Source organism: Peromyscus eremicus, unplaced genomic scaffold, assembly GCF_949786415.1.
Source record: "Peromyscus eremicus unplaced genomic scaffold, PerEre_H2_v1 PerEre#2#unplaced_92, whole genome shotgun sequence".
NCBI lineage: Eukaryota > Metazoa > Chordata > Mammalia > Rodentia > Cricetidae > Peromyscus > Peromyscus eremicus.
Window position 1 is genome coordinate 310,029 of NW_026734332.1, and position 72,089 is coordinate 382,117.

The window sequence follows — 72,089 nt, forward strand, 5'->3', positions numbered from 1 at the left end:
TTTATTTATTTATTTATGTTCAATATATATATTTTTTAAAAATTAGACCTTTATCAGATGAGAAGTTTTGATTTATTTGTATGATATCTTGTGTTCAATGTATATATTTTGGATAATAGGCCTTAATCTGATGAGAATTTTTATTTTATTTATGTGATTTCTTCTGTTCAGTGTATTGATTTTGGATATTAGACCTTTTACAGATGAGAATTTTTGTTTTATTTATCTGATTTCCTGTGTTCAGTATGCATATTTTGGATATAGTTTTTTTTTCAGGTGAGAATTTTTGTTTTATTTAATTTCTTGTGTTCAGTAAGCATATTGTGGAAATTAGACCTTTATCAGTTGATAATTTTTTATTTAATTTTTTTAGTATGTATATTTTGGATATTAGACCTTTATCAGACCAGAGTTTTTTACTTATTTATCTGATTTCTTTTTTTTCAATATGTATTTTTTTTATATTAGAGCTTTATCAATGGAAAATTTTTGTTTTATTTAATTTCTGGTTTTCAATATGTATGTTTTGGATATGAGAAATTTATCAGAACAGAATTTTTGTTTTACTTATCTAATTATGTTCCTTATGTATATTTTGGATAATAGACCTATATCAGATGGGAATTTTTGTTTTATTTATCTGATTATGTTCAATATGTATATTTTTGATATTATACCTACATCACAACAGAATTTTTATATTATTTATGTGATTTCTTGTTTTCAATTTTGTATATTTTGGATAATGACGATTATCAGGTGAGAATATTTGTTTCATTTAGTTTCTTGTGTTCAATATGTATATTTTGGATATTAGAATACTTTCAGATAAGAAACTTTTGTGTTGCTTTTCTAATTATGTTCAATATGTGTATTTTGGATATTAGATGTTCATCAGATCAGAATTTTTGTTTTATTTATCTAATTATATGCCATGTGCATATTTAGGATATTAGACCTTTATCAGGTGAGAATTTTCTTTTATTTAATTTCTTGTGTTCAGTATGTATATTTTGGAATAGTAGACCTTTAACAGATGAGAAATTTTGTTTTATTTATCTATTTATGTTCAATTTGTATATTTTGTATATTAGACCTTATCAGATGAGAATTTTTGTTTAAATATTTGATTTCACGTGTTCAGTATGAATATTTTTGATATTAGTTCTTTATAAGGTGTAGATGTAACCAACCATCTTATTAAATAAGAAACACAGAAGCAATGCAAAGAAGAAAGCCAAGAGGACAGAGCTAAGAGCTAAAACCTTACCCTTCCTCCTGCGGTGGTCTTACCTCTGCGAAAAAGAGCTACTTCCTGTGTTAAAGTCTTTATATAGACTTTCTGTTCTGCCTTCTTATTGGTTGTAATCCCAACCACATGACTACCTCTTCACTGCCTGTCTGTATAGAGCTCCAAGTCTTCTATGGTTGGTATTGAGATTAAAGGCATGTGTATCCAATGCTGGCTGTATTCCTCAATACACAGAGACTTACCTAGTTCTGCCTACCAAGTGCTGGGATTACAGGCATATGCCACCACCACCCACCTTTTCTATGGCTTGCTAATAGCTCTGACCCCCCAGACAACTTTATTTATTAACATACAAATAACATTTTAGTACAAAATAAAATATCACCATATTTCTCCTTTTCTATTTTAATAAAAAGAAAAAAAGGAAAAACCTTATAACTAACATAAGAAAAACTATATACAAAAGTACAATAACTATATACAATATATACAAGTAATAAATACCTAAAAAATGTCTAGTCCATTTGTATTTGACAAATTCAGAGAAAATAATTCCATTATCTATCCTATTTTTGTTAAGTCAAAAATGTATCTAATTCACTTTCTATCCTAATTAATCTTCAACTATGATTAACTAATCTTCAACTCCCTCAGAGACCCAAGAAGGAAATAATATTAGCTAACAAAAATAAAAACAGGAAGTACATGCAAGCAACTTCCAAAAAATTGTGAGTTGAAAGAAACAGCCAACTTCTTGGACAATCATCTGAGGTTTCTCCGCAGTGTTGAGGCATGATCTTCAGCCTATAGGCTTAGCATATCTGACAGACTCATTTGTGAAGTAGGATGTACACAAGGTCAACAGTTCAACATCACATTGGGTGAGAGCAGTCCATGTACCAGAAAAACCTGAATTCCACTAGTGTCATGTCATGATTCAGGATTTTAAATTCTTGAAATTGTTGATTTTTTTGAATGCAGCTGTCCATTCTTCTTGGCTATGTGTGTATGTGGCTTCATCTCAGCATCCTGTTCTTCTCCACATCCCTCTCTTAAATGCCATTCTACTATTGAGAGGCGTAAGCTTACTCTTCAAGAATAACTGTTTCAGCTGCTGTTCCATTGCACAACAGAAGCCATCGGCCCACTGCCTGTTCAGCTGCCTTCGAAGAAAAGGGCACTGTACCTTTTCTGGATTGCGAAGGCCACTTCAGAGATGGTGCCATATTATCCTGGCTTCAAAAAATGCCTTTTGATAAAGCCATAACCACACTTGATTTGGCAAGAATCAGTAGTCCTTTGTTTCGTGTCCTGTCTATCCTGTTTGTCAGCAATTGATTCGGGGATACTTTGTTGTCCAGTGGCTACCTTTTGCCACAATGAAAGTTAACCCTAATGGCAGTTTTTTCAATGCCCACATTTTCTCTGAAGTAGATTGGTACTGCCAGGATCTGACATGTCTCATAGTCATAACAAAAAAGAAAAAAATTCTAAGTTATTAAAACATTATAAATGCCATATTCTGTAGATCTCTGAAGGGTTTGAAGATGACCTGTCTATCTAAAATATATCTGCTCAATCTTGAAAACATACCAAATTTGGCTACAAGTTTTATTATAATGTCTAACTACTAACTTTCATTTCTTTATATCCTAATAGTTGGTAATAATAACATTCAAGGATCAGAAAATTGTATTACATTGTTAAATGAATGGTATAAATACAGTTAGAAATATACAAATATATATAATTTTGATATTAGACTTTTATAAGTTGAGAAGTTTTGTTTTATTTAATTTCTTGTGTTCAATAACTATATGTCTGATATTTGACTTTTATCACATGAGAATTTTGTCTTTTTATGATTTCTTGAATTTAATATGTATATTGTTGATATTACACCTTTATCAGATGACAATTTTTGCTTTATTTACTTATGTTTAATATGTATAACTTTAGTATTAAACTTTTATTAGATTAGAATTCTTCTTTTCTTTAGTTTTGTGCTCAATAATGATATTGTTGATATTAGACCTTTATCAGATGAGAATTTTTGTTTTATTTACCTAATTTCTTGTGTCCAATGTGTATATTTTTGATATTCCACCTCTACAAGATGAGAAATTTTGTTTTATTAAACTTCTTGTGTTCAATATGTTTATTTTGGATATTAGAATTTTCTCAGTGAAAAAATTTTGTTTTATATAGTTTCTTGTATAATATAAATACATTTTTAATATTTGAACTTTATCAGATGAGAATTTTCATTTTATTTATCTGATTTTTGGTGTTCAGTGTGTTTTTTTGGTTATTAGACTGTTAACATTTGAGAATTTTTGTTTTATTTATCTGTTTTCTTGTCATCAATGTGTATATTTTGGATATTAGAACTTTACCTGCAGAGAATTTTTCTTTTATTTAATTCTTGTGTTCAATAAGTATATTTTTGATATTTGACTTTTATCACATGAGAATTTTGTCCTGTTTATGATTTCCTGTGTTCAATATGTACATTTTGGATATTAGGCTTTTTTCAGATGAGAATTTTTGTTTTGTTTATCTGAATTCTTGTGTTCAATGTATATTTTTATATTTGACCAGTATCAGATGAGAATTTTTATTTTATTTAATTTCTTGTGTTCAACAAGTATATTTATTTTAGTTATTAGACTTTTATCAGACGAGAATTTTTGTTTTATTGGAAATTTTGTGTTTAATATGTACATTTTGGATAATAGACTTTTATCAGATAAAAATTTCTATTTAATCCTCTGTGTTCAATATATTTTATAGTTATTAGACTTATATCAGAGGAGAATTTTTTTCATTTACCTAACTATGTTCTATATGTATATATTTTTTATTTTATAATTTGATTTAATTTTACATATCAGCCATGGATTTCCCTGTCCTCCCCCCTCCCACTCCCCACTTCCTCCCAGCCCATCACCCATTCCCATCTCCTCCAGGGCAAAGACTCCCATGGGGATTCAGCTCAACCTGGTAGACTCTGTCCAGGCAGGTTGAGTCCCCTCCTCCCAGCCTGAGAGAAGTGTCTCTGCATAAGTCCCAGGTTCCATACAGCAAGCTCATGCACTAAGAGCAGGTTCCGGTCCCACTGCCTGGATGCCTCCCAAACAGATGAAACTAATCAACTGTCTCACTTATCCAGAGGGCCTGATCCAGTTGGGGGCTCCTCAGCTATTGGTTCATAGTTCATGTGCTATTTGTCCTTGTGTTTTTTCCAATCTTGGTCTCAATAATTCTTGCTCATACAATCCCTCCTCTTTCTCGCCAATTGGACTCCTGGAGCTCCACCTGCAGCCTGGCTGTAGATCTTTGCATCCACTTCCCTCAGTCATTGGATGAGATTTCTAGCACAACAGTTAGGGTGTTTGGCCATCTTTTACCAGAGTAGGTCAGTTCAGGCTTTCTCTTGACCATTGCCAGTAATCTATTGTTGAGGTATCTTTGTGGATTACTGGGGACCTCTCTAGTATTTTGCTTTTTCCTATTCTCATGTGGTCTTCATTTATCTTGGTCTTTTATTCCTTGTTCTCCCTCTCTGTTCTTGATCCAGCTGGGATCTCCTGCTCCCCTAAGCTTTCTTTCCTTCAACCCTTGCCTTCAATAACCCCACTCTCGTCCAGGTTGTTCATATAGATCTCATCCATTTCTCTGTCATTGGGCAATCTCTGTGTCTTTCTTAGGGTCCTGTTTTCTAGGTAGCCTCCCTGGAGTTGGGAGTAGCAGTCTAGTCTTCCTTTGTTTTACATCTAGTATCCTCCTATGAGTGAGTACATACCATGTTTGTGTTTCTGAGTCTGGGTTACTTCACTCGGGATGATTTTCTATAGATCCATCCATTTGCCTGCAAACCTCATGACGTCATTGTTTTCTTCTGCTGAGTAGTACTCCATTGTGTATATATACCACGTTTTATTTATCCCTTCTTCTGTTGAAGGGCATCTAGGTTGTTTCCAGGTTCTGGCTATTACAAACAATGCTGATATGAACATAGCTGAGCAAGTGCCCTTGTGGTATGATTGAGCATTCCTTGGCTTTCTGTGGAAACAAAAGCAGAACCTCTTTTCCAAAGTAACATATCCTTATATCCAAATTTTGAAGTCAAGGTACCTTTAAAATTTACATTTTGGCATAACTGAACAGCTTTTACAATTAAATGTTTTTCTTCAGTTACAAATATCAAAGACAAAATAATCTAGATTCTCTGTGTGATAGCCATCTTTACGTGACTTATTACCTTTATTATTTCTTTAAAGACTTTACTTTTAAAAACTATTTGTTTATATAACTGTGTATATTCCTTTTTATCTCTTTTTGAAGCCTAAAACACTGTGGCTGTTGGCTCCGCCCACTTTAGCTTCCCAACATGGCGGTTCTGCCAGCTCTGGGAGCCATCAAGTCTCAGAAATATTGGGTCTATGCTTTTATCAAAGCAGCGTGTAGCCCAGAAAGCTCTCTTTCTCTTTTTTTTTAATACTAGTAAAGACTAAATCTACCACACAGCATAATGTGCCGCTGGCACACGTCTCATTCACGCCATACTGCAGGTCAAGTGCACATGCCAGGAACCTGCCAGTACTCAAATCTGCGTTTTGCAGCATCTAGCTGTCCATATGAGACATTTAGCAGGAACCTGTTTTTGGCTCTGTTTAGAATTGGTTATTAAATATTGTTAGGTTTGCCAGGCGGTGGTGGCGCACGCCTTTAATCCCATCACTCTGGAAGCAGAGCCAGGTGGATCTCTGTGAGTTTGAGGCCAGCCTGGGCTACCAATTGAGTCCCAGGAGAGGTGCAAAGCTACACAGAGAAACCCTGTCTCGAAAATCCAAAAAAAAAAAGAGCTTTCCCTTTTGGGCTGGAGAAATGGCTCAGAGGTTAAGAGCACTGACTGCTCTTCCAGAGGTCCTGAGTTCAATTCCCAGCAACCACATGGTGGCTCACAACCATCTGTAATGAGATCTGGTGCCCTCTTCTGGCCAGCAGTCATACATGCTCTATACATAATAAATAAATAAATCTTTTAAAAAAATATTGTTAGGTTTAAGGTGGAAACTCGAGCCATTGGGCGCCATTTGTAGCTGGAGAAATTTTCTCCAGCTCCCACCACCAAGTCCCACCAGTCCCGGAGCCCACTTATAAAATAAACACACAGACTCTTACATTATTTAAACTGCTTGGTCATTAGCTCAGGCTTATCATTGTCTAACTCTCACTCTTATGTTCAGCCCATTTCTATTAATCTTTACTTTGCCACGTGGCTCGTGGCTTACCGGTACTTTACATCTTCCTGGTCTTGACAGTGGCTCCAGCTGGTCTCTCTTTCCTTCCTCTTTCCTCCATTCTCCTCTCTCCTTGTCCCACCTATACTTCCTGCCTGGTCGCTGGCCAATCAGTGCTTTATTTATGTAGAGCGATATCCACAGCATAAAGGAGATATAATAAACTGATAGTAATTATTTTATAACTTGAGATAATTCTGACTTTTAAGTGTCATTCCAATTAGAAGAAATAGCCTGACAGAATAGTCTGTATAAGTGAAAGAGAGCTGTTTTTGGAGGTTATTGCTCTTTTGATGGTCCTCCATCCAGCTCCTAAGTAAATCATACATTTAGGCTTATTCTTACTTATGAGTACTCAGCCATTAGTTTGGCTTAATTTCCAGCCAGCTTTTCTTAAATTAACCCTTTTATCTTTTGCCTTTGGCTTTTCTTATTCTCTAAATTCTGTAATTCTTACTCTTACTCTGTGGCTTGCTGTGTAGCTGGGTGGCTGGCTCCTGGAGCCCTCCTCCTCCTCCTCCTCCTCTGACTCCTTGATTTTAGAGCTTTCTACCCAGTTTTCTCCTATATATGCTCTGAGCCTGCAAGTCCCACCTATCCTTTCTCCTTTCTTGCTATTGGCCAGTTCTTTATTAAATCATCAGGTGTTTTACACAGGCTCAGTAACATAGCATCACAGACTTAAACAAATTCAACATGAACAAAAGCAGTACACCTTAAAATAATATTCTATTACATAGAGTTACTTGGTACCTACAACAAATGAACTTCAGTGCCAAAGTAATAGGCAGAAAATCACATGTGGAAACAAACAGGTATAACCATACTGATAGTCCACAATTTACCCTTTAAAGTTAAATTAGTGAATGAGAAAATGAAGGTCACTACATATTGATAAAGTGAGAAATTCAAAAAGAGTCCATAAACACATGTTCTTGTGATATTGATGTTCCAAATTTTATAAAGCACTCACTATAAAATATGAGATAACAGATAGAATTCATCATTATTTGGGATGATTTTAATACATGATTATATCAGTTATCAAAACAAAAGGAAAGCAATGAACAACTGATATACAAATAAATGGACTGATTTAACATTTACAGAACTTTCCATGGAACAGTAGCAGAATTCATTTTTATCAGCAGCCTGAGCAGTTACTTTTCAAGATGGTTTTATGCAAAGCAAATCTTCTCAAAAACAAGGTAATTGAAATAATTTTTATTTTTATAAGATCACAGTATAAAAAATACAAAAAAGAACAAAAATAAACTATAGAAAATATGTAAACACATGAAGGCTAGAAAACAAAACACTGGACAATCAGTGAAATGCTAAAGAAATTGGGAGTGGATTCCAAAGTTCTTAGACACAAATGGTGGTAGGAATAGAGCATAACATTCTTGAAATGTATGAAAATAACAGAGCATTGGAATCTACAAAAAATAAAGTGTTGCAAGAGGGAAGTTGAAGTCTATTTGATATAAAGGTATACATTTAAAAATTAGGGACTAGTAGATGGTTCAGCAAGTACAGGTACATGCCAACAAGTCTGAATTCAAATCCTGGGAAACATGGTAGAATAAAGGCATTGAACACTAGTAAACTATTCCCATCCACCATCTACATATGAGTTATAGTGTGTGCACAACTGAGTGAACACTATGTGTGTGAGTTCATTCACAAATAACTATGTGTTGAAAACATAAAAATGAAATATCATTAGTCAGAAAGAAACAACAATGATCAGAACTCAAGTCAATGAGTTCTGAATCTCAACCCATACAGCACAAGAGAATACTCAACCAATACTAATAAAATCAAACCTGACAAATCATACAAAAGAACCAGTAAAACACTAAGTTCTATAAAAGGATCGCCGTATACAACACACTCCTCTAATAAGAATGACACCACTTCAAGTTAAAAGACCACACAAATGGAAGGATGAATGGAACCCCACAATTAGCTGGGTCAGGGCCCAGAAGCTTCAGAAACAAAAATCACTGATGCTGAGTCAGGGGGCAGTGCTCAAGACCTCTCAGCATGGCAGAGCTACATACTGACATGGAGAGTAAAACAGTCCCTCAGCGGTAATATGAGCATCACATTCAAAAGTCACAATACATTCAGTCTTCGCTAGTGTTATTAACACTGTGGTTCCAACATTTTGGAGAGCATCAGATAGGGAATTTGGTCATCAACAATGGGAGAGGACAAAAGAAAAGAGAACAGAACACACAGTAAACACTGCTGCCTAACTCCCTCTGACGTCTCTATAAGGGTAAACTAACAGCTTGTCAAAGTGAAGAGACCACCTTGGCATGCAGAGCATGGGAGGAAGAAGGCCACATGCCACCCAACAAGGTGACAAAAAGAATGACTCACTTGACCTATGCAGGGGGCCCTCCTACTTGCAAGCTGCTATCCCCACTGTGATCATATATAAACCCTGGAAAGCAAATGTGCAAAAAGCAAATGGTGCTGGACTTTGAACTTATTCCCTCAAGGCTGTTCATAGCACCTCTCTCCTCATAATGACATGAAGATATGTGATGTGTGACTGATCCATCTGTATCATTGGACTTCAGCTTCAGGCAGAGAAGCAGGGATTGATTGCCAAATGATTCTCACAAAACACTCACTTCCCAGAACTACTGGTGCATGGACAAAAAAAATAAACAATTGACTGTCATGAAAGTGGTGATGGGGTTGAATGTGTGTGTGGGGAGGTATGTGTGTATGAGTAAACTAATGAATTAAACACAAGTGGGTTGAAGGTTAAACAGGCTAATGTTACAGGAGTAAATGGTCCTGGACCTGACCTTGACCCAGCTGCGTGTTCTTACCTGCTCTTTCTGTGTCTGGGGGGTCTCTGACATTTTCCTCTTGGCCACTGGTAGAGAAAAGGGAATTCCAGAAAGAATCATACTATTTCTGAAAACTCCAACAACAAAAGAAATCCAAGAACTTATCGTAAGAAAACAGATTGCCCATCTATCCTTCTCTGACCATGGAAATGGGGAAACATCAGCAAGTAGAGAACAAATTCTGTCTGAGTGAGGGTAGAAGACACTAGTGGTGTAGCAATCCTATGGCAAAAGACCCCTGCCCAAAACCGTACATGATATCCATCTCATGTTGCAAACTGGACTTCTAAGTGTCATGACTCATTTGGTGATGGAATTACTCTTTCAAAGGGGAGGCATCTCAGATACTCTGCATAACAGATATTTACATTATGATTGATAACAGTAGTGATTACAATTATGACATAGCAAGAAAAATAATTTTATGGTGAAATGTCAAAACATGAGGAATTGTACTTCAATGGTCATGCCATTAGGAAGGTTAAAAATAGTAGTTCTGGAGGCTATTAAGTATGACAATATGGGGTTGTGAGTAGCTAACAGTCTCTTTCACTATTGGCAATGCTGAGAATGAGATGCGTAAGACAAAGCACTGCTTGCTAAGGAAGCTTGCTAAGAGGCAGAAAGGCTGGAGCCAGAGCTTCAGACTCTGCAGTACAGCAGCAAGAAAAGCCAGAGATGGCCATTGCACAATGTTGTGGTCCCCTGAACAACAGGCACTTAATAATGGAAGACTGACTCCTCGGCTAGACCATTTAATTTCTCTGAGGCCTTGGTGTTCTCATTCTTTAAGCTCTGAGTGTGTGACATGACCTGCTCATGCCCCATCTTGAGCTTTTCATAGAAAGGATTTGGCTGATAGTAGGACCTGGACCTAGAGGTAATGAACTCCATGAACATAGTCCTCAAGTATCACAGGAATTCAGGGTGTGTTCTAGACTACTGGATGTCACGGGATGCCACATCCTGTCTCCTAAGTGCTGGGAACTTCTGGTATTTATTAAACTTGCTATTATAGGGTCAAGGGGCTGGCTAAAGAAACCCACCCTGACCCTGGAGCCCAGAACTAGGGAGGAAAGACTCAGATCAGGGCAGAAAGAAACACACTGTTTGTCTCAGTCAGATCAGAGCCGTCTCTGCCCCTGGCCAACTGACTTGTGAAATCAACCAATCACAGAGCAGAACAGTAGAACCCTGGGCCCCAAGTCAACCTGCGGTTGACTACACCTCCAAAACATCTAGTATAAACCGCCCTGACTGGTCATTAAAAAAAAAAAAGGCTGTTCTCTCCACCATGGTAGAGGCAGCTACTCTCCTGGACTCCTCCTTCCCAAATAAATATCTTTCTCAAAAAAATTTGGGGTGTGATGATCTTCATTCACTGGCATAGAGAAGATCCTTGTTGAGATGTCCCCCAGTGGACAGAGCAAGAGGGAGCTGAAAGAGCAGAGCAAGGAGAAGCTGAACAGAAGATCTTTGATGAGACATCCCTCAGTGGACAGAGCCATAAAGAGCTAAAAAGTAACACTTTTCTCTAGAGCCAGAGTACATTGCTACATTTCTGCAGGGTTTTTTCCCTTTTTGCAGAGTGAAGCAAAAGAAAGCCACAGCATAGGCAAGAGAAGCAGAGCTCTGCTAGGAAGCCCCCTTAAGAGGGGACTGTGCAAAGCTCAGCTGTAGCAGCTCTCCAGGAGAAGAGCAGGATTTTTGTATCCTGCAGGGAGATCATCCCCCATATCAGTTCCAGGCCTGAACTTCTCAAGAAGTCAGAAAATTGTCCCATCCAGGGTTGGGCTGCTTCTTTGCAGTTCCAGCTGTCAGAGCTGTGCACAACAGCTCCAGGTCTCTGGGACACCTTCAGGGCAGAGCTGTTGTGAATAGATTGAGGTGTCCAGGATACCTCACCCTCCAGGGCTGAACAGTCCCTTGCAGTTTCAGCCATCAGATCTGTGCTAAACAACTTCAGGTGTCCAGGACACCTTCAGGGCAGAGCTGCTGTTCTGAGCAGCTCAAGGTGTGTGGGGTACCTCATCCTCCAGGGCTAAACAGTCTCTTTGCAGTTCCAGCCATCAGAGCTGTCCTAAGCAGATCAAGGTGTTGCCTGACTCCCCAGGTAGTCAGGACACCTTTCCCCAGAGTTGTTGCAAAAAATTTACTTATATTGTTCTTACCAAAACCCAGGATGAACCCACAGATTTGCAAACAATTTACTTACACCTATTCTGAGCCTACACCTGTAGAGGCAGGCTGTTTAGATGATGGGAGGTGGAGCTGCATGAGCTCTCTCAGGAGGCTTGCCAAAATAGCTGTCTAAGAATTTCCCTAGTGTCTACTCCACAGGTGTGTATTCTCCAGAGTCTGTGAAGATGTTTCTCCTATCTTCAAAATGAAATTCTCAATGATGGGACCTGTCACAATGGAGACCAAAATAACATCATGAACAGTTTTGTGGATGGGACTCAACATCATGACAGATTTATAAACTCCCCAAGGGAATATCTATGTGTCACTAAAGAAAGTACACTGGCAGAACTATAATACTCAAAGTGATGCTCCCAATTTTCACCAAGGTATCACCTGGGAACTGTGAGATAGGGAACTGCTCATACCCAACCTCAGATCCCTGATTGCAGGGACTAGAGGGAGATACATGCACAAACACATAGAAAAATACACAACATATACACATGTATGTGAGAGACAGAGAAAGAGATACTTAGAGAGACAGAGAAAGAGAGACTGAGTGAAAGTGGGAGAACTCCATCAATTGGATGCTGAACAAATGCATGCAGATGTGTCCTCTCAGAGGGGAACAAAAGGAGCAGGGAGCAGTCTCAGTTCCTGTATCCACAAATTTAGATGAGTGACCAGGCCTTTCCAAGTGCTGCTTGGAGAATCAAACGCACAAGGCCTTTTTAAGCAAGTAACAAAAAATTAACTCAAACTCACAGCAACTAACATCTCACACTAGCGAGCACTTGATAGAATCTCTTCAAATGCATACTGGGAACTCACATACTACTGCTTCAGTCCATAAGTACTATGACACATGCCACAGGCTCTGTTTTTGTTTCTTTTTAGAGGAAGCAGAATAGTCTATGGCCTCATGACTTTCCTGTCCACATTTGAGGTTCTGCCTTTGGGAACAATTCAGAGACATGATTTTGGGCAAAGACATACCCTGAAGATGCAGCCTACCAGAAACACAGACCTTATATAAAATAAATTAATGATGACAGAGTGGACCTGAGATTGAAACCTCAGGGTTTGAAAGAATGAATACGTATTTTTCATGCTCTCTTCTGTGATAAAGATCAGGCGATCTCACTGCTAATTTCTTTCAATAGTCATTTGCTGTAGCTGACCAGTTAGTCTCTGGACCTTCTGCTTCACCTGCATCTTGGTGAGGAAGGTTTGGTGGGATGGTGGCTCCCTGGTGCTCCTTGTGGGTAAATGAAGATAAATTAACTTGCAGTATGACAAGGCAAAGTGTATGGACAGACCACCCTGAGTCCTAATCAAATGTTTGAGAAAGTTTGTTTACCAATGACTTGGTGACACCCCAAATTATTTTGTTCCATGCTTCAGATGCCCCATCTGGGGATCTCAGCTGTCTCCTCTATTTGAAGGGAAGTGGTTATCTCAGCTCTCTGGTTCTCTCTGCCCTCATAACACATGCTCCAAGTAACCAAGTTGATAGCCTCTTCAGGCTTATTCACAGCTGCAGACTCAGAATTTATCTTGGCTGCAGAGTCTGCAATCCTGTGGGTTTACAAGTCAGCAGAAAATTGCAATAGTTCATAATCACCCCAGTAATTTAGAGTTTCCCCAAATATCTTGAGAGGTCACTAACCATATATCTATTGATGGAGAAGACATATAAGGGCAGAACATGGTCACCAGACTCAACAAGTCACCTCACTGACAACTCAGGAACACAGAGCAGCTGAGAAGTACTTAAAGTTAGCCAGTGTGGTTGAAGTAGAGTGATGTCCTGCCTTGAAATGGGCTCACCTCATTAATCCCTCCCTCTTTAATGTTGGTCTCATGTTCAATCACCAATGCCTATCCTCCAAAAGGAATGAAAACCAAGGGTTCCCAGCATAAAGCTTTGATCTTACCAGTTCCTGACTTCTGAGGCAAAACAATTAATATCCTGAAATCCTTGAATTTCAAGAGGCATGACAAGCAGGGAAGTTCTGTTGGTTTCCAGAGACTCCAACTTTCTTTTCCCCATTACTGGAAGATTCAGCTCAAGCCCACTTCCTCCAGGAAGCTTCCCTTTTCCTGTACAGAACTTATTGCACCATTCTCTTGATCATTTCTTCCTTGATGTTTTACACGGAGGCTGAAGATCAGCTTTCTTCTGTCACTCTCTGTTCTCTCTACCCTCTCCATTCTCTTTCCAATTTAGACTCTTCAGTATTCCATCATGTTCATCAGTAAATGGTGAAAGCACTGATTATACTTCCCAAGGACAGTGGGTGTTGCCACAACATAGTGACATCACAGAGGATGCCAGGGCTCTCCAGGATACAATAGAATGTCTAGGGAAGAGCTGCAGATGTCATGGGAACTGACATTGCTTCCCTGCTAATGAGCTTTCCTTACACTAGAAGTCAAGTTGACCTTTGCAGGAGCCTCTGCTGGGATACAAGAGAAGCCCTTCAGCACCCCCTTCATCCAAAGCCAGAGATCCCTCCCTGATTGATTGAACATCCTCCAGTTCTTTCTCTGTGTAGAACTGAATCTTTATCTCCTACTGAAATTTTATGTACACAAGGTAATAATATCACGAAAATTAATATATGCTGAAGTTCATCATAAGTACCTGCAACTGAGGTGACTGGCCACACTAGTGGAAGCCCATGAACTGTGGACTGGTGGCTGTGGAGCCCCCATGAGACTGGACTAGGTCCTCTGGATACAGAAGATGGTTGTTTTGCTCGAACTGTTAGAGAGACACCTAGGCAGGAGATTGGGATCTATCCATGGTCAATGGGCAGGCTTTTGGAACCCAGTGCCTGTGGTGTGACACCTTGAACAGTCTTGGTTTAGTGTGGAGGGTGTTGGACCTGCCTAGGCTCAGTTTGCTGGGCTTTGCTGATTGCCCATGGGAGACCTTGATTTGGGGGATGTGGGAATGTGGAGTGGCTTGGGAGAGAGGGATGGGGGTGGGTAGAGGGAGGAAGGGGGCTCTGTGGACAGCATGTGGGGTGAGTAGTAAATTTCTTAATAATGAAAAATGAAAAAAACAAAACAATACAAAAAAGATGTAAAATCAAAAAAAAAGTACCTACATCTCCTTATCTCCTTAGCCACGACTTTATAGACTTAGTGCTGACTGAGAAGGACAATTGCTAAACAACTTCCTGGTAAAGCATCTACAGGAAACAGCTAGGCAGAGTTATGCTAGAGGAAGAGGCTGATACAGCCTAGGAACAAGTACCCATAGGAGCGTGATATGGTCATGGAGCCCAATGTGACTAAAATCTGTGTCATCAGCATGTGTGTAGTGGGTTTTGTACTCTCTGTTCAGTAGCTCAAAGTGGTCTGCTGTTACTGGGTAGTAAAGGTGGCCAGATAGCTGGAGTTTTCCACACAGAACTTGAGTTTCCCTTAGAGCAAAGGACATTCAGAAAAATCCTTTGCAAGCCCCTTCATAGTTAGCAACATAGACACTTGGGTTCCACTGGACACTCTAGATCAATGGTTATTTTTTTCCAATTCTCTGACCCTTTAAATCTTTAAATAGCATGAACAGTAGTTCCTCGTGTTGTGGTGAGCCCTAAACATACTGTTTCATTGTTTCTTAACTTTAATTTTGCTACTGTTTTTTAAAAGATTTATTTATTTATTATGTATACAGTATTCTGTCTGCACATATCCCTGCAGGCCAAAAAAGGGCACTGAATATCATTACAGATGGTTGTGAGCCACCATGTGGTTGTGGGGAATAGAACTCACGATCTTTAGATGAGCAAGCAGTGCTTTTAACCTCTGAGCCATCTCTCCAGTCCTAATTTTGCTACTGTTATGAGTCGTAATTCAAATATTTGATGTGCATTATATCTGATATGCGACCCCCAAGGGGGTGGTGACCCACACAGGTTGAGAACCACATCTCTGAATGCAGGCAGAAATCTCCTCAAATTCTGTCAGCGATGCTGGGGAATGTAATTCTTAGTTTTGAGACATACTTTCTCTGTGTAGCTGTGGAGCCATTCCTGGAATTCACTTTGGAGACCAGCCTGGCCTTGAACTCACAGAGATCCGTCTACATCTGCCTCCCAAGTGCTGGAATTAAGGGCGTGCACCACCACCTCCTGGCGATTCTTAGTTTTTATTATCAGACTGAATCAAACTAGTCACCTGGGAAGAGGGACCCTCAATGTGCAATTATATTGATCAGATTTACTTTGAGCAGGTCTCTGTGGGATTTTATTGTTAATTGAGATAAGAGTCCCTAAAATGGGCAGAATCATTTCATTGTCTGCAACCTGTACTGTGTACATATGAAAAAGCTAGAGCATAAGCATAAGCAAACAGGCAGCATGCGTACATTTGTTTATCTCTGCTCTTGGCTGTGGATGTGATATGATTAGCTGAATCCCTATCTTGATTTTCCAAAAATGGAACTATTACCTGAAATTGTTGGCTATGATCAATTCTTCCCATTCTAAGTTGCTGTACCTGATAACTCAGTGTAATAAAGATGTTAAGAAAGTACTCCAAAAAAAAAAAAAAGTACTCTATGACAGTGGGGTTTCCACAGGTCTGTGAGATGTGTATTTCATGAAATGCTCAACAGCACCATATCTGTTTCAGAAGAAGAGATCCTACTTCATCCTGAACCCAACCTGTGTTTCCCTGTCACAGTTTTACAAAGACACAGAGACACCCATATACTCACAAACCACTTCACCCTGTCAACAAAAGTGCCCTGATATTGTCTTGCCACATCAAGTACCATGCTAAATTCTTCTAATGTGTTATATACAAGCTTCACTTCAATGAATGTATTTTTCTTTGAATTTCCTGACCATTAAAATTTTCAGATATGGGAAATTGGGTTTGAATTTAGAGCCTTGACTATGAATTTCAATCTTATGCTATGTCCTTCCGTGAAGGTCAGAAGACGCTCCATAAACCTGAGAGCAAAGTAGCACCTTAAATTCTAGGTATGTGGGGGTGTAAGTAGTGACAGGCAGTGTGTCCACTAGTTACCTTATGTTGGAGATGGATGACACAGCCTAGGCCTGATGTATACAATTCCCTGTGAAAACTTCTCAGTATCCCTCTAACTCCTGTGCCTCTTAATTAAGGTTTCTGTAAACAGATCTTTGACAAATTTCCTTCTTCAAAGGTAAATAGACCTTATCAGTTGTAAAAGTCACTTTGATTTTGTCCTTCTCCTCCTAGGACCTGTAACAGGGCCTTTTGAGCTACATCAAAGGCTATCCAACGAGCATAAAGTCTGAAATAAACAGAGGTACAGGTTTAGAATGCAGGCCTGAAGAATAGAGTGCAAAACAAGGGCAGGACAGTGGGCACACCCAGGAAATTCTTGGTTATGTCTTTGGCAGTTTAGCCTCTCTGCATGTCAGTTTCTTCTACGTAGAGAAAGATGGGTTGGGATACACCATGGAGATGATTGCTATCTCAAGGCATGACTTATAAAATCACTTCCTTCATAAGTGGGACTTTGTTTTTTTGTTTGTTTGCACATTTTTTGGGGGATGGGGGTGATGAGCTAGCATTTATATGAGCTAAGCTGCACATCTCTTTCTAGTGAACGTCTTTTTCTGGGAACAGAAGAATCAGATCCTAAACTTACAAAAATGCTGAAAATGATGCTTTAGAGCAGGGAATCACTTGACTTGGTTGAAAAAAATTACCACTTCACTTCATGACTGTTATCAAATATTGTGTGTGGCTCCTGTCCTTTGTCATTTGGAAAGACTCAGCAGCTAGCTACTCTTTATTGATTAAGCACTTTTCAGATGCTAAAAGCAAAGAAGATGGAGAGCGAAGTTTGAAATGAACATGTTTGATCCTAAATATAGAGCTGTGTTTGCCTGTTTCAATCTCAGAATTCTAATCCTTATCTGGCTAATCTCACAACAAATAAATGACACCTGTGTCCATTGGTGTATTTTTTTTTTTTTTGGTTTTTCGAGACAGGGTTTTTCTGTGTAGCTTTGTGCCTCTCCTAGAACTCACTTGGTAGCCCAGGCTGGCCTCGAACTCACAGAGATTCGCCAGCCTCTGCCTCCTGAGTGCTGGGATTAAAGGCATGTGCCACCACTGCCCGGCCGTTGGTGTATTTTAATAGAAGCACATAAACAATTTTGGTGACTTATTAGAACTCATGTAGTATATATGAAGTCCAGCTATTAATATTTTATTCTCTCTTGCTATTCTTATTTGGAAGGTTTGTTTGTTTGAGTAGGGGTGAACCACCCCAATTTAAATGAGACAAAAAAATTTTTTTAAAATAAACTCCTGTAACAGAATATGTTTGGGAGTTGTAAAAGTTTTTCCATTGAAAAAAATCAGAATTTAGGAGGATCCTGTTACATGCTGGGGGCAGAAATCAGAGTCAGCAAAGCTTGCAAAATAGATTTTTTTTCTTTTAGCACTTTGATAGGAGAAGCATTTCATTTTTTAAAATTTTATAATTAATTTAATTTTACATATCAGCCATGTATTCCCATGTCCTCCCTCCTCTGGTTACCCGCCTTGCTCTCCTCCCAATCAACCCCCCATTCCCATCTCCTCCAGGGCAAGGCCTCCCCTGGGGATTCAGCTCAGCCTGGTAGATTCAGTCGAGGCAGGTCCAGTTCCCTCCTCCTTTCACCCAGGCTGAGCAAAGTGTCCCAGCATAGGCATCAGGCTCAAAAAAAAAAAAAAAAAAAAAAAAAAACAGCTCATTCATTAAGGACAGGTTCCGGTCCCTCTACCTGAGGGCCTCCTGAATAATTCAAGCTAATCAACTGTCTCACTTATCCAGAGGGCCTGATCCAGTTGGGGACTCCTCAGCTATTGGTTCATAGTTCATGTCTTTCCCCTAGTTTGGCTATTTGTCCCTGTGCTTTTTCCAATCATGGTCTCAATATCTCTTGCTCATACAATCCCTCTTCTCTCTCACCGATTGGACTCCTGGAGCTCCACCTGGGGCCTGGCCTTGGATCTCTGCATCCACCTCCATCAGTCATTGGAGGAGAGTTCTAGCATGACAGTTAGGGTGTTTAGCCATCAGATCACCAGAGAAGGTCAGTTCGGGCTTTCTCTTGACCATTGCTAATAGTCTATTGTGAGGGTATTTTTGTGGATTTCTGGGAACTTCTCCAGCACTTTGCTTCTTCCTATTCCCATGGTGTCTTCATTTATCATGGTCTCTTTTTCCTTGTTCTCCCTCTCTGTTCTTGATCCAGCTGGGAACTCCCACTCCCCTAAGCTCTATTTCCCCCAACATTTGCCCTTCATTACCCCCTCTCACATCCAGTTTGCTCATGTAGACCTCATCCATTTCTCTGTTGTTGGGTGATCCCTGTGTCTTTCTTAGGGTCCTGTTTTCTAGGTAGCCTCCCTGGAGTTGTTAGTAGCAGTCTAGTCATCCTTCATTTTACATCTATTATCCTCTTATGAGTGAGTACATACCATGTTTGTCTTTCTGAGTCTGGGTTACCTCACTCAGGATGATTTTTTTTCTAGATCCATCCATTTGCCTGCAAACCTCATGAAGTCATTGTTTTTCTCTGCTAAGTAGTACTCCACTGTGTATATGTACCACATTTTGTTTATCCATTCTTCATTTGAAGGGCATCTAGGTTGTTTCTAGGTTGTGGTTATTACAAATACTGCTATTAACATAGCTGAGCCTGTGCCCTTGTGCTACGATTGAGCATTCCTTGCATATATGTCCAAGAGTGGTATAGCAGTGACTTGGGGGAGATTGATTCCCAATTTTCTAAGAAATCGCCATTTTGATTTCCAAAATGGAAAAGTACAAGCTTGCATTCCCACCAACAATGTAGAAGTGTTCCCCTTGTTCCACATCCTCTCCAGCAGAAGCTGTCTTCAGTGTTTTTGATCTTAGCCATTCTGACAGGTGTAAGGTGGTATCTCACAGTCCTTTTGATTTTCATTTCCCTGATGATTAGGGATGTTGAGCAATTCCTTAAATGTCTTTCAGTCATTTGAGCTTCCTCTGTTGAGAATTCTGTTTAGCTCTATAGCCCATTTCTTAATTGGAATGTTGGGCATTTTAATGTCTAATTTCTTGAGTTCTTTATATATTCTGGATATCAGCCCTCTGTCAGATGTGGGGTTGGTGAAGATCTTTTTCCATTCTGTAGGCTGTTGCTTTGTCTTGTTGACTATGTCCTTTGCTCTACAAAAGCTTCTCCAGTTTGAGGTCCCATTGATTGATTGCTTCTCTCAGTGACTGTAATACTGGTGTTCTATTTAGGAAGTGATCTCCTATGCCAATGAATTCAAGACTACTTCCTACTTTCTCTTGTATCAGATTCAGAGTAACTGGATTTATGTTGAGTTACAAATATATATATATAATATATATGTTATATATATTATATATATATAAATTTTGATATAAAATTCATACTGTAAGGAAAGTTTGAGGAATCAAAACAGAACCAAAGTATTATGAGAACAGTGGCAGTAGAATTGTCTCTTAATTTTGGCTTTCTTCTGTCCCATATAAGTTTATTCTTCTGACATGTTACAGAGATTTTGCATTTTCTTTTTAACATGTTTGGCTTTAAAGAAGGAGAGATGCATTCTCCAACTCCAAAGCCAGTTTTAATTTTTAATTGAAGTGGGACTACATAAACACCATTTGTGATAAGTGTTTGTAGAGAAAAGCAGAAACAAACATTTAGGGAGACATGAAATTTAAGTGTGATGTAATACCATTAAGCCAAGTTACTTTAAATGGGTTAGTCATGCTGATTGAGGAACAATCACCTCTTCTAATTGAGAGGTCTGTCTTGTTCAAATCAAACATTTATCTTTTTTTTTTGTGGAGCTGAGGATCGAACCCAGGGCCTAGCTCTTGCTAGGCAAGCACTCTACCATTGAGCTAAATCCTCAACCCCATAATTTTTTTTTTTTTGGTTTTTTTCGAGACAGGGTTTCTCTGTGTAGCTTTGTGCCTTTCCTGGATCTCCCTCTGTAGACCAGGCTGGCCTTGAACTCACAAAGATCTGCCTGGCGCCGGGCGGTGGTGGTGCACGCCTTTAATCCCAGCACTCGGGAGGCAGAGCCAGGCGGATCTCTGTGAGTTCGAGGCCAGCCTGGACTACCAAGTGAGTTCCAGGAAAAGGCGCAAAGCTACACAGAGAAACCCTGCCTCGAAAAACCAAAAAAAAAAAAAAAAAGATCTGCCTGGCTCTGCCTCCAGAGTGCTGGGAATAAAGGCATGGGCCACCACCGCCCAGCCCTTTATCAATTTTGATGGTGTTTATAGCTTATCTTCTCTGTAGAAACAAAAGCAAAATCTCATCCCAAACGTAAGACATATATATCTTGGTTTCCATTCTGAGGTTAGCACATCCTTAAAATATACAGGCTGATTTAACTCTGTATTTTTTTTTCTATTGTCTAATGTCTCTCCACAGCTATTGTTCCTTTCTCATTAGCATTGAGAAAATACAAAGTTAATAAAGAATTATGTAATCTATTTCTAGGGGGTTTGTTGCTCCTTTTTGTTTATTTAGCATACCCTTTAGAGTTCAATTTGATGTTTCTATGACTTCTTCTCCTGTAGAATTGCATGGTATACCTGTAATATATTTTATATTGTAATAAGCAAAAAAACTTTCATTTTACCTGAGACATAGGCTAGATCATTGTCAGGTTTAACTTGTACAGGTATACCCATGATGGCCATAACTTCTAGCAATTTCTGGATTACAAAATCAGTCTTTTTGAAAGTCAGAGCAGTTGCCTATGGAAATCCTGAGTAGATATCAATGGTGTGGTGCACATGTTTCAATTTTCCAAATTCTACAAAATGAAACACATCCATCTGCCAGATTTCATTTTTCTGAGTGTCCTTTGGGTTACATCCTGCGGGTAGTGGAGTCTGATTGTAAACTGAACAAGTAGTACATTTCCATTTAATTTCATTAGCTTGTTTCCAGATTATGAGAAAATCCTTTTCTAAAACCTCACTATTGACATTATTTTTTTATGAAATTCTGAGGCCTCCCACACATTTCCTATCATTGGTTGATGAATCTCCTCATTTTCTCATGCTAAAGGGCCTGACAGACACATAAGGTATTAGATGTGAGTTATATATAAGGGATACTTCCTGTTTCTGTTTATTTCTTGTAAATGAATAAATAACAAAGTTAATTCTGACTCATCAGGGATAAATTCTGCAATTCAATATGTAGGACCACTTTTTCTGCATACAGAGAGTCAGTAACTATGTTGAGAGGTTCTGAAGAGAGAAAGTGATAAGGCAGGGTGCAGAGAGGAGCTAACTCTCTCTTTTGGCAGAGGATTTCATAGGGCTAAGATGTAGTAGCTTTCTCTCTACCTCTCTAATCTTTCAGCTTATACCCCAATATCTGGCTCTAGGTTTTTTATTAATAAGACCTTTTAAGATCTGTGTTGCAGGGAAGTGGCTTAACTGCTCCTTGAACCCAAACAACCTTAAGATAAAGAAGTCTGTAACAATGTAGTATGCTTTGCTGATGCTCCCTTGTCTATTGCTCAGCTTAATATAAGCAATGGGCAGAGTAAACTGGATACAACAGTATTCAGTGACAGTCCTCCAAAATCTATCCTATGTCTTTTTCTTTCTTGTATGTCTCTGTTTTTTCTATCTGTCTCTTCTTAATCCACACTCCCCAATCAGGTCTTGTTTGACAGGTTGGATGGTTCTGACAAGGGTCTGAGAAATAGAAAGGTCTAGTGACATAAAGGCTTGCATTATATGGGTCTAAAAGTTCCAAATAAGGTCATAAATTTTAACTTCTGTTTCTAGTTTATATCTGTCTCCACAGGTTTGCACTTTGCTGACAGACACATCCAAGCATCAATTGTTAATGACAACCTGCTCTATATGAGTATGAGCCCTGAACTTCATGAAAGCTGATATAAACTAATCCAACTGATGCAAATGCTGTTTCTTCAGCTGGTCAATGAACCAGAGGTTTCTAAATTGCCTCCTTACCTTTGATTAACATTCTAGCCTTCCAAGGCCCTGACAATAATGTGCCAATGTCAGCAGGAAGTAATTACAGAAGCCAAAATATCACTCTTGTTCCACCTCCCCACTTGGTATGTTACATCAAAAGGTAATTTCTTGTCATAGTGAACCTGCAGCCATAAATCATGCATGCAGACATCCCCAACCATGGGAGGAAAGCCATATGGCACACCAGAAACCCAGAGAAACACAAGCTGCTCTGATGGGGCATTTGTACCTGAAGAGGCAGGGCAAGGAAGGCAGCAGAAGGTACTGGTTTGCACTGAGGGACTGGACCCAGGAGTGTTCAGAGGCATGAAGGGTTAGGGTTTGAAAGACCCAGCAGCAAATAAGTGTGCCTCAGCCTGGAGTGACCATTTAAGGAGGAAGTAGCTCTGAGTGCAGGGCACAAAGCTGCCATTGGCCCCATGATCTATGCTGCTGGTGGCTGCTGGATTCAGGATCAGTGCCATGGTGGATTCTGCTATAATCAGAAAGTTCAACACAGTATCTGAAGCACAGCAAAGGACCATAGGAGGACAGGCAATGAGAGCAGAGATCTTACAGTGCTTATATGAAGCACAGCTGGGAAGTAGTGTGCAGGTGAAAGGGAGCAGCAAGCAGTGTCTGGGGAGCTGGGGCAGCCCAAGAGTTACTGGAGGGTTTAAGCATAATGGGGCTGTAGCGTCTCCCTGGGCAGGGAGTCCTTTTTTCCAAGAGAGTCTCCATTCTGATGAAGACTAAAGGGCTGAGCCTACGAGATTAGGGAAAATAGGAATGAGGGAGGGACTGCAGAGTTGGGGGAAGAATGCAACCATGAGTGAAGCAGGGCCATTGAAGGGCCATGGGTGAGGCTGTGCTATAGTTGGGTCTTGCTGACCTCATGTTGGGCCAGACCAGATGGTGACAGGAAGGGATCTTTTTTTCTCTGCTAATTTAAAGAATAAGAAGTCAGGAAATTCAAGATCTCAGCAGTCAGCCAATTTTTTCTAGGGATACACTAGCTGGTTTTATGTCAAGTTGACAAAAGCTAGAGTCACCACAGAAGAAGCAAGCCAATATGCAGCACCCATCTATGGACTCTGTATCAGCTCCTGCTTCCTTGCCTCTTTGAGTTCCTGTCTTGACTTCCTTCAAGGATAAACAGTGATATAGATGTATAGGCCAAAATCCTTTTGCTCCCAAACTTGCTTTTTTCGCTCATTGTATTTCATCAATGTGATGTGATGGGGAGAAACCATGTGATCATACGTGAAAGTCAGAGTATAATTCTTGGGAGTTGTTTGTTTCCTTCCACTTGCATTCTAGGAATTGAACTGAAGATATTAGGTTTGATGGCAAGTCCTCTATCCAATGAGCCATCCCAATCAAGTCCTCTACCCACTGAGTCATCCCAATCAATCCCTCTACCCAATGAGCCATCCCAGTGGCCCTAGCTTTCACTTTCTAGGGTGTTTCTATCTTGTACTTGATGTTTGCTCTTTCTCCAAGCACCTGCATACAAGAGGCATTCTATTAATGTCTTGTAAACACTAAGTATCCTGTAAAAGTTGCTACATGCAGTAGCTGCCCTGTGCATACCTGGGGAGATTGAAGGAGCCAGTCTGCAGGTAACAGAAGGGTTGATGCTTTTCCTGTCATTGAGCATGAAGAGCCAGTGACCCTAGCTCTCCATTGTGTGGTCCTGGTCATGTTCTATGTCTTCATGGTGCAGTATGCATGTTCTAGGACAAACACTGTGTTGAGTCCAGATTCCGGCAACATGAGAGGAAAACAAAGAACATAATGGAGTCCTTTACTCCAGATCACACAGTGAGTGGGTGGGGGTGGAGGGTACATGGACAGACACAGCAACATCCAGAAGGACACTGTTTGGACCTTTACCAAGTACCTGTGGCCTCCAGGTTTGGGCATAGTCATGAGTCTCAGCATTAGGCAGTCTCCATGATGTGTGCTGGCATCTCATTTGTGGGCCCTTTGCTTTTGGGGGTGTCTATTCTGTTAAGTCTGTCCTCCAACACCATCCCTTCAGTAACTCAAGACGCTCCTTAGTGATGGACACTGACAGTGGGCATTTGGTGTAGGTCACAAGCACATCTGGCATGGGAGATTTTGCTATCCCAACCAGAATGGTGTAAAATGTACAACTTTGGTGGTGTTCATTTCTTGAACTTCCTGTATGATATTTTCAGCTGCAATGCTCAGAAAAAATAGGGAACACATACTCAGGTTAGGGAGTGTCCTGGAGAGATCAGTCAGCTGCAAGCGTATTCCTGTGGTGACACCTCGCCCCTGGAGCATAGGCTTTCTTGTTGTCTGGCAAAGTCAGGGCTCATTGCCAAGCACAGGCAAGGTCATCTCCTGATCGAATTTTGGTTTATGATAATCCAAATGTTATGTTTGCCTCTGCCTAGACTGTGCCTTGGGGAGGATGGTGTTGTGACTGGATGTCCGCCTTGAAGAAAAACATTTTCACATCACTCAGCAGACAGCTTCCCGAAAACGAAGATTATCTTTGCTTCTATTCATGTTGCTGATGCTGCTTTGAAGGCTTGGCTGGCAGGAATTTTGGGTCTGGTCCATCAACAGAACCCTGCAGCTGAGTTTCATGCAGGCCCCAGCTGGTGGCCCCTGGATCTGACTGGAGTCTTGAGTGTCTATGTTGTCATGATAACGCCTGCAGCTTTCCCCTGAGGCTGAGTGGATTTCAGATGGTGTGGTCCAGGGTGGAGTCCTCTGACTGGTTGAGGATTCTTGGAGGATCTTATCTCCATGTCCTGAGTAAAGCCACTTCCAGTTGAGCAGCACTTCCTATAATGAGGCACAGGGACACTTGGATCTGAAATTCAGTGTTCTCAAACTCCAGATTTCAGGTTTAGGATTAAGGTTGCTCAGCTTGTATTGTGTTTCCATTTCTCCCAGAAGCTGCCTTATAGAGACCCATGATTGGCTGCCACCAAACCTACCCAGTGGTTATTCAAACTGCCACACCATTTCCAAATTCCCTCAGGCACACTGGGCCAGTCTTCTTGGTCAGGTGCTCCAGTTTCCCCTCTAATTTCAATCGCCACATCAGTTGATTGTGAGCATTGCCCTCTACCCATTGCTTGTCTTGTGTGTGTGTGTGTGTGTGTGTGTGTGTGTGTGTGTGTGTGTGACACAGGTGTGACCATGACAGATTGTACAACCATATGTGCAAACATGGATACCAGAGAGAAATAACATGTATCTTCATTTTGTGACAGGGTTTCACTGAGCTACGTGCTCTCAGGATAGTTCTATGTCCTTCATCCCTTGCTGGGGTTAGAAGCTTCCATGATATTCCAGGATTTGTTTTTATGTAGGTGCTGAGGATTCAGACTCAGGTCCTCAGGGTTGCAGAGTGACTGCTCAAACCCTCCGAGTGTCTTCACAGCTCCACTTATTGGTCATTATATTCTCATATCATTGCTGACCTGTCTGTTCAAATATTTTCTAAGTTGGACATTTTGTCACTACAGTCTGAGCATTTATTTACAGCCATTTGCCAGCATCTGCAACCAGCAGTTTTTTCTTGATGAGTAGAATTTCTTGATTTGCTTTCAAAAAGACCAATATTCCATTATGCATTTTTCTTTTTCTTTTCAAGACAGGGTCTCTCAACATAGTCCTTACAGGCCTGGAACTCAGAGATCCATCTGCTTCTCTCTGCCTGAAAGCTGGGATTAAGGTCTTGGGCTACCATATCCAACCCTCTTTGTTGGACATGTGTGTTCACAGGCCTGTGGAGATGTAACCCAGGACTTCCATATTCCAAGTGAGAGAGCAGAAACTTCCCATGGTTTGACTTTCTGGAATCATGAGTCAGTGTCAAGGGTGTGCTGATATTGAGGGTCATCATGGCCCTGAACACCATGTCCTGCCTTACCATGTGGCTATTCTCCAGTTTCCTTAAGGGCTTCATGCATGATATTTAGGGGTGATATCTGGTTACAAAACATGGCATTTTCACTCTGAAATTATTAAGGATATGCTTAGGAAACATTTATTTTTATGTATTTAATTTTTGGTTTGGCTTGTTTTTTTTAAAGACAGAGTAGCTGTATGTATCCCTGACTGTCCTGGTACTTGGACTGTAGACCAGGCCGCAAACTCAGAGATCTGTCTGCCTCTGCCTCCTGAGCTGGAATTAAAGGCATGTGCCACCATCACCTGGCTGAAACATTTTGATTAGCATTGACTGTGCAAATACTGAGTTTTGTGGTGACATTTTAACACATGACATTTTTATTTTATTAAGGTCAGGGTTCAATTCAATATGTCCATAGAGCTGTCAGAGGACAACTTACGGAAATTGGTTCTCACTCTCCACCACACTGTTCCTGAAGATCCAGGATTGGGGGCCAAGCACCTTTACCCACACACTGAGCCATCTCAGTAGCCCAAATTTTTGTTTTGACCTTTTCATGATAAAGTTCAATATAGGATGCACACATGCTAGGAAAGCTCTCATTCAGCCAACCCTCCATTTTTTTGAGACTGCCTCATGGTGACATTTTCCTTTCTTTTTTTGCTTCTCCAACAGAAGCAGTCTGTCACATGATCCATTGAACTCCCAGCAGACCTGACAGCTCAGCCATCCTGCTCTTCCTGTATGAAAGGCAAAGTACCTCTACTCACCATGGCATTGCTGATGGACTACCTCATGGTTCCCTATATCTTAATTAGAGGAGAACCCTTGATAAAACTCATAATCTACCTCCCACTGGTGCTCCTGATTGTTAGGCTTGCCCAAAGTTTCTCAATAGCTTGTCTCCAACAGGGCCTCAGGACAGTAGCAGCTCCTCTACTAGGTAAGCAGAGATCAAATGACTAAGGCAGCACAGGCCTTCACAGCTCTGGATTCCACCCTAGGGCCAGATGGGGCTTTGGTCTGGGAAATATATATTTTAGTAGAAACTTTTCCAGTCTCTCAGAGCACTTTCTGTTCCTCTTCCAAGAGATGTGTATTCCATTACACAGTCACCAGCCAGTGCAGCCTACCATTTCCTTTATATCTCAGAAATCCTGCAGCCAAACTTAAGTCACATAAAACAGTAACTGCTGTTAAAGGAAAGGGAGACCATGAATTAGAAAACAATGAAGTGTCTATGGAAAGGCTAAGAAGTAGAAAACAACAATGGAAATGATGTAATATAATTACCAAAAACTATTTTAAAAAAATAGCAAGAAAGAGGAGGGTTTATATGAGCAAGAATTGTTGAGATCAAGGTTGGATAAAGCACGGGGACAAATAGCCAAACAAGTGGAAACACATGAACTATGAACCAATGGTTCTCTGAATGGGTGAGATAGTCGATTGGCTTGATCTTTTTTGGAGGCATCCAGGCAGTGAGACTGGGTTCTGTGCTCATTGCATGAGTTGGCTGTTTGAAACCTGGGGCCTATGCAGGGTCGCTTGGCTCGGCCTGGGTGGGGACTAGACCTGCCTGGACTGAGTCTACCAGGTTGATTTCAGTCTTCGTGGAAGGCTTTGCCCTGGAGGAGGTGGGAATAGGGGGTAGGCTGGAGAGAAGGGGAGGGGGGCGGGAAGGGGGAGAACAAAGGAATCTGTGGCTGATATGTAGAAATGAATTGTATTGTAAAATAAAATAAAATTTAAAAAAATTGAAACAGGCTACATGGCCATGTGCTTCAGAGACTAGGGGTTTGTGTTAGAGCACACCAAGTATTAGTCACACATTTTCTCTCAGGTTGTTCATCTTAAACCTATAAAATAATAGTTCTTTTAGGCAGGGCTACACCATTTTATCCAGTTCTATTTGGGTCAAACTAGTGTAACTACTGTAGTTTGGTTTTGTGATAAGTTCAGTTCTTTATCCAGATTCTTGATTCCCTGTTCTGTGGATACAAGTGTCCAGTCAGAACAATTAATAGTCATCTAAAATATATAAAATTGATCACCTCACTACTTATTTCTAATGTGAGCTACAGTCAAAGGAACAGAGCTTTCATGTTCCTTCTTGCCGATCCCTTTCTGTAATGGGAGTACACCTGCTTTATAGTTGGTCAGTGAACTCAATTCTTACACAGGTCCCTCTTCATATGGAAGTTTGGAATGCAATCAAGAGAAGTTGGAGGACACTCATTTACTGGTTTATTTTTACTTCACAATGACCAGTTTAAGTCCAGTTTTGAAGCAGTTTGCAGAACTTTCTTTCCCACACTGGGCAGAATTAGATGTTCAAAGCAATTCTCAACTGCATAGTATGAGGCAAGCCAAAGGAACAGGAGACATTGCTCTAAACAGAAATAAATAATCAACTGCACTTGGAAAAAGTGGAAACAAATTCTTAATGACGTGAAAAATGAGGAATAGAAGAAAATAAGAGATTAGAGCAGAGATGAATTTAAACAAAATCAAATTTTAACAGTGAAACAAATAATTGTCTTTTAAAAAAATAAACAGAATTGAAAAAACACATGGCTCTACTGACTTTCAAAAAGAGAACATCATTCTCTGGTAGAGGGAATGGTATTAATAAGATATCATATCATCATGCCCCTATGTGCAAAGTTAGCTGCTGAGACCTGTGACCTGGCACACACAGCTACAGCTAATGGAAATAACCATGACAAGCAGGATTGAAAATATCTGCATATGCAAAGGAGGGTTCTTTGTTCAAAATTCAATATTCATGGGCTCAAGCTAACCTTGCAAAATTGTACACCCAAAATCTAGCCTGCCTTCACTCACATGACATGGATAAATACATGCTGGGGAATTACAAAATCACTGATCCTGCCACAATCAGGTCCTATTTCATAGTGGTGACTTCTGCAGCTGTTTGCCTACCCTGTTTCCCCCAGCAGTGTACACAATAAATTATTCTTACTATTCTTGTATCCAGGCAAACAAAAATCTCTTTCCTGTTACTCAAATGGACAGTTGACTACATAACCCAAATTTTTAATTTAAAATCTCATTGGTAGATGAGTTCTTGAGTCTAAAATTGTAGGTGGTTTAATCACAAGGACAACACAATGAAATAGATTTTGTTCATGGCTATCTGATCCAACATAAAAAGTTTGTCTCAGAAATTTTATTTACAAGGATGGAGGTACTGCTCTTAGAGAATATGCTTCCCCAGGGATAAATTATTCCACACACCTAAAAGTTTAATGAACAAAAATACCTTAAATAACAACAGGCATCAAGTGGTGATTAATGTCAAAAGAGAAGCCAGTCTGGCACAGATTTTACATGCCACTTGTGCTGTCATCCTTAAGTCTCTCTTAAGTTCTGGTCTGAGGTAGCACATTGAACAATTTAAATAGGGCCAGAAGAATGCAAGTTTAGCCACTTAGGCAGATGGAGATTTATAGAGTATAATTATCTTTTAGATCATACAGTATTATCTAAACATAAATATATCATGGTGCATGATTTAAAAGAGAAATAGATCATAATATATAACCTAAAAGAAACATTTAAAGAATGTATCAATGCCACAATTCTCACAGAAAGGACATAGAATAGAAATACAAAAACAGGCATGGGAAAGTCACCTATTCATACTGTGAATGGTGGTCTCAAATGAACAGTTATTCTAAGCTATTCTAACCTGAGAATAAGGCTTCTTTTGCCTGCAATTAAGCTGGCTCAGAAAACCACAAATGCTTCTATGAAGGACCAGAACAAGTTCATTTTAACTAAGCCCTGACTGCTGTCTATCTCAAGGCTGTGACATTACTGTACAGAATTTCATTTTTCTTTTGTTTTTTCTGTAGCTTTAGTGACCCTCCTGGAACTCCCTCTGTATATCAGGCTTGCCTTGAACTTAAAGATTCACCTGCCTGTGCCTCTTGGGTGCTGGGAATATAGGCCTGCACTACCAGAACCTGGCTTTTAATTTAATTTTATTTTTTTTAGTTCTCAAAACATGTTTCTCTGTGTAGCCCTTGCTGTACTAGAACACACTATGTAGACCATACTGACCTTGAACTCACAGAGATCTGCCTTCCTCTGCCTCCCAAGTTCTGGGATTAAAGTTGTGCATCCCCAACTTCCAGCAAGAATTTCACTTTTTAAGCTTTGTTTTATGTATATGAGTATTTACCTGCTTGTGTCTGTGTGCAGTACCTGCAGAGACCAGAAGATGGAATCAGAGCCCTTGGAACTGGAGTTATAAGCAAGCATGGTTTCCAGCATATGGAGGTAGCTCACTTCCACAGCTGAGTGATTATTGAGTGCAGTCCATGCCAGCTTGTCCTCAGGTACACCTCAAGCATTGCTCTGGCATTTGAACCTTGGGCTTTCACACCCAAAAGCTCATCCCTAAAAATTCTTCAAAACTCCAAAACTCTTTGTAGATGCCTGATTGCCTTAGCCTTAGACAGACTTCAGTTCAAGTTTCAGGATCTCCCCATAACAGGGATGTCTTCTAGAGTCACCACCATTCAGAGCTCCAAACTGAATGTTTTGCAAACATCAGGGAAGCAGACAATGATTCCATTCAGACAAGTCAGACTTTATGCCTGCAAGTTCCTTTTCTCTCTTTACAGGAGGAATAAACTCAAGGAGGGGAACACCTGACATGTGAGTTTCTGTGCTCCAATTGCTGCCTATTTACCACATTGGGGATAATCTCACTCTTGTGGCTTGGATTAAATGGTCAACCATCTTTTAAAGACTTTTAGTGTCAGTTCCTCTCCTCTTTGTATTCTTTGTATTTTCCCATCATTTTGTGGAGATTTGGGCTTAGAAAACTCTTGGACCAGTTGTTCCACTGCCCCTGCAGTTATATGGTGGCAGCTAAGGCAGTGCAGCACCATGACAGGTTCAGCATCACATGTTCCTTTGCCCAACAATCACACAACAATCATTGCCCAAGAGGAAGGAGTGGTGAAGTCAGAGCCCAAGTGATGCTCCATGAGACTCTTATCCAAACCTGCCTCTGCCAAGGTAGATGGAACACTGGAAAGAGCCATGGGAAAGGATAAATGATCACACAGAAGAGTGAAAAAAAGGGAAGAGGAAAGCAAAAGGCAACAGGCTAAAGTGGCTGACCAACAACTACAGATCTGCCAGCAGAAAGTGGAGACACTGAAAAACAGAGTCCAGTCTCTGAAGTGGAAGAGAAAGAAGCCAATTCTGACTAACCATCCATCATGTCTGTCAGTATCCCTGCCTCGCTACTTGTAAAATCCAGAGGAATATTTTAACCAACTATTTTGTAAATGTGTGTTTTAGTAGCTCTAAAAACATTTTTAAATGGTGGGGGGAATCCCATTTCATCCCATATTTTAAGTATAAATGATTTTTTTATGAAGTTAAAACACTTAACACTTTTTGTTTTTTTTAATACAATCAGAAAATATGAGGATAGTGATTCAGGAGGATGTGACTGTCTCAGGGGTCACAATAATATTCGGTATAGGGGGCTAGTTTTATATTGTACAACACAAATGATAATTAATGAAATTTGAAGTCTCTTGGTCATGCATTTGTATCAAGAATATTCTTAGTTATATCTGCTCTCATATTTCTAGTAGAAATGTTTCCTAAAAACCCACTCCTTGTTCCTTGCCTCATCAGAACTGTCTCTGTTCATGCTGTCCGTTTTTCTACCATTTGTGAAAATGTGCTATGAGAAATTTTGAATTTGAACTCTGTGTGGCATAAAACTGAGTCAATGGAATTGATAATTGTAAGCATTTGATTGTTATGTGAAGTCTTAGGGAAAACTTGCCAAGTTTAGAATGGACCATCACTAGAATAAGTTCAAAGAAAAACAACACATGGCTCTTTTGGATACATGAACACAATGTATGACTCTTAAGAGTTTGAGTATGTTTCAAGAATTGAAATGTCTGTGTACTCTGCTCCTCAACCAATAAAATCTCATTTGGGGAAGAGTAAAAACAAATTCTTGGAGAACCAAGTCTTAAGTAGTTTTGGGTGCTATCAATCTTATATTTCTTCTGGGTAACCTGTGCTGAGGTAAAGATGAACTTATATCAGCCATCCACACCTTACTATATTAATGGCCTGTTCATTGGCTTGGATAGAAGGCTCAGCACTGAGAACACTACCTGTTCATACACAGGGCCTGACTCTCATTCACTGTACTCACAAGACAGCTGACAACTGACAATACCTCCAGTCACAGGTGATCAGACACCGTATTCTGGTCATCATTATTACCTAGTATGAACATGGTATACTAACTTGCAAAACTTATGCACTTAAATTAAATTTCACTCTTTTCTAAGATAACAGGCACATAAATAAAGACTTTCTTACAGTATGGAATCACATACATACCTGTATTTTGCCATTTGCATATCTGGTTTCCTAGGAGGCAAGGTGAATGCACTCAAGTCCATGGAAATACAGGTAGATGTGACAAATCTGATGTAGGTGCTAGGAATCAAACTTGGATACCCAATAGAACCAGTACTACTGAGCCAACTCTTCAGGTCGCAAATATGTCATAATTGTGGTAATGAAGATATCCTACTGTTCTTTCTGTCTCCTGTGACTTGAAGGTGAAGGAAGTCTCCTCTAGATGGTTGTCAAAGGATTCAATGGATTTCTATACCTCTATGAATGGACTCTCTATATTGTTTTTTTCATTGTTAACACATTTCTTTTGATGTGAGTAAAGAAAACAAAAGCTTTTATTGAAACCTGTCACAGTCCAGCCAGATTATATTATCAAAAATCCCATAATTTGAGATATACTTTTCCATTTGGAATTTTTTTGAGACAAGATGTGTCCAAATAGGCTGTCTTTGAATTTACCATGGGGACCAAGCTGGCCTCAAACTCACAGGGATTGGCCCAACATATTCTCCCTGGGCTAGAATTACATCCATGCACCTCTAAGTCCAGAAATATGGGTTTCTAAGTGACCTGCAATGGAATCAGAAAGTGAAAGGATAATACAAATTTAAAAAGGAACAATAAATGTTTTGAAGAACAGAATTATTTTTTAAATTCTATAATTTAAATGGGCAAATCATTTTATATGTTCTCAATAATTGGGTTATTTTCTTTACTGGTATTTTCATCCACTTAAAAATGTTTGAACTGCATTTGTGTGTGTACACCTGTGTGAGGAAATGTATGTAGCACTGAGAAAACAACTTACATTTGTCTTTTATCTACTTCCCCTATGTGAGATCTAGTGATGAAACTTATGGAGCCATTTAGTTGCAAATGACCTCAATGATACTTATTCAGGTTTAAAAATAATTTATATATGTCCTGATGTAGGAGTGTGCATATGTCAATGCTCAAGTATAGAAATAAGAAAAAAAGTTCTAGGAGTAGTATGGATCACCCAGAGGTAGAACTCATGTCCTTAGGCTTAGCAGAAACAGTTTTACAAATTGAGACAATCCTGGGGCATTCAATTGTGGTTCTGAGATAATGTTGTAAACAAATGCTTAGTCTCCATGATAAATTTTGAAAAATATATCATTGCAAAAATATTTTAATATGCAAAGAAGATTTATTATTCAAATTGTTCTTTGTTCTTCTATCCCTCTATGAAATTAAGTTGATAATCTGAAAATACGACAATAATTTAATGTTGAAGTATTTCTACAAATCTTATTTGAGCACCTGTGAGATGTCTCATTGGTAAGGTCTTTGATGTGCAGTGCTGGAAACTAGACTATGATCACCCTATTAAGAGGACCACAAAGCTGTCTTCTGGTCTTCACATATCTGCCATGAGCCTACGACCCATAATCATTTCACAAGCCATTCAGTGTTTTGTACAAGAGAAATTTTAGTGATATTACATTACCTGGCATCTCTGGATAATTCTCATGAAGGAAGTATTTGAAGATGAAATGCCAAATGATTAACTCATGTGGAATGGACAATCATGAAACATCAAATTATATAAATATTCATATATAACATAGCAAGCTATGGTATGAGGTGCATGGTGGATTGCTGATTATTCTACTTTATTACATCTTTATCAGATAAATGAAAATACTGCTTTGAATACACAAATGAGGTATTTAATGTTTCTTATATTCTCTTCCATTAAGCATTTTAACATTAACATTGTTAAATTGGGTTGAAAAAAGCATACATGATGGGAGTACATCATGTAGCTTTGGACTTGTACTCAGAAGGTGGACACATAAGGATCATGAGTTCAAATGTATCCCTGAATCATTACTCACTTTCAAGCCAAACAGAATTACAAGCACATATCTCAAGGGAATTTGTGAACATATGAAAAACAAAGCCAACAACAAAAACCCACCACCATTTTACAGACAACCTTACTTGAAAAGTATGATCACACACTGCATGATATTTAAGTAAACAGTGGACCACTTAGATTATGAGTATACCATTCTATACATTACAGCAGAAAAATACCTATCACTAAGAAACGTACAATAGAAAATGAAAAAAAGGCATAGGATAAATACAAAGCCAACAAAATAAACATCACTAAATGTACTTTTCACACATACAGCACACTTTAGTATCAACCTCAAAAGTTCCAAGATAGAAATCACAATGCAGTGATCTCCACCATTAGTCCTAAGTGAACATGGTAACTAATTTATTTCCTTCAACTGTGTGATGAAAAATAAATGAAACATGACTTTTTTTCTTGAAGCTGAAGAAAACTGGGACATCTTTACCAAATTGTTTACATGCATAGGGTTTTTCTCTTGTATGAGTTTGTCCTCATTTCCACACTTCACAAAGATATAAATAGACTTTAAAAAATTGACAGCACTAGAGATAGGACTGGACAGTTAAGAAATGTTCATTCCCAGGACCAAGGTCTGATTTTTGACAACTTCCTGTCATTCATCTCCAAGATTCAATGATCTAACATTTTCAGGAACCAGTTCACATGATCACATACCCAAACAAACACAGACACATCACATAATTACAGGTACAAAAACTGTTTAAAGAAACAATTTTAAATGAAGGGTTTTTTTTTCTCTTGTAAGCATTAATTACTATAACAGGTGTTGAAGCATCTAATGGCTTTCAAAGTTTTCTTTATCATGAATCGGTCTATGTAACAGAAATCTAGCATGTAGGCTTGAAGCCAAAGAAACCAATCCTTCTAAGCTGGTGGTAACATTTCAAATTTTTTTAGAAAATGCTGCCCTGCTGGAGTAAACATGTTAGTGTGGTTAGACTTTAAGAAATTATATCCACACACCATTTCCAGGTCCCATTCTCTGCTTCAGGCTGCAGTTTAAGGATGTGAGTTCATAGACTCCTGCTTTAGCTGCCATGTCTGACAATTATTGCCATACACTTTCATGCTGATACTGTATCCTGTTGAAACTAATGGCCAAATTATACTGGTTTATAAGTTAATCTGGACATTATATCACAACAGAAAGGGAAATACTACAAATACATAAAATTTTATAACTAAATTCATTATTTAATAAAATTTAAGAGAAGGACAATATCTACAATGGTTACATTATCATTTAAATCTGTAGTTCAAGTTCCAAAACTACACAGAGAAACGCTGTCTTGAAAAATAAAAAAAAATAGTGCAACTTTTTACACTTCTGAAAGGAAAGATACCCCAACTGTCAGAAGTCAGCCATTAACTAGATCTATGAAGGGAAGATATCCTGGATACCTCCTATTGTGAGGGAAAAGGTAACCTGAATATTGAGAAGTCAGACTACACCTGATGCTGTGCTTCAGTGGAAAATAGTCTCCATGCAAAAGGTATTAATCCTGCTCATCTCCAACAGGGAGCCCTTACAGTTGAACTCAGCTCCACACTGCTAAGAGAGTTTTCCATGAGAGATGTCCATTGCTGCTGTTCTCCACTCCCCTGAGGGAGTTTCTCAGCAGAGCTGTCAATTCATTTTCTGTTCTGCTTTATTAGAATTTCTAACAGAGATGTCCGTTTATTCTCAGCTACAACTCAATTTGTTATAACTGGTTCTGGATTCAGGAACAAAGTGTGTTTCTTTGACTCTGATTTTAATATCAGGATGTTTTTCACTCTGATTTCAGGGCCAAAAGGTGTGTCATTCACTGGCCCTATTTTCAGGGTCAGTGTTTGTTTAAGTGGCTGCCTCATTTACCCTATACAAAAGGCTTCATAAATTCATAAAACTTTCCATGAATGTTTTGCTGTAAACAATATAAAAGCAGACACCATAATGCCTGAACATTTTTTGACACTGTCAAATACTTTTCTATTTAAAACATACTCTTCTGTAACTGATTATATGCGTGTTGCCTAAAGGCTTAACAAATACTTTATAAGCAGATGGCCTCTGTAACTTTTTCATATAGGTGCATATTGAAATTTCATATTGAAGACAATTGAGTTGTGCAGAGGTTCTACCACACTAATTACATTCATATGTTTTCTCGCCAGTATGTGTTCTTTTATGTATTTGCAGATTGTAATGACATGCCAAGGCTTTACCACACTAATTACATTAATAGAGTTTGTCTCTAGTATGTGTTCTTTTATGCCTTTGAAGATATCTGTGATGTGCAAAGGTTTTACCACACTGATTACATTCATAGGGTTTCTCTCCAGTATGTGTTATTTTATGCATTTGAAGATGACTGTGATATGCAAAGGCTTTACCACATTCTTTACATTCATAGGGCTTCTCTCCAGTATGTGTTCTTTTATGCATTTGAAGATTACGATGAAATGCAAAGGCTTTACCACACTGATTACATTCATAGGGTTTCTCTCCAGTATGTGTTCTTTTATGCATTTGAAGACGATTGTGACTTACAAAGGCTTTACCACACTGAATACATTCATAGGGTTTCTCTCCAGTATGTGTTCTTTTATGCATTTGAAAAGTACTGTGCCATGAAAAGGCTTTACCACAGTGATTACATTCATAGGGTTTCTCTCCAGTATGCTTTCTTTTATGTTCTTTAAGATGACTTTGACGTCCAAAGGCTTTGCCACACTGATCACATTCATAGTGGTTCTCTCCAGTATGTTTTCTTTTATGTGTTTGAAAAACTTTGTGACATGCAAAGGTTTTACCACATTGATTACATTCATATGGTTTATCTCCAGGAGGTGGCCTTTTATGCCTGTGAAGATGACTGTGAAGGGCAAAGGCCTTACCACACTGATTGCAAACATATGGTTTCTCTCCAGTATGTGTTCTTTTACGTGTATTAAGATGGTTATGACTTGCAAAGGCTTTACCACACTGATTACATTCATAGGGTTTCTCTCCAGTATGTGTTCTTTTATGCCTCTGAAGATGACTATGATATGCAAAGGCTTTACCACATTCTTTACATTCATAAGGTTTCTCTCCAGTATGTGTTCTTGTATGCCTTTGAAGATACCTGAATTGTGCAAAGGCTTTACCACATAAATTACATTGATAGGGTTTTCCTCCAGAATGGGTTCTTGTATGCTTTTGAAGACTACTGAATTGTGTAAAGGTTTTACTACACGGATTACATTCACAGGGTTTCTCTCCAAAATGAGTTTTTTTAAGCATTTGAAGGCTACTTTGACAAGAAAAGGCTTTACCACCATGATTTCCTTCATAGGGTTTCTCTCCAGTATGCTTTCTTTTATGTTCTTGAAGATAGTTTTGAAATTCAAAAGCTTTACCACATTGATTATATTCATAGGGTTTCTCTCCAGTATGTTCTTTTTCATACATTTGAAGAGTACTGGGATATGAAAGATCTTTAACACATTGAGTGTATATAGTATGTTTCTTTCCAGTTTGATTTTGTTCATGACTGCAAAAATTATGGGATATGTAAAAACATTATCACATCTAATACACTGTTTAATCTTTATATCTGTATGAATTAATTTTACAATTTGGTTCAGTTGTAAAGAAGAACGAGATATTAAGGTTTTATCATTGTTCACACTCATCTTATTCCACTTTATTAAGAGTTGGTTTGCATCTGTGAAGATACTTGTGTTGGTAAGATCCTTTAATACATGAGTCACATATACAGAATATTTTTATATATGAGGTAATTCATATATTTGAAGAAAACTGGAAAGTGACAGAGCTTCAACATCTGCATTGCATTAATAAATTTTCCTATACTGTGGTATAGTCATTAAGGTTTCTTCACAATAACTGACAGTAGACTCTTGACTCTAACTGCTCCCTCTCTTAGCAGCACAGTCACAACAAGTTTACAAACTACATTACCATTACTATTCACTATTTGCTTATTAAAAAGCTTTAAAATATAATTATCACCTCTTCACTATGTGTAATTTTATAATATGAGTAGTATGAAATGAATTAATTGTCAGTTCTATAGCATATTTCCCATGGTGCTATGATTCAAATCGAGATATCTGCTAAGGCATTGTTCCCTTGTCTTTTTTTTAAAGAATGCCTTGTAAATTTATTTCAATAACATAAAGTAGAGATATATGGTTTTCTGAAAATTTAATAATCATTGCTATACTTTAATCTGTGCTTATTTACACTGTTGCTTTTGGTTAAAACTTCCAGGATACATTTTAATTTCTTGAGAGGCACATTTGTATCAACTTGCACAAGAAAATTACCTTTCATCTCCTCTAGAACTTTGAAGATGCTCTTCAGTATTATGGTCTTCCCAATTGTATCCTAAGACAAAGTACCAGAAAATAGGTTATTTTCTTTAAAACTGTCCAAAATTTATGTTACTATCTTCAATGAAACTTAGAATATTACTGATTTATTCACCTAATATTCTTTCTCAATTAAATTACACAGAAGTATCCAAATCCTAAGAACAGTTGTCCTCTCATTTTAATATGTGAAGAAAAATCTATCTTACCTATAATAGTGAGGTTCCTGTAGGTTTCCAGCATCACATCTTTGTAGAGATTCTTCTGGGAAGGATCCAGTAAAGTCCACTCTTCCCAAGTGAAGTCGACATGCACATCATCATAGGTCACTGCATTCTAAAATATCCCATACACGTGTACAAGAGAAACCATAATACTTACAACATTGTAAATGTATACTTCTTTGAGAGTATAGTCATATAATTCTGATGCTCCCCACACTTACTTCATGACATACAAATTATATGTAATCAACAAGTCCCTTTTGAAGGAAGCTGAATAGGAGGATCACTTCTGTCATTTCTGTACCCTTTGAATGGGATATCACCTTGCAAGAGAAATGCTCATTAACAAATATAGAGAGAGAAGTAAACAGATCAACAGTACAGAGTACACACAATAGAAATTGTATCAACAATTACTAAATATAAAGAAAAATAAGATGGACAATCTGGGTGTATTGGCTCATGCCTTTAACAGCAGGACTCAGAAGACAGAGGCAGGTATATCTGTGTCTGAGTTAAATCCCAGCCTAGTCTATGCAATCAGGTCTAGGAAAGCCTGTAGTACATGTTAAGACCCTGTCTCCCAAGCAAAAGTCAGCAGAACAAGAAAGAAAGAACTAAGAAGTTTTTACTGACGTTCCTACAAAGAGTCATGCATTTACTTTAGTTCTGTATTTCTCAAGAATGCTGAAGTGCCACAATTCAAACTATAACATAAGTAAAAATTTACTAAAAAGTAGTGCATGTTTAAATAGTTATAAAGGGAAAGATGAAAGCATTAGCCACATAAATGTTGACCATAAATAATCAATACAGATTATGTGAGAGAGATGGCAAGCTAGTAAACAGCTCTTGCTGGTCTTGCACATAGGTGGGCTCAATTGCCAGTACTAATATGAGGAAACATATCTATCTATTATTCCAAGTTCAGGGTTACTGAGACCATCTTTTGATCACTGTGAGGATCAGGTACCCACATGGTACATATCCATGCATTCAGATAAATACTCATATTCATTTCAAAATCAAAATAAATGTAACAGACAAGAGAAAGTTCATGCATCTGCAATGCAATGACTCAGAAGGCTCAAGAATGTTAATATCATGAATACATGTCACATAGAGAAATAGAATGATAACGTGTGCAAATTTTAAAATTCAAGTTATATGTGGAGCTCAGTACAACAGCATATGCTTGACATTTACAAAAACCTACATCCTAGGCCCATCATTCAATAATATAAAAACAAAAAAGCCAGGAATGTTCACCCACATTAATTTGTGGACTTGGGAGCCAGAATCAGGGGGATTTGTAAGTTCCAGGCCAGCCTGGTGTACAGAACTCCTTTCAGGACACTCAGGGCTACACAGACAAATCTTTTATCCAAAAATACCAACAATATTAAAAGACCAGGTTAAGAAACTGCCTTAGCACTAAATAGCAAATGCTTCTGCTCTACCCTATGTGATATAGAGATAAAATCTCAAATGGTGGTGAAGGCATAACAATACACGGAAGCTGGCTGATTCATTTCAATAACAATTCAGTACACACAAAGAAGAGGAAATAAGTTGAGACTACAGAGATGCATATTACACAATTAGTGAAGAATTTTCTTCCAAAAGCTCCTTCTACTAAAGTTGCAAGCAAAAGAAAGTCACCAAGGAGAGACACATGTTCACATATATCATTGTGTCTGAGAGGTTTTTCATTCAATCAAAGATGTTCTAAACCAGGTACCTATAGGCTCATGATCATATAAGAAGAAAAGGCATTTAGTCACTTCAATGATCCTCATAGTTTGCAACATACCCTACACTATTTCAAATGTTCAAAGCCTCTTCTGACATGTAAGATGGTCTACTCATGGTGACATTTGTGAAATCAGAAAATGGATTATAACTTTCCAAAATACAATGGCACAGAAAACCATTTAAAGTATAACATAGAGAATTGGAGACATATCAAGGGAAGATTAGGCAAAGACAATACTGAAATAGAGCAAGACAGACATCAAATTCTCTACCTCTATCTCAGATGCATGAGGATTCATTATCAACAAGCTCAGATGGCCCTATTCATGCAACTTCTCATATAATTCTCTCTTTACTTCATCTCCCTATATGCAGCTAGTGCTCAATGGGAGATATCCTAGACCTTAGGTATCCCAAAATCATGTGGTCACAAAATGTCATCCAGGCTGTTGTGATATATTATTTTAAGATATGTAATATTTGTCTATGCTGTGGAACAATTATTTTAAGATACAAAAGTATCTTGCATTCTTTTATGTTGCATATGTTTAACTCTGTGAGGCTGTGATACTTTGCCTGTCTAAAATACCAACTGGTCTAACAGCCAGTAGCTTGGCAGAAAAAGTTAGGCAGGGTTGTCTGGCAGAGAGAACAAATTGGAAGAGAAGCCTGAAAAAAGGAAGGAGCAAGAAAAAGAGAGGACACCAGGGGGTAGTCACCCTGCTACACAATAAACCATGGAGTAAAAAGTAAAGAAAGGTATACAGAATAGAGAAAGATAAAAGCCCAGAGGTGTAAGGTACATGAGAGAACTTAAGTAAGGAAAAGCTGCCTACATACAAGCCAAACTAAGGCCAGGCACTGATAAAGAATAAGCCTCCCTGTGTGGGATTTATTTGAGAGCTGAGTGGCAGGCCCCCAAAAGAGTAAAGAGTTAAAAAACAAAAACCAGCAACACCAGGCTTCAACCTCACAACTTCATGCGATGGACTCTCACAGTCTCCTCACTGGGTTTCTGACTCTTAAACATAGAATTCTGCAACAATGCTGAACTGAACCTCCAGACTAAGAATCCATGACCTTAAATATCGATTCCTTCTTGTTTTCAGGACCAGTAGATGATGGGTGATCCTGCAAAGCTTGACTTCTTAATTCAGATGGACACTGACATGCTTGGACCACAGGTGCAGCAGGTTTTGTATGAAGTTGCTTTCTAGAGTAGGAATTACCTTGTTTAATCCTTCCATGACCTAAAGCCAAATAAAATTTTGTAGTCAAAATATCATACAAATGGCCTCTAACTTATTTTATTTTATTTTATTTATTATTTATTTATTTATTCATTCTTTTTTTTTTTGGTTTTTTGGAGACAGGATTTCATTGTATAGCATTGTGCCTTTCTTGGAGCTCACCAGGTAGCCCAGGCTGACCTCAAACTCACAGAGATCCACCTGGTTCTGCCTCATAAGTGCTGGGATTAAAGGTGTGCAACACCACAGACAGGCTTAATAATTTATGGGTTTTTTGTTTTTTTTTTTTAGACAGGGTTTCTCTGTGTAGCTTCTGAGCCTATCCTGGAACTCACTCTGTAGCCCAGCCTGGCCTCAGACTCACACAGATCCACGTGCCTCTGCCTCCCAAGCACTGTGATTAAAGGCATGGGCCATCACTTTATTGAGTCTATTTCCTACTGAAATTATATACTCTCAATCTCCACTTTCTGCTATTATTCTTAACATTTGTATCTTCCTGGTCATCAAGACAGGTCAGTAAAGTTTTCTGTGAAACTTTCTATGATTTTTGCCCCCTAAAGTCCTGATATCATCCACATTCTTTCAAAAGACAACATTCTCAGGTTCTACCTACCAACAAAATCAACTTTGGTGTTCTATTTTTTGTTCTAACTTACTTTTATCCTGCTGTGATTAAATTTTGCATTCCACATATTCTATCAACCTTGAGACATAGAGGTTTAGGCTCCAGGTTGCACATTGAACAACTTAAATAGGGACAGAAGACTGCAAGTCTACCCCCTTGTACAGATGGGAAACTTACACAGCAAAGACATTTCCAAAATTATTACTTAAGTACCCAGTGATGTGAAACATCAGGACATTCTTCAGTGACAGGGTCCTGAGGTGAAGATCACAAGGGATGAGAAAGAAAGCAAAATATAAGGTAGAAAAGATAAATGCTGGGGTGCGGAGGTCTTGCATAAGGTATGTCTCATGTCAACAATGCTTCTTAAGAAGAATAGCACCTTTATACTACTTCTAGGGGCAAAATGGAAGGAAATGGGGAACTTCTAGGAAGTAAGCAGAAAGCACCATACAACAGGATAGACTCAGAGAGGAGGCTAATCAAACCATGCTGCACAAGGGGAAAAAGGGTATCTCAAGCATATTACTGACTAAGCCCACAGTGATCTGTGGATGGATAACCATAGCCATATTTGGTGAAAGAGTTGGATTCTTGGGATCTGAAGCAAGCCCACCACAAAGGCCCTGATTCAAGACCATTGCCTGCTCTACAAAGCATATTCCTGGTTTTAGGGAAGGAGCTCTGTTTTATTGTCAATATGTTATGCCTTTAGGAAAAGCTCCCAAGGCCTAGGCCCCAGGCTGTTACTAGCTCTCCCAAAAATTTTCCTAATTCCTGCCTGAAGGCCTAAAGAAATGTAAGAGTGTTCTACTTTTCTCTCTTTCATTTTTTTTTTCATTGAGACAGGATTTCACTGTGTAGCTTTGGAGCCTGTCCTGGACATAACTCTTCAGACCAGGCTGGCCCCAAACTCACAGAGATGAACCTGACTCTGCCTCTTGAGTGAGTGCTGGGCAAAGTCATGCACCACCACTGAACTGCTAGTGTTTTACTTTTCAAATAGTTGTAACCTGGTGTCATATTACCCATATGGCAGACCTTGGTTTATCTTAAGAAGAAAAGTGGAATTTTTTGGCATGTGAGGACTTAAGGTTGGTTATGACCCTGTAATTCCTCAATGAGCAGTTTGTTAGAGTCCCATTCTTTGACACAGTGTTAGGCCTGGTGGCTTGTTGTAAATCAGGGGTGGCTCCTTTGTAATTGTTTGATTACAGCCAAAATTCTGGACAATCCTGGTAAACAAATGTGTATCCTATTGTCCTAATCTCTAACAGGCCTGGCTACAATACTCTTAACTTTGTGTGGTTTTCTTTTCTTTAACACAGGGTTTCTCCATGTAGTTTTGGTGCCTATCCTGGATCTTGCTATGCAGACCAGGCTGGTCTAAAACTCACAGAGTTCTGCCTGGCTCTGCCTTCTAGTCCTGGCATTTCAGGTGTGTATAACCACTGCCTGGCAGGGTTTTTTTTTTCCAGGCAGTACTCCCTCAGTTAAATTCTATTCTGTGAGATTTACTATCACCTAAGAATTAATAAATCCTTTATATCACCATTTCAAATCTTCTCTCTCACACCTTAGTTGTAGAGTGCAACGCAACACATGAGATGCCTTTTACAACCTCCACAAAATTAGTTATAAATAGATCTTACACATGAAAGTTAATTACAAAGTGCTGAACCTCTAGAAGGTACTGGACAAAGTAGGCCTGCTTTCAATGAGTGCACCAAAGGTATGTTGAAGTTGACTACAAAGATGTTTCTATACACACCTCCCTCTCCCAATTATGTGAAGAGATTCGGCCCACAAAGATATCCCGAGTCCTGCCCTGGGAATAGGAAGTTTTAAGGATAATATGGTACCTCACAGGACAGGGATTCTGGCTGAAGTCTCCTCCCAGATCTGAGAAGGACCCACCACTCTGGCTCCTGAACCTTACTCACAATGCTGTTGTTTTCACGCTCACCCAGATTCTCTGCTCAGCTCTCTTCACTAGCACACACAGCACAGCACACAACACAAAACTGCTGCTGGCAGGTTCTCTTCAAATTCAAGCTTGAAGCTAGCAGCTGGAAGAATCCTGCACCACTTCTGACTGGCAGGTTACCTGGAGGGCCTGATTGACTAGTGAGGCCTGAGTGACAAGAGCACCTCCCCTAGGGTTACACTGTGCTTAAAGTCACAGCACAATGGTTCCTGACCCTGCCTTCCACCCCAGACCCAGACCTTTTCTTAACATTTGCATTTCAATAGCACTTGCTCCTGGTTCCAATGGCAGACTCTGCTGTCTTTCTGCTCTTGGTAGGCACTTCCCCTTCTTCATCCTGGACACAGTGTGGCTAGCATGTACAGCCCACTATACTATGTCAGGTGGAGTGATTCCATGTCACACAGGTGGAAGGGTGCTCAGAATATTAGCAACTAAAGAGAAATTAAAAGACAAAAAAGGAGATGTTCGTTTTGTGACTTCAAGTTGAGGTCAGGTGAACTGAACTCACTTTTTACCTAGTTGTCACAAGGACTTCATACAACCAGGAAATAAATGCAGAAAGTGGATTACAAACAAGATAATAGGTCTTTCTCCCATCAGAAATGGCTTTATTGCTTTAAGATTTTTATTCCTGAAAATCAGAGCACACTGTTGGCAAATGAATAATAATAAAGGGTAAGCTTCAAGGAAAGTTGAATATTTAAAGCGTAATGGAGCTAAGAATAATATGTTTGCAAGCACTGTTAATAGTCGACATATCTTACTCCTAGGGCAGGTGAAAAAAAAACACTGCATTATTCAAGCTTTTGTACATGAACCATGTTATGAATTGTATAAAGAAGGCTCTGGCAGGTAGAGAGCCAAAGTTCCCTGCTGCTGGTGACAGACAAAGATGACATTCAGACAGCACTGTGTGAAGAGGTCTATTTAGTGGAGGAATAGATAAGGGGAAGAGAAAGAGGGAAAAAGTGGGGGGGGGGAGAGGGAGGAATCCAAATGTGCTCACACTTACTAGGAGAAAAACAGGAGAGAGAGAGAGAGGGTAGTGAGTGGAAATTTCCCTTAAGAATAAGCTTTTATGTCAGGACACTGAGTGCCACCAAGGGGCAGGATCAGAACATTAATAAACAGGACTGGTAGAATGAATCTCTCCATGTGTGCACAAAGTGGATTTATTAGAATGTCTCACAAACTGTGGTCGAGCTAGTCTAACAATGGCTGTCCACCAATGGAAATTTGAAAAGTCCAGTAGTTATTCAGTCCATGAGGCTGGACATCTCAGTTGGTCTTCAGTATACACCACAATTTTAAGGAAGTAGGCTCTAATGCTAGTAAAGTAAAAAACTCGGTAACCAGAGCTAGGGCAAGCAGGCGAAAAGAGAACTTCCTTTTCAATATCCTTTATATATGGAGGCTGACACCAAGAGTTGCTACCCAGATTAAAGTTGAATTTTATTCTTTATTGATTTTTTTTTGTTATTTCAAGAAAGGTTTTCTTGTTGTTGCCCTGAAACTCATTCTGTTGAGCAAGCTGCCCTCAAACTCAGAAAATCCAAATGCTTCTGCTTCCTGGGGTTAAAGGTGTGCACTGCCACCAAGCAGCTAAAAGTGGATCTCATCACCTAAAATGATCCAAATTAAAGAAGTGTCTTTAACTTCAAAACCTTTAAGAAAAATCCCTCACATATGTACACAAATCTTTTGGGTTTTAATTAATTAAAGAGGTAGTCAGCAAGCCAGGCAGTGGTGGGGCACGCCTTTAATTCCAGCACTTGTGACACAGAGGGAGGCGGATCTCTGTGAGTTCGTGGCTAGCCTGGTCTCCAAAGTGAGTTCCAGAAAGGCATAAAGGTACACAGAGAAACCCTGTTTCAAAAAACCAAAAAAAAAAAAGAGGTAGTCAGCTTGAATATTAAGAATAGCCATCACGGCCAGGTGGTGTTGGCATAGGACTTTAATCCCAGTACTCAGGAGGCAGAGGCAGGTGGATATCTTACCAGTTCAAGGTCAGCCTGGTCTCCAAAGTGAGTTACAGGAAAGGTGCAAAGCTACACAGAGAAACTCTGTGTCAAAAAAAGAAAAAAAAACAAAAAAAACAAAACAAAAAAAAAGGTTAGCCATCACAACAGACAAGACAGATAAAATGAGAAAGATTTCCTAACTACAGAATGCAAGGAGAACATGGGAGTCATTTCCAAAACAATGCTTTTCCTAAACAAAGGAAGCATGTGGTTTTTGAGTAGGGAGCCTGGACACATTCCTGTATCACTCTGCATATTCTTAAGCATGCTCAGTTAACAAATCCACTTCTGATCATGATCACAATGTAAAAGCAGAGACATTTATGGTTATTCTTACCTCAAAGTTAGGCAGGAACATATATTAACTTTAAAAATGATGGAAAGAAATGTCTTTGACATGTTCATCTTGTAAAACAAGGTCTTAGCTGAAAATCAAGGAAATGACCTTGTAAAAAGTACATTGCTTTGGGCCCATGTGACCTGTCAATCTTGGTGTTTGATCTAAAATATATCTGTACCATTGCCACAATTCTCACAGATACAAAAGATAGAGAACACAAATACAGAAACCTTCAAGGAAAAGTTACCTAACAGCACAGTTTACTTTGCTCCTAAATAGATGGTTATAATGATTTATATCAACCTCAGAACAAAACTGCTTTTCCCTCTGAGCAGGCTGGCCTAGCCCGGGGGCACAGCTGCTTCCATGCAACACCAGCAGGAGTTCATTTGAATGAGCCCTGGCTTGTTTCATGGCTAAGGGCTATGACATCATAGTAAAAACTTTTATTGTTTCCTTTTTCTAACTTTAAAAAAAAATGTATACACATTTTGCCTGTATGTGTCTCTGTGTAGTGCCTAACAAAGCCAGAAGGAGGCAGAAGATGCCTGGGACTAAAGTTACAACAAATGGTTAGCTCCAGGTGGGACCTGGGAATGGAACCTGGGTCCTCTATAAAAACACCCAGTTCATTTAATTGCTGAGCTGTCAATCTAGTCCCTTTTTCATTTAAAATTTCTTTCCATAAATTGATAAGCCAGAGATATTTCATCACTTTCTCCTTTATCTCTTGATTCTACCCCTTCCCACATACTTTCCAACTTATTACTTATTAGGTGTAGGTGAATAAGTATGATGATATACATTAATACAAACTGCTGCATCCATTTTTGTTGGATAAAAATATCTATATCTATATACAGAGAGAGAGAGAGACAGAGAGAGAGAGAGAGAGAGAGAGAGAGAGAGAGAGAGAGAATGGGTTGACCATTTTGAATTCGATAAATAATTAGGGATCTCATCTTTGCTGAGGTTAATTCTCTCTGGAGAATTCCACACTTTAATCAGCATCTGGTATCTAACACTGACTGGGTTACCTTGGAAGGGAAACATAATCAAGAATAGAAAACAGGTAGGAAAATTAATCACCAGTTAAGAGCACTGAAGATGCTTTTGGAACATCCAGCTTTCATTCCTAATACATTTAAAGGGTCACTGATACCTGTAACTCCAGTACCAGGGGTCCTGACACCATCTCCTTGCCTCCCTGTCCACCATAAGAAAAGGAGACTTAGATCATAAAAATTATTTTTCAAGCTGGAAGTGGCAGTGCATTCTTATATTGTCAGCAAACTGGACACAGAGGCAGCAAGATCATTGAGATTTTTAAAGCCTATGCCACAGTCTACACAAACACATGCACATACACACACAAACACATACATACATATACACACACACACACACACACACACACACACACACACACACACGGAAAGAAGAAAACTGAATTACATACAAGAAAAGGAGCATTAGAACAATACAACACCTCTTAAAGTTATTTCAAGTGTTTGCCACTGGTGCCCATAGAATCATTTTCAAAAGTAAATGTGGCTAAGATCAAAAACACTGAAGACAGCTTATGTTGGAGGTATGTGGAGCATGGGGAACTCCACATAATTCTACACTGTTGGTGGGAGTGTAAACTTGTATGGACACTCTGGAAATCATTATGGTGCTTTCTCAGAAAACTGGAAATCAATCTCCCTAAAGACCTAGCTATACCACTTTTGAGCATATACCCAAGGAGTGCTCAATTATACCACAAGGACACATGCTCAACTATGTTCATAGCAGTATTATTGTTAAATATTTTCAAACAGGATGAAAATGCAGCTGTCCTGGAATTAATATGACTTCCCAGGGAGAAATAACACATAGGATATTAATGAAGAAAAATACCTTTAATAATAGTATGCATCCATCTCTGGCAAATGCTCAAAGAGGAGACAACCTAGACATATTGTGCATTCAACATATGCTGCCATCCTTGTGTCTTTTAGCTATATGCTCCATGTTTCACATTGAACAATATAAATACAGACAGGCAACTGCAGGTCTAGCCATTAGGCAGATGGGTGAGTTAGACAGCAAAAGTTTTCCCAGAATTCTTTCTTAAATATTACAAACACCTGAGACAGTAGGTCGTTCTTTAGTGATATTGTGCTGGGTTGAAGCTGACTATGGATGACAATCATGGGAAAAGTGGAAGGTAGAAAAAAAAAGCTGGCATGGGATAGCCTTGTACAAGCTACATTGCAAGACATGTAAGCTTATAAAATGAATAGTACCTTGGATACTACTTCCAGTGGCGAAATGGAAAAGTTCTGGGAAGTAAGCAGAAACTATCATACAATGGGACAGACTCAGGAGAAGAGTAATCAAACTTTGCTGCAAAAAAAACCACAGGATATTTCAAGATCATTAATGAGTAAGCCCATCAGTGTTCTTGGGACTGATAACCCTAGCTCTATGTGGGATCTGAAGCAACCCCACAATAAAAGTCCTGGTTCTAGACCATTACCAGTTCACCCAAACATATTCCTGATTCTATGGAAGGAGCTCTGTTTTATTGTCAATCAATCAGGCACTTAGGGAAAGCTCCCAAGGCCTAGGCCTCAGGCTGTTAATAGCTCTTCCAAGAATGATCCTATTCCTTGTCTGAGGGCCTAAATGAAAGCCTTGCTTGATCAATCCAGTCCTTAATACAACATTGTTTTACTCTTCAAATACTTGTCACCTGGTGTCACATTGACCTTCTGGCAGAAATAAGCTTTCTCAAGAGGAAAACTGGAACTTTATGCCACACCAAGCCTTAAAGTTGGCTGTGACACTATAATGTCTCAATAAGATGCTTGTTAGAATCTCATTATTTTATGTAGTGTTGGGCCTAGTTTTTGGTTGTAAATCAAGAGTGGCTTCATAGTAATGGTTTGGAAAAAATGTCTGGACAATCCTGGTGAACAATAGTGTATCCTACTGTTCTAATCTCTAACAAGCCTGGCTAGAATATACTTATCTTTGTTTGTTTGGTTTTTTTTTTTTTTTGAGGCAGTCCTCTCTCCACTAAATTCTATTTTGTGAGATTTACTATCTCCTAAGCATTAGTAAATCATTTAAATCAACAATTCTACTAATCTACATCATACGTTAGTAGTGGCATGCTACCCAATACATGAGGTGCCTTTAACAACCACCCACAAAATTAACTGTAAATGAATCTTACACATAAAAATAAAATGCAAAATACTCATCATCACTCAACAAGGTACTAGAAGGTACTCTCCAAGTTTGGCATCATGGTTTCCACGGGTTCACCAAAGCATATTTGAGTTCAAAGATGTCTTTAAGCACAGTTTTGTACTTTCAATTCTGTGAGCAGTTTCAGCCAACAGAGCAGGTATTCAGAAGCCTGCCCCTTGATCCAGGGAGTGTCAAGTACCACATGGGACCTCAGAGGACAGGGATTCTGCAGACAGGTTCCCACGCAGACCCGAGGAGGACCCACCATACTGGATTCTCCACCTCACCATCTGCTCCACCCCATCTAGAGACAGTAGCCCCTCACTCACCATGTCATGGTTTCCCAGATCAGCCATGCTGTCTGCTCAGCTCCCTACAGCAGCACTCACAGCACACCACACCACACAAAATGATGGTGCCAGCTCCTCTTCAAAGAAAAGTCTAAAGCCAGTGGTGGCAGGAAGAACCCTGCACCACTTTTGACTGGCAGGCCACCTGGAGGACCTGATTGGCTAATGAGATCTGAGTGACAAGAGCATGTAGCATAGGGTTACAATGTGCTTAAAAACACAGCCCAATAGTTCCTTTCCCTCCCTTCCAGCCCAGACAAAGACTTTTTCTAGATCAGGAGAGATATGCATATCAATAGCACTTGCCCCTGGCTTCAAAAGTAAACCCTGCCCTCCTTAGGCACTTGCCCTTCTTCCTCCAGGACACAAAGTGGCTAGCTAGCTTGTACATACTAAAAAAACAAACCACCACCATTTCAAGCAAGCCCCTTACCCCAGCTTGAAACAGGTCTGAGTTTCAAAATTCTCAGAGCTGCTTACATAGGTCCCAGGACAAATTTAGGATGTTTGAAGAGCCATCTGGTAACAACTGATTAACTATAGAATGCCCCAATACCGGAGATGGTCAAAAGTTCAAAGTCAGGATGTGTGAAGGACTATCTGGGAGCAAGTAATGAGCCACAGAATGCCCCAATGCCAAAAGCAGTCTATAAAGTTTGACAAACAACCGGTTAAATCTACAAAGTAAGATAACACAGAAAATCTGAAAAGCCCCTCAAACTTGAGCCAATCAAAATTGTACCCGTGCCGGGTGGTGGTGGTGCACGCCTTTAATCCCAGCACTCGGGAGGCAGAGCCAGGTGGATCTCTGTGAGTTTGAGGCCAGCCTGGGCTACCAAGTGAGTTCCAGGAAAGGCACAAAGCTACAAAGAGAAACCCTGTCTCGAAAAACAAAACAAAACAAAACAAACAAAATTGTACCCGTACTAGCACCCATAAATGGTGTAACCTTACCCTTTTGCCTTTAAAACCTGAGCTTGCAGATGGTCAGGTACCTCCTCCAGCCTCTATAGTGTTGGATGGCTGGACAAGGTCACTAGATCAGAAACAAAATATTAGGCCTTTCTCCCATCAGAAAGCTGGATGATTGTTCTGTTTTGCCCAGATCACAACCCCCAGAGAGATCACCAAACACAAGCATGCCGGAACACAAAAGCAAGGATTAATTCTGGGATATCCAAAAGCAATACAAGCCGAGGCAGGGACTTCATCCAATACATCCAACACAGTGGGGGGCTGGAGGAAGTGCCCGCCTGTCCGCAAGCTCAGTTTTTAAAGGGAAAAATCACAAGGTTACATCATTTAGGGGTGCTAGTACGGGTACAATTCTGATTGGCTCGCTTCTAGGGGCTTCTAGAAATTACTTCTAAGGGAGTGGTTGCCCGCTGCCATTTCTCATTGGCTCCCCTCAGGTGGGGGCATTTTTATGGTCAGTTACCCTGGAAACCAGGGAGAGGACATTCCATGGTCTGGCTGGCATTACCTTGTAACTATCTTGTGACTCTGTACTTTTACACTTCCTGGTTTCTGGAATCTGGACTGACAGGTTTCAGTAACTAATGGCCTATTTCCAAAAGGACAAATCTTAGGCCTTAGTTTTTGGGTAAAGGCATTTTGGTCTTATTTCTTTCTTTGTGGGTTTTTTTTTTTTTTTTTTTTTGTCTTATTTCTAAGATGGCTCATTTTGGTCTCACAGTTCCATTGCTTAAGAAGTTTTATTCCTGAAATTTAGAGCAAACTGTTGGCAAATTAGGTAAAATAAAGAGTATTCTTCATGGAAAGTTGAATACTTAGAGAATAATGGACCTAGGAAGAATGCATTTATGAGCACCATTGTTAGCCAGCACATCTTCCTTCCTGGGCAGGTGAAAAAAAAAAAGACAACTGTATTATTAAAGCTTCTCTACATGGCAAGGAATGCTAGTATGAATCTCTCCATGTATGTACAAAATTGATTTCATAGAATGTTTTACAAGCATTCAGGATGGGAAGGAGATCCTTTTAACTAGCCCTGCCTGCTGTCTGTCTCAGGGCTGGGACATCATTGCAGAGAATTCCATTTTTAAGCTTTATTTTATTTTATGTATGAGGGTGTTTGCCTCTAGGAGTCTGTGCAGAGGACTTGCAGGGCCAGAAGAGAGTTACAAGAGATGATTAAATATAATGGAATCTTTGTCCTACGTAACATCCTGGTGCTACTTTTAACTTTTAAGCTATCTCCCAAGGCCACTTCTTTATGTAAAATTTATTTTCATATATTTTAATTAATATGTATAAGAAACATGTAAGGCCTAGGGTGAGCAACCCTGGTCAGGAGTGATAAGCAATAGAGTGATATAAGTAAACCACAAATGGAGTAGTGATAAGCTATAAGCTATGTGTTGAAGTAGGAATAAGATTAGAAACTAGGCAGAATAGAATATAAAAGATAAAGCCTCGGACCCGACCAACAGAGCTTGTCAGGCCCTCGCGCGAGACGACTCTCCTCCGCCAGAGAAGTGAAATCTTGTCCCCAGTGCAGATGTGGCTGACCTGAGGCAGGCTGACCCAAGATCCAGAGGAACAGACGTGACGAGTCCTGACCTGTACACTTAAAGAGGTACTTCTGCTTCCATTTGGAAGACATGATGAATATTGTTTGTGATCTTACTGTGTGAATAAATGAGTGTTATTCCAAGTCTGAATCAAGAGTGATTATTCCTCCCCCATAATCGGAGTATGTGCTCACTACAATATGTATTAAATCAATTTCCCCTTCCTTGTCCTCTCACCATCCCGTCCCAAATTCTTCCCTCACAAAATTTCTTCCTTGTTAAGCATGTGAGAATATGTAGGCACAAATATATAAATAAAACCTGCTCAGTCCATTTCTGTTGGTTGTTCTGTTGGTTTATAGAGATTCAAGGATGAACACATTGTATTAGGTATGCAGTTGGGGATCTCATCTTGCCTGAGGCTAATTCTCCCACCCGAAGGATTATTCCACTATTTAATGAGCAACAAAAGTCTTATCCCCAGCCGGGCAGTGGTGGCGCACGCCTTTAATCCCAGCACTCAGGAGGCAGAGCCAGGTGGATCTCTGTGAGTTCGAGGCCAGCCTGGGCTACCAAGTGAGTCCCAGGAAAGGCGAAAAGCTACACAGTGAAACCCTGTCTCGAAAAACCAAAAAAAAAAAAAAAAGAGTCTTATCCCCAAGTGATCTAAGTTCCTTTGCCAGAAAACATTATAAAGAATAGAAAATATTATCCAGAATAGTAAAGTAAACTTGAGTTGGTAAATATAAAGTATTCATCCTTAATTACGTCATCAGCTTTTGAAGGCGTCCCAGGCTAAAAAGTGGTTGGACCCTCTGTGTGCCCTTCCTCTTCCCTCTCTTTCCTCTCTGCTCCTCCATTCCGTCGCCCCCCTCTCTCTTCCCCCAGCTAATAAAGCTCTAAAAAGGTAACTATGGCTTGTGACTCTCCTCCAGGATTCTCCTCCATGCATGGCCGCTGCGGACAACAGCCAACCACGAGGAGCAGCACCAGTCAAACCAACAGTAAATACCTCAGCTAACAATTGCTGATGCCATGACCCTGAAGTTTTGGAGCTGCAGGGAAGACTATGGACACCCTCCTAAGCCAATTACAGTCTTCTTTAGTTCTATGGTCCTCCCACCAGACCCCATTGACCATTCTCATTTTGCATGACTTTGAAAACTTGAAATTCCTACCTCCACATTCTAAGTACCATGATTACAGGCCTGAGCCACCATGTCTGGCTTAGTTTCCTTCAAATGCATTTAGTGAGGCATTAGAATGATGGGATGAGTTACATGAACATTTATACTTAACTATATTCAAAAAATACTTATCTCTGTGAGCCTGGCTTTCACCATCTGCAGAAGAAGGACAGAACTTTTACCAGGTCATTGTTCAGTTATAACAGACTCAATAATAAAGAAAAATAAAATTTCTCATAGTTTGAAGACAGTGGACATTAAGGCAGGAAGGCTACATTTGATGGGAACCTTTTTCTGGTACTGGAGAAAGGATCAGAACCTGTGTCCTGGCTACTCTATCTAAGCAGGCTCAGTCTTTCATTGTCAGTAAGCCAATCAAATGAACCACATTATCCAGTGAGTGACATGCCCAGATATAACGCAAGCACTGTGGTGACAAGATGATGAGATCTCTGTGGTGTCCTAGGACAGGCTAGTCTATAGTGTGAGTTCCAGACCAGCCAAAGAGTCATAGTAATATTATTTTCTACAAAAAAAAGAAAACAGAAAAAATAAATGGAATAAAGCAAATTATTAATGAAAATTTAACACATGTCATTCATTCAAATTGACTAATTTGGTACAATAAAGAAAATACAAGATAACTAACCTATCCTTGAGTTCTTAGATGGCAAAAAAAATGTGCAAAACAGAGCAATCTAATAAAGCCATATAATGAATTTTTCCCATCTGTAACACCCTCCCATATTCTCATCTGGAGGATTCAAGTCTTTTCCCAGAAAGACACACTCAGTGAAATTAAAATTTCATGTGGTTCACTGTTTCACTTGTTGACAAAGGGAGAGATATGTGTCTCTTTAGAACATCCTTATTCGTACCAGGAATGTAGGTTACAGGGATTGAGAGGGTGGGGATTGAGGAGCTTTAAAGCCCAAGTGTGAATCACAAAGTGTGGGCCTGCAGGAATTTGTCTCTTACAGCTACATGTAGTTGTCAAAAACAGGAAAAAGTGGAAGACCTAGAGTGCACTGGTTCATTGAAAACATAGGGTAGAAAATACCTTACCTGTTAAGAAAACTGAAGATTCTTTCAGAGCATCCAGCTTCCATTCCTAGTACATACAGAAGCTCACTACTATCTGTAATTCCAGGATCAGGAGTCTGTAGCTCCAGATCTAGGGGATCTGACACCTTCACACAGACATCTGTCAATCTTGATCTTATCTATTCTTATGTAAGAGTTGGAATGTTTGGAATGTCAGATACTTTCCCTTAGATGCTGGCCCATCCTTGGTTGGATCCCTGAGTGGTTTCAGCATAAGGATCCAGATGTTGCCTACCAGTAAGCCTATTATGACAGATGTACCTGGCTCCCAAAGCCTATCATGACAGCTGTGTGGTCAAGCTGTTTTGGGCTCTTACACATTTCACCAATATCTTTCAGGCTTGTGCCCAAATGGAATTGAAATGCTGCAGCTGTCTACATCTGGGTGGTGCAAGCATGATGTACAGGACCATCAACTGACCCTAGTGTTCTCTTACTTCAGCCAATCATAGGGAATACCCCATGAGACTCTAGGTGCGTACTTGGCAGCAGAAGGCATTGTAACAGGAGTAGAAACCTGTAACTGGATTTTTCTCCAGGCCCACAGCTGCTCAGAACCAAATAAACACAGAGGCTTATATTAATTAAAATTATTTGGCCTAATGGCTCAGGCTTCTTACTACCTAAATCTTACATCTTAAATTAACCCATTTCTTTAAATCTATACCTTGTCATGTGGCTTGTAGCTTATTGGTATCTTTACATCTTGCTTTTCATAGCAGCAGCTGGTGGCATCTTCTGACTCAGCCTTCCTATCCCCAGAATTCTTGTCTCTTTTTGTCCTGTGTATACTTCCTGCCTGGCTACTAGACAATCAGCACTTTATTTATTAACCAATCAGAGCAACATAGTCACAACATACAGAGCAATATCCACAAAAGAAACCATAGGTATTTTGGCAACTTCTTCATGGAGCTTGCTTGTTCCTTCAGGACCTGCTTGGGCCCAACCACTCATATACCACTTCCATTTGATAAGAGATTGCTGCAGTGTGTCTTACTTCATGACTTGCTTGGTCTGATAACACTCAGCTCATCATGGGCAGTTCAGGTAACATGGCATGGTGATGGCCTACCAAAAAGTATTCAGTTTCTCTCAGTGGCTGGGATTGATGGCCTGTGATTGTATGCGTGGTCATAATTATTTTTTAAAATGGTTCTATGAACACCAGTGGCAGACACATGAATTGATTTTAATAGATATTGTATTGTTCCAATTTTCCAATTCTCCTGTTCTTGTTTTTTTTTTAAGTTTTGTTCTTTTACTGTGTATATGTGTGTGAGTGTGTGTGTGCCATGTGTGCATTTGTAGACTATGTAGCACAGGCTGTGAACATCAGAGTGATCTTTCTGCCTTTGTGTCCAGATGGCTGGTACTAAAATAATGCACTACCACACATGGCTTGAAAAATAGTCTTAATGGTCTAAGTATCCTCTTCTTATGGTGGCCAGCAAGACCATGAGATGGTGTCAGAGCCCCTGATGCTGGAGCTACAGATAGTAGAAAGCTTCTATATGTACTGGGAATGGAAGCTGGGTGCTATGAAGGAAACTTTGGTGCTCTTAAATGATAAGGCATTTTCTACCCTAAGTTTTATATTCTTCTTTATATTTCTGGTACAAGGCAGCCTAGCCAGAGTTAAATACCTGATGTGGATTACAAAGTAGAATTGTCCTATATTTGTGAGAATAGGGCAAGGATGAGATGCCTAATTATTTGGCCAATACAACATGGTCAGCCAAACATCCATATATGTACAACTAACAAAAATGGATGCAGCAGATTGTATTCATGTATTTCATCATACTTGTTCACTCACACTTAAAAAGGAAGAATTTAGAAGGGATTTTGGAAGGGAGTGAATGAAAAGATAAAAGGGAAAAGAAATGTTATGTTATTTAATTAACAATTTTCTTCTTTTTTATTACCAAGAAAGTTTCTATTCATTTCACATACCAGCTACAGACCCTCCCTCTTCCTGCTCCCTAGCATTTCTCCCCAACATACCCTGTGTTCCCACCTCCTCCAAGTCAACATCTCCCATGGGGAGTCAGCAGATCCTGGCCCACTCAGCTGAGGCAGGTCCAAGGCCCTCCCCACTGCACCAAGACTGCACAAGGTGTCACACCCTAGGCACTGGGATCCAAAAAGCCCACCCATGTACCAGGGATGGATTGCAATTCCCCTGCCTGTGGGCCCCTTAAATAATTTAAGCTAAACAACTGTCTCACATATCCAGAGGGTGTTGTCCAGTCCTATGTGGGCTCCACAGTTATTGGTACTAAGTTCGTGGGTTTCCAATAGTGTCGTTGGTCATCTCTGTGTCTTTTCTCATCATGACCTTAATGTCCCCTGCCCACAGAATCCTTTCTCTCTCTCATTGATTGGATTCCCAGAGATCATCCTGGCACCCTGCCATGGACCTCTGTATTTGCTTCCATCAGTCCCTTGATGAGGGCTCTATGATTACAGTTTGGGTACTGAGTCATCTGATCACTGGAATAGGCCAGTTCAGGCACCCTCTTCATTATTGCTAGTAGTCTAAGTTGGGGTTATCCTTGTGGGTACCTGAGAACTTTCCTAGAACCCTGTTTTTTCCTATTCCCATGATGTCTTCATTTATCATGGTATCTCTTTCCTTGCTCTCCCACTCTATCCCTTTCCAGCTCCAACCTCCTCTTCCCCTACATGCTCATCTCCCATTCTTTGCCCTCCATCCATGCCCCTTACTCCCAGTTTGCTCATGTAGAGCTCATCTATTTTTCCTTTGTAGGGCTATCTATGTGTCCCTCTTAGGGTCCTCCTTGTTAGCTAGCCTCCCTGGAACTATGGGTTGCACTCTGGTTATCCTTTGCTTTACATCTAGTATCCACTTATGAGTAAGTACATACCATGTTTGTCCTTCTGAGTCTGGGTTACCTCACTCAGGGTGATAATTGCTAGTTCCATCCATTTGCCTGCTAATTTCACGATATCCTTGGTTTTTACTACTGAGTAGTTCTCTATCATGCGTATGTGTCATATTTTCTTCAGTTGAGGGTCATCTAGGTTGTTTCTAGGTTCTGGATATTATAAATAATACTGTTATGAGCTCAGTTGACCATTTGTCCTTGTGGCAAGATTGAGCATTCCTTGGGTATATTCCCAAGAGTGGTATAGCTGGGTCCTGAGGGTTTTGACTGTCAATTTTCTGAGAAACAATTTATGGAAATAAATTCTAAATTAAAAGGGGGGCTAGATGGCACACGCCTTTAATCCCAGCACTCAGGAGGCAGAGCCAGGCGGATCTCTGTGAGTTCGAGGCCAGCCTGGGCTACCAAGTGAGTTCCAGGAAAAGGCGCAAAGCTACACAGAGAAACCCTGTCTCAAAAAACAAAAAACAAAAAAAAAAAGAGGGGCTGGAGACAGGGCTCAGTAATTAAGAGCACTAGCTGTCATTACAGAGGACTAAAGTTCCATTCCTAGAACCCACATGCAGCTAACAATTTGCTGTAACTCTAGTCCCAGGCATCTGCTGCCTACTTCTGACCTCTCTAAATACTGTGCACTGACACTTGCATGGACAACACTCATAAAATTTCATTTTCTTAAAAGTTACAAAAAGTGAACAATGGAATTTTCTACAGGGATGTCACAGCCCTGAGACAGGCAGCAGCCAGGGCTAGTTAAATGACTTCCCTAACGTCTTGCTTGGAAGGAGCTGTGGCCCTCCACTGATCCAGCCTGCTCAGAGGCAAAAGCAGCTTCATTCTGAGGTTAATATAGTTCATCATAACCATTCATCTAAGAGCAGAGTATACAGTGCTGTTAGGTGTCTTTTTTTTGAAGTTTCCTTTATTTGTGTTCTCTATCTTTTCTATTGGTGAGAATAGCATTGGTACAGTTATCTTCTAGATTGAACATGAAGATTCACAGGTTGCATAAGCTTCAAAGCAATATTTATTTTACCGTGTGATTTATTGATTTTCAGCATGCCAGAGACAAGTTTTTCCAATCATTTTTATAATTTACATACATTTCTGCATGACATGGGAGTAAGAATACCCCTACATGTCTCTGTTTTACATTGTTATCATGTTCAGAAGTGGATTTGTTTACTTGCCTGCTTAGGAATAGGGAGAATTCTACATGAATATGTCCACATACTTCCTTTGTTTAGGAAAAGCATTTTTTCCCTGCCTCCTACAGGTAATAAGTTTTCTCATTTCTTCTTTCTTGGCTGTTGTGAGGGCTATTCTTGTAGTCACACCTATTCCTTGTGGAATTAACTAAAACCCTAAGAGTTGGGTATACCTGTGATGGATTTTTTTGAATGTTTTGAAAAAAGATCCATCTTTCATCTGGATCATTTGAGGTAAAATCCACGTTCAGTTGCTTGGTGTGTATGTACTCTTTAACCAAAAGCACTCAGGAGGTAGAAAGTGTTGGATTTACCTGAGTTTGAGGCTGGCCTGGCCTACAGAAGGAGTTCCCAGGCTACACAGATAAACCCTGTCTCAAAAACACCAAAAAAGTAAAAATCAAATGAAGTTTAAGATCCACCTTTAATCTGGATTGCATCTCTGCAGCAGCCTGCATATATGAAGCATATTGAAGGAGGAAGCTCTCTCTCTTTGCCTCTTTGCCCTAGCACTGGCTACCAAGTAAATTACTTTCCCAGCATTAGATCCTTCTTCCTTGGTATTTTGGTGTATACTAAAGACCAGCTGAGATATGCAGCCTCATGGAATGAACAACTACTGGCTTCTTCAAATTTCTATTGGAAGGCAGCCATTGTTGGACTACCTGGACCAGAGCTTGTAAGACATTCTAAGAAATCAAGTTTCTACATACATAGAGAAATCCAATAATACAGTTTTGTTTTGTTTTTTTTTCATCTCCCCACTGAGGAAGATGTGCTGGCTAACAATGGTGGACATAAAGGCATTTTTCCTAGCTCTAAGTATTCAACTTTGCATGAAGACTACTCTTTATTGTTACATAGTTTGCCAACACTTTGCCCTGAATTTCAGGAATAAAACTTCTTAAGCAATAGCGCCATGATCCAGCCCTCTGATGGTGAAAGACCTATTTATCCTGTTAGTGATCTAGTTCCTGCTTTTTTTTCCTAATTGTCTGAAGTCCTTGTGACAAGCAGGTAAAAATACATTGAATTCACCTGTCCTCCTTGTGAAGCCACCTAAAAAACATTTCCCTTTGTCTCTTAAATCTCTTTTAGCTGTTAATATTCTGGGTATTCTTCCACCTGTGTGACAGGGAATCTCTACCCCACATAGTATACTGTGTTGTACAAGCTAGTTAGCCACATTGTGTTTAGGAGGAAGAAGGGGAGTGCCTATGGACAGCAGGAGGATCACATTATCTGCTACTGGAAGCAGGGGCAAGTACTATTGAATTGCAAATCTTTGCAGGTTCAGAAAAGGTCTGGGTCTGGGGTGGAAGGCAGGATCAGGAATCATTGTGCTGTGTCTTTAAGCCCAGTGTAACCCTATGGGAGCTTCTCCTGTCACTCAGGCCTCACTAGCCAATCATGCATTCCAGGTGACCTGCCAGTCAGAAGTTCTACAGGGTCTTTCCGGCCTCCTGCTTCAGAATTGGCTAAGAGGAAAATCTGTCCCTGTCCTTTTGTGTGCTATGCTGAGAGTGTTGCTGCTGTTGTTGCTGTGAGCTGAGCAAAGAGCATGGCAGAGCTGGAATGTTACAATATGGTGAGCGAGGGGCTGCTGTCCCCAGACTGGGAGGAGTGCTCAGTTGAGTCATGGGAGTCAGTGTGTTGGGTTCTCCCCTTGCTGGGTGGGAGCAAGTGGTCAGATGCAGAGTTCTGCTTGTTCTTTCCTTGTCCTGCATTGTCCAGCATGGTCCGGCTCATCCTGCATGCTCCAGTATGTGGTCCCTCATAATCTCTGCAATTGTTGGGGCCCGCTGGCAGCCTCTGAATAACTTCACTCTGTTAGCTGCACCTCTGCAGACATTGGGAGCAGGACTGTGCTTTGAAATGTCCTTGTTGACATCACTGTGAAATGCCAGCACCATGTGTGTGTTGTTTCTATGAAACACAAATTTCCAAACTTAAAGAGGCCTGGTCCCTCCCTTATCTTCCAGAAGTTCTACACTTTGAACAGTTAACATTAAGATTTAAAATCTAACTGGAATTAATTTTAGGAGCTTGTAAACAGTGTTTCCTGTGTAAAGTTGCACTCCAATGCTAAACTGTGATTTAGAAGAGTAGAATTGATGGCAGTAGAATTAATGGTACATGGTCTTTCCAGTTCTAGGAGATTAGTTCACAAAGTAGAATTGAGGTAAGAGAGGGCTGCATCCCAAATACCCCAAAGGTAAGCAGTATGCTAACCATTCTGGTTGGAAATTACTATGATAAGATGTAAAAGTTTGTTCCCCAGGATTAACCAGCTACATTCCGTAACAATTGAGACATCCTTGATTTACAACCAGTAGAAAAGGCCCATCCTTCCACTAAAATCCTGGCCTCTAACATGCTGCTCAAGAGACCATTACAGGGTCACAACTAACATTAAGTCCTGGTATGCCATGGAGGTTTATTAATTCTTGAACAGGGAGTCTCCAGTCTTTTTGAAAAGCAGTTTTAAGTCAAGATCTCCTACATTGGTTGAGGTGGATTTGAACCCTGTCTGTATCCCCACAAAGCATTGCCTTTATTATCCCCAACTAATCAACCTAAATTCTGTATTACATATCTGCACCACCACAGAGTTCTAAAATTACCAGTTTGAATCACATAGTGGACTTTCCATTGCACAACAGGGAAAGGAAATGTGTGTGGAAGGTGGCTTCTTCTTTCCGACCAGAAGGGGAGGAAGAGTGGAATTAACATGCAGACAGGGCTGGGTACTGCAGACAGGGGCACGCGCTACTGTGTACCCTGCAGGGGGCATTAGACTAGGCAATAGCTTGATCACAGACTGAAGTTGAGTGCAGTGAGCTGCACGGTCTCCATTACAAAGAAGGACTGATGGGGCATGGTGAGAGACTTTCTCTGTAATTTCTCTGCATGTATTAATTCTTCCTCTGTGAGTGAAGACTGACACTATTGTGTGGTGTACAGTTTATGGAGGATAGCTTGAACTTCAAAGTATTCAATTTCCAAATAGTGAATTCTCCTATGGAGATATTTGCAATCCTTATTGATACAGTGAAGTCAGATGAGAGGCTTGAGATACAGGACACTGGCTGTAACTCCATGTGTTAGCTTACAACACTCAGTTGCTATCATTTTATGTGGGACAAAGTCATACAGTCTCTTATTAATGGTATTCACTCTACCATGAAGGTGCCTAATCTGATTCAAAGTCAGTATAGCTACATATGCTTTCAATTATTTTTGTCACTTTAAAACATCAATTATTCCTTTTTAATATTCATTTTCTTTTAATGCACTACTGATAATTTTTTCTATGTTTCACAGTTTAAGAATTTTACTCCTTTTTTTCTTAACTGGTGTTTGCTTGTGTATTTATTTATGTTAGTTTATAGCAGCACTTCTCAACCTTAGAAGTCATGGCTCCCTTTGGAGGATCAAATGACCCTATCACAGGACTGGCCTAAGACTGTCAGAAAGTGCAGATTTTATATTATAATTCATAGCAGGAACAAAATTACAGTTATGAAGTAGCAGTGATAATAATTTTATAGTTGGGGTATGACCACACCATGAAAAACTGTATTAAAGAGTCACAGCATTTGGAAGGTTGTGAACCATTGGCTCAGGTCAATATCTCCTGTAACCCAGGCTTGCCTCACACTATATAATTGAGAATTGCTTTGAACACCTAATCCTGCCTCTGCCTTCCAGTGCTGGAAAGAGAGTCCTGCAACTCCTTCCAGTCTGGGCCTTGACTGGTCTGTGGGAAGGAAAAATAGACCAGTGAAAGAGCATCCTTCAACTTCTGTAAATTTTATTATGAATTTACAAATGATGTGGAACTTGTGTAAGAATTGAGTTCACTGACCAACTATAAAGCAGGTGTAGTCACAGCAGAGTGAGGGATGAGCAAGAAAGAGGGTGAAAACTTTCCTGCTGTGATAGTAGTTGATGTTAGCAATGAGTAGTGAGATAATCAATGTTACAAGATCAATAAATGTTCTGACTGGCCATTTCTTGGGTCCTCAGACCAGGCAATCAAGAATCTGGATAAAAAACTGAAATTTTGTGAAACCAAATTAGAGTAGTTACACCATTTGAACCTAAGAAAAAGAACTAGATAGAATGGTGTGTCCCTGCCTAACATGACAGTGTTTTCCAGATTTAAGATGTATACCCCAGGAGAAATGGTGTGAGCAGTACTTGGTGTCCTCTAATACAAATCCCTGGTCTCTGGAGCACATAGCCATAAAGCCTGTTTCAACTTTTTAACTAAATTATTTGGGATTATATTTACATTATTATCACTATGTCTTCCCTGCTTTCATACCCTCCCATAGATCCTTCATTGTGTTCTAATTCATGGCTTCTTTTTGTTTAAGAATGGTTACTGTTTGAATGTGTCCTGTGTTTGGTTGCAGGATTTCCCAGCTATGAAGAAACAGGTTGGTTGCAATAGACAATGAGTATGTAATGAACTGTGCACCTATAGGACCATGTGCTTGGAAGAAATACAGGAAGTGCTCTAGGATATTAGAGAATTTTAATAAAGTACCAAATCCCCTGGTTAGTGTCCTATCCAATCATAGTGTGGAAGGACCCAAATTGGAGGGTTTTTTTCTCTCTGAGTCCTTTGAACTCTGCTCACCCAGTAGGGAAACTGCTAATGTCCTGAAGCCCAGCTTGGTGGTCCTACCTGATGAGGGCCTCTGGAAGTGTTAGCAATTAGGAGCATCAGCAGGAGGTAGCTTCCAGTTTCTTTCCAGGATTATCCTTTTGTTCTGCTGTAAGGAAGTCCACAAGCCATGCCATGGTGAGTGTAGCATGTTCAGAGCAGGTCTGTTGAGCTGTCTTTTCTGCTGGTACTTGGATGAACCATGATCCAGACTGTGGTTTTGTTGTTCCATGTGGTGACCTGGGCACTAGTCCTTGTCCTCTGAACCTTCATGTGTATGGATTTCCTGGATATGTGGAGACTCTGAGGATCTGGCATGGGAAGGTATGGTGCTTGTAATATCACTGTCCAGTGTGCACACACGGCCGAGTTTTTGTGTGTAGTGGGAAGACAGATTGGAAAACTGAAAGTCTAGTGTCTAGAAGTTCTGAACATTCTACTCCACTTTTAGGTTGGTCTTATAAATATTACAAAAATTTTAGAAACTGATATAAAGATGCTGATGGATTGTCTTTCAGCAATACATGATTAGAATGCTTCTAATTTTGCTACAACCAGCTACAATTGGTATGATTTTGTGAAGTTTAGTTCTGGGAACAAAGGCTGTTTCTGATCTGCAGAAAATTCTCAACTGTGCATGGTGTTGTTTGGGTGGATAAGGTAGAATGCACATATTGTGTCATAATCCATGTGACCAGAAAGCATTCATAACTAATAAGAAGTCTTCGTGTCATTATTTGGGAGCTGGTTGGTATCTTAAATGAAAGCATGTTCCATGCCCCCACTCATTCTGTCTCAAACTGGTTTTCTCTTTAGATATTACTATTGCATATGTATTTATATGTCTATGAACATAAATAAATATGAGCTGCTGAGTCCATTTTTCATTTTTTCTATTTATATGATTTCAGTACAACCACTTGGTTTTGGATAACCATCAGGAGGCTCATCCATGGGAAATACAATTCTCCTTCTCAATAGTCATTAGTTTTCTCTAGTACTTGGTCTAGGGAGAGGGTTCACTAGATCTCTTTAAACCTTCTATGTTACTATGCCTACTGGCCATGTTTTCTCTTCCACATGAGATCTTCTTGCCGGGCTCAGCATCTGTGTACTTTGTCAGCTCTGTATGAATGCAGGTCTAGAGTAGGTCTCCTCTTCCAGAGCCCTGTGGTTGTAGTGGATGGGCTGCTCTGCTGTCTCATCTGGCCTTGATCTTAGAGAAGCTCTCCACTTTAGCTGCCAAGTACTCCCCATTCTGCTACTTTCCCAAAAACTGAGGTCAGTTCAGGATTCCCATATCCTTTGAGTCTGGCAAAAAATAGTATCTAGAAAGTTATTTCCAGGGAGGAGGAATGTCTGTGAGCATGTTCTGTGGGTGTGTCTGTAAGGGACTTGCCTGGGGGATGCATCTGGAGATTGCAGGGCTTGTGAGGAGAGAACTGGAGAAATTTCTGTTAGAGTTTGCCTCAGGGAGAGGGTGAGTTTAGTAGGTGTTTTGTGGGCTTGGTCCAGGGAAGTAGGAATGCAGGGCTGCAAAAGCTCACAGGCCTTGTACACCAACACTACTCTTGCCTATCTCAAATATCTGTAGAACTGAAGGAGGTGTTCATGGAGTGTCACCTGGCCTGATCATTTGCAGCCCTGGAACTAGTCCCTGAAAACAGCAGACCTGGATCTAGCTGGACAAGGACTCAACCAAGGCTGATGATGAAACCCAGAGATGTGGAGCTCAAGGTGCTGCTGCTGTAGTATTTAGGAGTAGCAGGATGCTGGGAACAGTGCAGGAACAGCTTACCATGGTCATAGAGGTGAGAACCTGATGGAGGAAAAGTGAGACAAAAATCCACCCACCGTTTTTAAGGATTTTCCTGACACCAGGTTGCCTTCTGATTCTTTAGTATCTAAGCCAATCTCCAGGCCCTTTTTTGAGTCCATATGCCTTCCAAATATGTCCTAGTGCTCAGCTGCCATACTTACCTTTCCAGGGGACCCCATTATCTCTGAGACTTCAGATATTGCTAGAGTCTTGGATTTTCATCAAACAGCATGTTCGATTAACATAGGTGAGCTCCTTGGGAACACTGCAAATGTTATAAGGCAAATAATCTCATTTCAGTTGTTTTGAGGCATTTACTATTTTGTATTTAAAACTCTTATTATATTGGCTCTTATTGGAAGTATGGAGCTTGTTGATATTATAAATTATTGCTGTTTCTATAGATTTTGGTTTTGGTCTGTTGGAAAGAGTTGTGGTAATTGAAAGGACCAAGCAGATGCCATAACAGGCTGCTCAGTCTTCTCTCAGAGATCAGGCCTCAATTTCAGTTTCCTGAGACTGAGCAGGCAGTCTCTGGGAGGGCTGTGAACAAAAGACATAATCCTTGCAGTAGCTCCCTTTCTGCACGTTCTCTGACTGCTCAAAGTTCAGCCAGATGTTTACTGTCTGGGACCCCTCACCAACTTAGACTTATGTGCACGAGTCAAGGACAGAGCCTAGACCACTGAGCCAGCCCCCACAGTCAGTATGTGCTAAGCCAGCCAGCCCACATGGCACCTCAAAGACAGACCCTGGACCACTGAGACAGCCCCCACAGTCAGTACGTGCTTGTCCTGCCAGCCCCCATGAGAGCTCAAGGACAAAGCCTGGGACTTGTTCTGGACTGCCCCCAAAATGATAATTTTATCCCCCAACTTGTAAATTCAAAGCTTTCATACCCTCACCCAATTAAAAGAACAGAGACCTTCAAAAATATAAATAAACCAATCTGAGTTGCACCAGTGCCAAAGCCCCCAACCGGCCTGAATGGCTTGTGATTTTTGCCTTTAAATAGCTAGCCTCACAAAGAAAGGTCAATTCCTCCCTGCCTCACTCTATTGGGTGTAGAGATGAGTTCCTTGTCTAGACTTGTATCTATAGAGTAAACCTTGCTGTTGCATTCTGGACATCCATGGTCTTCAGTGGTCTTTTTGGAGTTAGAATCTTCGCATAACAGTAATTACATTCAAAATTGGAAAGACCTGCCAAACAACTGACAACAAGTGCTGGAGAAGAACTGGGGCAAAAGAGTAATGTCATGAGCAAGAATAATATGTGTAGTTAGTGTGACAAAAATTATATTTTATGATGCTGATGGTCATCACACAAAGTTCACACTCCTAATTCCTAACGAAGGTCCCAAGACACCTTCCTCAAGCCTGCTCTAAGTATGTTTACTGAAGGTCAGGTCTAGTCTCTAATAGACATCTGTTTTGAAGTTTGGGATCCTAGGGCGAGACTTTTCATATGTAGATCAATGTGGTGTCTCTCCAGATGTATAGACCAGAGCATTGCTCTTGATTTCTGGTTATATACTGTCCAGTGTGTGTCATGGGGTTCTGGGACTGTGTCTGCTTGTCATTATGAGTGATGTCACTGAGTTCTATTTATCAGGTACAGTTTCTGGTGTAGTGAAGTTACTGACTAAGCTATTTTTACTTGTCTAAAATATCTTTCTTATAATGCTCATTCCATTTAGGGTTCTGATTAACATATACATATGACCATGAATAACAAATAATACACCAGGATTCCTTGGAATGAATAATGGTATAGCTTTTCATTATGTACCTAAAAATGGGAAAAATAAAAGTTTAACCTGAAAAAGTTATTGACAGCAAAGTTATTAAAATAGTCAACTCAAAAAACATAATTGATATTGAAGAAGTGCACAACTGGACTCCCTAATCACTTCGAGGACAAGGAGCAACCTTGTCATTATTCCCACATTGGGTTAAATGTGAGATGAATACTTCATATAATCTATCATGGGGACTTAGGTGGGCCCTACCAAAATTTTCATGGTCTAATAAATTATGATATGGAAACAAACTTACACTTTTAGTCTTTCTCAATAGAATGGGTTCATTGTTTTCTCTCACTGGACATATCATACTTCTTTGTGAACATTATTACTTAGTACCTGTGGTAGTCTGGATGGAATTTTCCCCCATAAGCTCATAGGGATTGGCACTATTAGAGGGTGTGGCTTTGTTGGAGGAAGTGTGTCACTGTGGAGGTGGGCTTTGAGATCTCTTAAAAGTTTAAACCATGTCCAGTCTCCCAGATTACCTGTAGGTCATAGTGTAAATGCCCAGCTCCTTCTCCAGCACATTGTCTGCCTACATGCTGCTATGTTCACCATGATGATAATGGACTAAACCTCTAAAAATGTAAGCCATGCCAATTAAATATTTTTCCTGTGTAAGAGTTGCCATGTTCATGGTGTCTCTTCACAACAATATAAACCCTAACTTGGGCAGTACATGATTCATTAGTCTTTAGGGAGGAAATACTTTTGAGAAACACTGCTAATTTTACTTTTTTGATAGAATCATATTATCTATAGGCTTATGTGATTTCTCTTCATGTTTTATTAATTGAAATCCTAGTAATCCACTATAGTCATTCTTTATTTCGTCTTGCATACAACAACAGGTATTTAACTCAAAGTGTTGATAGCCTACTAAATAATAGTAAAATTGTTTATCTACAATCTCCTTCTATTTTGATTCCAGTAAAATTGAAAATAGAGGAATATTCCAAAAATTTCAATACAATACTTGGAAAATTTCCAACTATTTTAGAAAAATATTTTTAAAAATTCATTCGATAACTGGTAGCTAACATATTTACTTTTATAAGCATCATTTCAGCTTCCACAGTTGGAGTCTTACCATTAAAACAAAATCTGGAAATACCTCAATTTACAAATAAATTAGTTAAAATGTTTCTAAATTAGAAGAAGTTCAAGGAAAGATGGATATTAATTTCATAGAATGATTGGATAGAGGAGATATGTAAAATTAAATTAATTATAAAATTTTAAAAAATAAAGTGCTTCTCCCATCAAAGTGCTAAAAGAAAAAAAAATCTGTTTTGCAAGCTTTGCTGACTCTGATGTCTGCCCCCAGCATGTAACAGGATCCTCCTAAATTCTGACTTTTTCAATGGAAAAACTTTTACAACTCCCAAACATATTCTGTTACAGGAGTTTATTTAAAAAAAATTTTGTCCCATTTAAATTGGGGCGGTTCACTTCCACTCAAACAAACAAACCTTCCAAATAAGAATATCAAGACAGAGAAGAAAATATAAATAGCTGGACTTCATATATACTACATGAGTTCTAATAAGTCACCAAAATCGTTTATGTGCTTCTATTAAAATACACCAATGGACACAGATGTCATTTATTTGTCGTGAGATTAGCCAGATAAGGATTAGAATTCTGAGATTGGAACAGGCAAAATTTATTTATCTTATTTAAAATAAGTAGTTTCTTCTTAAAAGTATATTCCATAATCTCCTTTTTATCTTATCATATCCATATGATATAAAATATATTACAGGTATACCATGCAATCATACAGGAGAAGAAGTCATAGAAATAACAAATTGAACTCTAAAGGTATGCTAAATAAACAAAAAGGAGCAACAACCCCCCCCAGAAATAGATTACATAATACTTTATTAACTTTTGTATTTTCTCAATGCTAATGAGAAAGGAACAATAGCTGTGGAGAAACATTAGACAATAGAAAAAATACAGAGTTAAATCAGCCTGTATATTTTAAGGACGTGCTAACCTCAGAATGAAAACCAGGATATGTCTTACATTGAGGATGAGATTTTGCTTCTGTTTCTACAAGAGAAGGTAAGCTATAAATACCATCAAAATTGATAAACAGCCGGGCGGTGGTGGCCCATGCCTTTATTCCCAGCACTTGGGAGGCAGATCCAGGTGGATCTTTGTGAGTTCAAGGCCAGCCTGGTCTACAGAGCGAGATCCAGGAAAGGCACAAAGCTACACAGAGAAACCCTTTCTCAAAAAAAAAAAAAAACAAAAAAAAATTATGGGGTTGGGGATTTAGCTCAGTGGTAGTGCTTGCCTAGCAAAAGCTAGGCCCTGGGTTCGATCCTCAGCTCCACAAAAAAAATGATAAAGGTTTGATTTGAACAAGACAGACCTCTCAATTAGAAGAGGTGATTGTTCCTCAACCAGCATGACCATCCAATTTAAAGTAACTTGGCCTAATGGTATTACATCACACATAAATTTCATGTCTTCCTAAATGTTTGTTTCTGCTCTTCTCTACAAACACTTATCACAAATGGTGTTTATGTAGTCCCAGTTCAATTAAAAATTAAAGCTGGCTTTGGAGTTGGAGAATGAGTCTCTCGTTCTTTAAAGCCAAACATGTTAAAAAGAAAATGCAAAATCTCTGTATCATGTCAGAAAAATCAACTGATATGGGACAGAAGAAAGCCAAAATTAAGAGACAATTCTATTGCCACTGTTCTCATACTACTTTGGTTCTGTTTTGATTCATCAAACTTTTCTTACAGTATGAATTTTATGTCAAAATTTATATATATATATATACATATATATATATACATATGTGTATATATATATATGTATATATATATATGTATTTGTAACTCAACATAAATCCAGTTACTCTGAACCTGATACAAGAGAAAGTAGGATGTAGTCTTAAACACATTGGCGTAGGAGATCACTTCCTAAATATAACACCAGTATTACAGTCACTGAGAGAAACAATTAATCAATGGGACCTCAAACCAGAGAAGCTTTTGTAGAGCAAAGGACACAGTCAATAAGACAAAGTGACAGCCTACAGAATGGAAAAAGATCTTCACCAACCCCACATCTGACAGAGGGCTGATATCCAGAATATGTAAAGAACTCAACAAATTAGACATCAAAATGTCCAACAGTCCAATTAAGAAATGGGCTATAGTGCCGGGCGGTGGTGGCGCATGCCTTTAATCCCAGCACTCGGGAGGCAGAGCCAGGCGGATCTCTGTGAGTTCGAGGCCAGCCTGGGCTACCAAGTGAGTTCCAGGAAAGGCACAAAGCTACACAGAGAAACCCTGTCTTGAAAAACCAAAAAAAAAAAAAAAAAAAAAAAAAAGAGAAATGGGCTATAGAGCTAAACAGAATTCTCAACAGAGGAAGCTCAAATGGCTGAAAGACATTTAAGGAATTGCTCAACATCCTTAATCATCAGGGAAATGCAAATCAAAAGGACTGTGAGATATCACCTTACACCTGTCAGAATGGCTAAGATCAAAAACACTGAAGACAGATTCTGCTGGAGAGGATGTGGAGCAAGGGGAACACTCCTACATTGTTGGTGGGAATGCAAGCTTGTACTTTTCCATTTTGGAAATCAATATGGCAATTTCTTAGAAAATTGGGAATCATTCTCCCTCAAGACACTGCTATAACACTCTTGGGGATATCCCCAAGGAATGCTCAATCGCACCACAAGGGCACATGCTCAGCTATGTTCATAGCAGTATTTGTAATAACCAAAACCTAGAAACAACCTAGATGCC

At 39.5% G+C, this 72,089-nt stretch overlaps 2 long non-coding RNA genes across 2 annotated transcripts; one reads left to right on the plus strand and one right to left on the minus strand.

Annotated features, from left to right (window-relative positions):
* Window positions 1-13,678: 13,678 nt before the first annotated feature.
* Window positions 13,679-27,601, plus strand: LOC131901503 (uncharacterized). Its single transcript, XR_009376750.1, has 2 exons — window positions 13,679-14,214; window positions 27,224-27,601. It is a non-coding gene; the product is annotated as an uncharacterized LOC131901503 (long non-coding RNA).
* A 10,616-nt stretch (window positions 27,602-38,217) lies between these two features.
* Window positions 38,218-40,338, minus strand: LOC131901501 (uncharacterized). The gene is made up of 3 exons (XR_009376748.1): window positions 39,470-40,338; window positions 39,216-39,276; window positions 38,218-38,416 (listed from the first exon to the last, which is right to left on the minus strand). It is a non-coding gene; the product is annotated as an uncharacterized LOC131901501 (long non-coding RNA).
* Window positions 40,339-72,089: the final 31,751 nt, after the last annotated feature.